Source organism: Amblyomma americanum, chromosome 5 (assembly GCF_052857255.1).
Source record: "Amblyomma americanum isolate KBUSLIRL-KWMA chromosome 5, ASM5285725v1, whole genome shotgun sequence".
Taxonomy (NCBI): Eukaryota; Metazoa; Arthropoda; class Arachnida; order Ixodida; family Ixodidae; genus Amblyomma; species Amblyomma americanum.
In genome coordinates this window covers 121409874-121472353 of record NC_135501.1, presented here as the reverse complement: position 1 = coordinate 121472353, position 62480 = coordinate 121409874, and the positions used below count along the sequence as shown (strand labels likewise).

Sequence of the window (62480 nt, the reverse complement as noted above, 5' to 3'; positions counted from 1 at the left end):
CGCAGAAAGCGGTTCGAGGCGAGGCAAGCGCGCGTGTGTTATACGTGCCAGAAGCCGGGTCACTTTTCGGCGCAGTGTCCAGAAACAAAAACAAAAGTCGTGTGTTTGTCATTATGTAGCACTGACGAGAACATGAAGCTTCTCGAGCCTTACATGCGAGACTTCCTCGTGAACGGGAAAGAGTGCCGAGTGCTTCGTGATTCCGCAGCTACAATGGATGTAGTTCACCCCTCTTACGTAGAACCCGATATGTTCACGGGCGAGTGCGCATGGATCAAGCAAGCCGTGGAAGCTCATAGCGTGTGTCTGCCCGTAGCAAAAGTGCTTATTGAAGGACCTTTCGGAGCACTTGAGACGGAGGCCGTAGTGTCATCTAGGCTGCCCCCCCAGTACCCGTACCTATTTTCGAACATGTCCGATCACCTCCTGCGCGAGAAGGGGCTTTTGTTTGGTGAGGCTAGCGTTCAGGCCTTAACCAGACCGAGAGTTCGGGAGCTCGCTGCAAAGGCGGTAGTTGCGGGGCCGACGTTGTCGAACAATGAGAAAGGGTCGGAGGCGCAGCAAGCTGATATTCCGAGCACGTCAGAACTGGATAAAATTGAGCCTGTAGCGTTGAAGGCACCAGGTACTGGAGAGGAAATGCCCGACAAGGGAAAGTTAGAAGAGCTTCCGGTCGAGCTTCCGGGACTAGGCTCAGTGACGAACAGGGAAGACACTGATCAGGTCATTAGTGACTTAATCATTAATGCACCGCTGTCGGCTGAGCAGAAAACCGAACTACACCAACTCTTACAAGAGCTTCAAGGTCAGTTCTCTGAGAGGCCTGGTAGGACTTCTGTCCTTACTCATGATATAGAACTTACCTCCCCAGAGCCAGTACGATCCAAGGCGTACCGGGTGTCACCCCGCCAGCGCGATATTATGGAGGCTGAGGTAAAGAAAATGCTACAGCTCGGTGTTATTGAGGCGGGTGAGAGTGATTATACCTCCCCTTTGATTTTAGTTGAGGTACCGGGCAAGGAACCTCGTCCTTGCGTCGACTACCGCAGGCTTAATTCCATCACTAAGGATCAAATTTATCCGATCCCTAACATCGAGGAGCGCCTTGAGAAAGTTAGTAGCGCTCAGTTTATTTCCACCCTAGATCTTGTCAGGGGTTATTGGCAGGTTCCACTTACAGATGAGGCTAGTAGGTATGCGGCGTTCATTTCACCAATGGGAACATTCCGTCCTAAAGTTTTTAGTTTTGGTTTGAAGAACGCGCCATACTGCTTTTCAAGCCTCATGGACAAAGTGTTGCGAGGACAGGAAGAATTCGCTTTACCGTATTTAGACGACGTAGCGATATTCTCCGCATCCTGGTCTGAGCATATGGCACACTTGCGGGCAGTGCTAACCCGCCTGCGCGAAGCGGGCTTGACAGTCAAAGCTCCCAAGTGCCAATTAGCACAGGCCGAGGTTGTATACCTCGGTCACGTGATTGGACAGGGTCGTCGCCGCCCCTCTGAAATAAAGGTGGCCGCTGTGCGAGACTTCCCGCAACCGCGCACGAAGACCGATATTCGGTCGTTCTTAGGTGTCGCCGGCTACTATCAGAGGTACATCCCCAGGTACTCCGATATCGCGGCTCCCCTGACGGATGCTCTAAGAAAAACAGAGCCCCAAACAGTCGTCTGGAGCGAGACAAAGGAAAGAGCTTTTAGCGCCCTAAAGAGCGCCCTAACAAGCCAGCCTGTGCTACGATCGCCAGACTACACAAAAGGGTTCGTTGTTCAGTGCGATGCTAGTGAGCGAGGCATGGGCGTTGTACTGTGCCAAAGGGACAATGGAGAAGTGGAACACCCCGTCCTGTATGCTAGTCGTAAGCTGACCTGTCGTGAGCAGGCGTACAGCGCCACCGAGAAAGAGTGTGCGTGTCTCGTGTGGGCCGTTCAGAAATTGTCATGCTACCTAGCCGGCTCGAGGTTTATCATTGAGACGGATCACTGCCCTCTCCAATGGCTGCAGACCATATCTCCCAAAAATGGCCGCCTCCTGCGCTGGAGCCTCGCTTTGCAACAATATTCCTTTGAGGTGCGTTACAAAAAGGGGAGTCTCAACGGTAACGCCGATGGCTTAAGTCGAAGCCCCTAACGTAGGAATCCGCCTCAAAGTTGTTGGTTACTGATGTTTTCTTCCTGAGGCAGGATTTTTAACATATTGCTTTTGTTTAGTGTTTCAAAGTGATTATGTGCTTTCTAGTGCAATTTTCCAATTTGTGGACGCGTTCTGAGTGCTGCTTGACTACTGTAAGGAACTAGGCAGTAGTATAAAAGGGGAAAGAGCCTGGCAGAGCTTAGTGAGGGTTGTGTCGTGATTGCTGACTGAGCGGTTGCGTTTCGGCGTAGTTCTAACGCTTGCTGGGAACGAGCACAAAAATGGCAACTCTCCCGAAGTGACTTTGCAGTGTCCTATGTGATCCTGAACCCGAGAACGAGGCCTTCTCTGTGCGCTGCGCTCAAGCAACGTCGAGGGACGATCGGTTTCGATTACGAGCATCATCGAGCGACATCCCTCTGGACAGCGGATGCAGTCCCCTGACCCTCGGGATCTCCTTCTCCCGGCGGGGCGGTCTGTTACGTCTCGCCTACAGCGCGCGGTATAGCCGGCGCGGATGCACCGGATGCCGCGGCTTCGTTCATCGCTGCCGCAACGCCTCCCGCCAAGCGCGTCCAGGCAGGTTTCAGTGCCACGTGTCGTCGTGCGTGCGTGTGTGTGTGTGTGCATGTTTTGCCCACGCTTGTCAAAGCGCGGCAGCCGGGGAGAGGAGCTCCCCAACTGGGAGGCGAGGAGGTCTGACCGGCGCCGGCCTGGCGGACGCGCCCGTCACGTCTGGACATGTTCAAGCGTCGCCGTATCGGACGCCTCTTCCCCAGCCGTTCCTTCTTGCCCTCGACTCCGAGGGTATAAAAAAAGCCGCTGCCCCGGACGCCGAGGGAGACTTCGATTTCGCCCTTCGAGTAACGTGGTCGCCCTGACCGGCTGCTCTTTTGAGATGCCAGAATAAACAAGTTGTTCTGTTGCCAGTCGACTCATCCTTTGCCGGGACCTTCGGATGTTTCCAGCTTTGCCCCAGGCCGCCAGGCCAACGCTACCCTTGGGGCTTGCAACCCAAATGCAACAAAAGCTACCAGGACGTTCATTTCGATGGAGTCCTGAGACTGGTCATGAGGACCTTCCCCTTGCTCAAGGACCTGTACAACGCGAGAATTATCGCGAACCCCTGGCTTCGACTCAACATCAGTACTGATGAGAACATCCCACAAGAAGCGTCATTCGGATGCGACAACGAGGAGCATTTCGAGGGACCGCTAAGCTTCTTGAACACGACAGGCATCTATTACCAATTCAACATAACGAGGTGAGCCAGCGTTTATTGTAGCGACTGGCGTCATTAACCAGCCGGCATCTTGTTTATTCTCAAAAGTTGAATGAGTACCTTAATACGAACGTAGTTTTTGTCTCCTTTTTCAAATAAAAAAATTGCTTCATCAAGACTCGATTTTACAACGTATCCCAGTTGAACAGCAATGGCCGTCTACGAAGCTGTGTTTTCATGGGCTCGAACTGCGACTTCACGCAACATAACGTTAACTGATTATTGATGCGAAAGCGTTATGAACGCCATTGGAACAAACGCCGGCGTCCGTCGTAAGTCCATGGCAAGAAATTCCTCGCTGACCCCATCATGCCCTCGCAAAATACGCCGGGTAGATCAAAATATAGTGACATGTCCAGCAAAGTAGAAGAAAATAGAATTTCTTGCGAAGATGAGCGGAATTCAACTTTCAAATTGCGAGGCGAACGCGAAACCCACAGTCAACAAAACCACTTTGTTTCTTCGGCGAATAAAAATCAACCTTGCGTGTGTGTTTTCTTACGACCGTGTGCTAACGAGTAGAGGTGTCATTAGAAAGGAACGAATTTTAAATAAACATCGTAACAAAGGTCACAATCACAAAGTGCTTTCGCAACCTAAGCATTTAAACAGTCTTAAGTGCCCTCAGTAATTTTTACTGCATCTTGACTTGCGCACGGAGATATCTTAATTCGGCGGCCATTGAAATCCTTGATAATAAGCGCGATGATCGTCATATAATGTTAACGGCGTTAGGCTCCGGAAGCAATCGAACCACGCGCTGCACTGCGTATCTAGTTAAGATCGAATTATAACTTGGCTTTTTGAAGCTGACTGCTGTGTTAAAGTGAAAAGATACTATAAGGTGACGGCAGTTTGAGACAATTAGTTCAGAGAAGCTGATTTGAGCTCAAATTCAGCCGAGAAGTTTATTTTTCGGACATCGAGGCTTTCAAAAGTAAAATAGGTAGTACGTCATTAATATTCAATTCCCAAATGAGCTTTTGCCGTCGCATCTGGAGCACTCTCACTTGACCTCCACCGGCGGCTCTCCTGCCTTGGACTGCTACATAACGGGGTCGAACCCATCGAAGCAACTTGAGGTTTGCACGAGCTTGAGGGTGCAGAATTAAAATAAATATTGTTGATCAAGCCTTGTGTTAAGCTGAAACAAACTCTCGCGCTGTGCATCGCACATCGTCGTCTTCGTCAACTTCTATCTGCGGCGGGAACAGATCAGATCGGCTTAACCTCAATCAGAGCTTAACCTTAGTCTAATATCGTCGCCGGGCGTACCGACGACCTAGCAAAGCAAAAGCATTCGCCAACCAGGCTAAATGCATGCTTTCGCAGGTCTACTCGGTTTAGGTACGTTAAAACTGCAGCAATCTATTTGTCTAACAGAGAAATTCAATACTGCTTAATTGAAGCTTGATAAAGTTTGACAGTACATCGAACAGTACCTTACCGCTATAAGACCACTCTAAAAACACATAAAAATTGTGCTGTGGTGAGTGAAAGTGATCAAAGGCATCAAGGAATGAGACATCTCTGCGGACGCCTCCTCTGGTTCGAATCCTTATACGGGCTGATGTTTCCTTACGTGGGATATCCCTGGTAAGGAAGGAAATAGTCCTGCAATATCTGTTCAACTTCCTGTTCGGATTCATGTTCATGGCTGTTTCCGGATTCTGTTTGCCCCAATTTTCTTGGAATGACAGCGAAAATTATTCCATGCTGATATGCAAGCAAGACTTTGCATTCTTAGCGGTATCCTAAGCTAGGTGTTTAAATTAATCAAGACTGAATGCTGTGCACAACGGTTACTTCCCCTGCATGTTCACATAATATTACTGGCTGAATGAGCATGTTTTGATCATCGAGAACGTGTTTTGTTTCCCACTTCGTGTCCATTCAAAATCAACAGCAAAGCAATCATGTTGTACTCAACGTTAAAAAAACGCAAAATAGTGCTGATCACCATTTAGAGTTTTCAGTACTCATTCCACCAAAGTCCTCTCTGTCCTGCGGAGCAATCTGGGTGGTCGGCAACGTTGCAACGGTGGAAGGTCAGAAAATGTTGTCAGTTATTGCAGTATTTTTTCAGGTATCGTGTCGTCATCACTGATCGACTGGCATGATTCATAAGTGGTCTCAGTCGAACAAAGCGTTGACACCTAATGCGTTTAGCACCACACCCAATAGGATGCAAATATGCTGTATCCTGTTGCGATTTCAATCCTGGCCCGTGACGACATTAGAGACGCTGATGGTTTGTTTCTTACTTTAATGATAGTACTGCGGGTTATGATGCTGATATGTGGAAATTAATTCTAACCCCATGCTTCTCTGTCTTCATTGGAAGTCCCCATTCCCGTTTAACCCAGGCGCCAGCCCTACACAAGTCAGACAGCACAGCTTTCTAGAAAGGGGCCTCAGTATTCAGTCCACAAAAAGCTGTTCATCTATGCCTCCTGTACATAAAATATACACGCCACCGTGTTTATTTACGGCCTGTTAATGTGCGTCCTTGCCTACTGAATTCATATACTGCCAGCTCACCTCCTTGTCTTTTGCGCATTTTAACAGGAATGCATTAAGACCGCCGTTATGCAGAAATTCGGCGTCTTCGGAGTAGGTTAGGACAGCTGACCAACCCCAGAGAAGCAATCTAGGGGGGCTACCTAGATCGCGTGACCTGCGGCGTCATTACAACCTGCCCCCGGATTTTGAGCAAACACCAGCCTGGCAGGTGGCACTTAAGTTAATGCTTATCGCGAAACACTGTTCGGGCACATGGGACGTCCAAGACGCCTTGGTAGCAGCACCTTCCATCGCAGGGCAGTGGCGCATCCCTTTAGCGAAGCGCCATGGCGCATGGATTAGTACGAGGACACCTAGGGAGCTATGAATGCGAAGTTCAGAATGAAAATTGCGCATATAGTAGCATTAATTCATTATCGTGAGAAAATTAACGTCAGAACATGACGTTATCACGTCGGGTTCTTAAGGTTGAGCTTAAGTCTCCCTCGAATTGTTTCTTCCTTGCACGAAACCAGAAAAGGCACTACCTCTGATTTTGGTATCTGCTTGTATGGCAGTATGAAAAGAAATATTTTGATGATAAACTGACTAGAGGCTGAATGTTTTCGATCAGGGGTGTTATGTTTTACTGTTGTAATTCCGGCGACATTACGTGAAGTATAAAATCCATCAGTAGCAAGTTTATTAACACGAAACCCACATCTTCCTTTGAAGCCTGCATACCCAGATACATCACAGACTCGTTCATGCGCCAACGAATATCAATGTATTTTCATGCGGATATGTTATGAGCGGCGCGCGCCCTTGGGGAAAAAAACATGCTCTGTAGAATACCTCTAAATGTCTGGAAACGAATGCTCTCAAAAGTCGGAATAAAATTACAGGAAGAAGTTTATCGTGACTTCAGTAATTCCGGTGTGATAACACCATTGTAACGTTCACGAGTACAATAGTGGGCACCAGATTTGACTTTAGAATAGGGGACGCCCAAATTTAGTTGCAACGCAGGCTGCATATATGCATCCTCTCCAGCCATCGTATAATATGTAAAAAGTTAGTGTTATTGCTAGCGAAAGTTTTTTCCCGATTTAAGTAGCTCTTGAGAGCAGCGATAGGGTGGATCCACCGCCCATACAAATGCTATTCTTCGAACGCAACGACAATTCGACCAGCGTTCCGGAATAACTTTACCGTTCTACGTTCTCTCGACAAGCCAAATTAATTTTTGTTCGAGTTCACTGTGCTATTTATCTTACTTGTGGTGAAATTAGGGGCACTCATTGTAAGGTGGAAGCAGTGGCCACTTAAAGTCAAGAGGACAGTTCTGTTTTCAATCTCCTATTCTTTGAAACTGTCTTACTTAATGAACCCGCCGCGGTGGCTCAGTGGTTAGGGCGCTCGACTACTGATCTGGAGTTGCCGGGTTCGAACCCGACCGCGGCGGCTGCGTTTTTATGGAGGAAAAACGATAATGCGCCCGTGTTCTGTTCGATGTCAGTGCACGTTAAATATCCCCAGGTGGTAGAAATTATTCCGGAGCCCTCCACTACGGCACCTCTTTATTCCTTTCTTCTTTCACTCCCTCATTTATACCTTCCATTACGGCGCGGTTCAGGTGTCCAAAGATATATTAGACAGATACTGTGCCATTTCCTTTCCTTTAAAAAACCAATTATTACTTAATGACACCAAAATATAGATCTAATCACATCGAAATGTGTGTTTTTCCTGTTGGGTATTTATTTTGATTGTAACGGTCACTTGTAGGCAATTTTTAAATCCCTTGACATGATCAGTCACATTCAACTTTACTCGACGAAGGCTCAGTTGATAACATTCACTTCAGGTCTCCTGAGGCCACGTTTAGATTTTTGTAGTTCATGTTCATAGTCAGTGGGCTTTTGCGCAAACACAATGTCATTCAATGTTCCTTTGCAGTACCAGTTCGACTGCGGCTACAAGCCAGCTGAAGTTTCTTCACCATCGCCTCCAAGCAGTTCGTCCTTACCGTTGAAGACTACGTGCTAAAGGTACGAGCTCGAACGAGAAACCTGGTTTGAAGTTCGTTAGATAGAGTTTTCAATGCACAGTGAAAAAAAAAGTGTTAAGCGGTGGTGTTTTCAACAATTGCTAAATCGTTGGTGATCAGCTCCCAAATGAGTCTGATGCTTCAGTCCAGTCTCATTTAGATCGATTGCTGAGCAAGTTAATGCATCGTAGGTCCTCACAATAATGAAAGCGCACACAAAAAAAGAACACACGTGTTCATAATCCATAGTCATTTTGCCGTTGACTACCACTCAAGCAGTCACTGACCTCGCGTTATGCGGGGGATCCCTAATGCCTACGCTTCCGGTCAGCTCGAAAATGGTAATGAATGGGTTCGTCCACTGCTTACCGGCGGTGTGCTGCAGTGCATGCTGTGAAATGACAAATGGTGTTCCAGTGTGCTCGGTGCGCCCTGCATCTTTCATGCTACCTAGTCTGGGCAGGGCCTTTGAAGTAATCTTTTGCATTTACAGCTGGAAACCTCAGCACTTTGAACCATTTTTAGTTGCATACCGTGAATAAATGATTGATTGCAATGCCCACCGTTCGGAGAGCAGGGGTTTGACAAGATACTTTGCGCGGGTTGAAGGCATATGAGGCTCACCACTTTACGGACTTTTTACGTCTTACAATTAATGGGTCGAAATGTTATTTCCTGCTTGGGAGAGGAGTCCCCTAAACAAAAAGGAGAATTCATATTCGACGAAAAATGAAATTTTTTTTGGGATACATTTGCGTTTTTAGAATCTTCTAAAAGATACATGGAGGAAAGGTGTGGTAATTACTTATGCCAACCGCAGTCTGTCTGAGCCTACGGGAACTGCGAAAATTTCAGGTGGAGTACTATCCAGGCGGGAAAGCGAGTGGGAAGGCGGAGGGGTTGTATTAGATTAGAGGAGAAATAAGAAAAAAAACATTCTTTTTGGATACATACTGCTAGAAGCCATCCGCATCTTATGCCTCGGACGGGCTTGACGCTACGGTACACAGTATAGGAACTGTTCGAAGAGCACACCGCACACTTGGGCAGAATTCTATTCCACTTAGTGCAGAAAACAGGTGCATGCTAAGAGGAGAAACACATGTTTTTCGTTAATGGTCTAGTACAGTATTCGGGACTGGACTACAATATTAAATAAAATAGTTATCAATCACTGCTTTTTACTTTGTCCTTGAAGAAACACTTCAAAAAAGCCTCTACGTCGGCTGCGCCATTTTAATCTCGGGTTAGTGGTAAGGTACATGTTTTTTACTGAGACGAGTAATGCAGAAGAAAAAGGCAATACTCACGCACGCACACACATTATGTCCACAGTATAAGTAAAGAAGAAGCCACAACGGTAAGGCCTTGAGATAAAGCAGCTATAGGTGGCGACTATTATGGCATCTATCATGCGGTTCCAAAGTAAAACGGCTTCAAAAATCGCCTAAATGTCTATATGAATTTCTATATATGTGAATAAGATAATGATACATTAGATCGTTTAATTCTCCGGTACATAAAATACAGGCAGACGGGGAGCTGTACCAGCCATAGGACGAGAGTCTAAAAGGTTAAATTACTTATTCACTTACATCAGGACTTGTTAAGGCAGAAACGAGTTAAAGAGATTATGGCTGAGACTTTGAAAGCAATTTTCTGTAATGTTCTGCATATACCAGGAGCCGACTGAATGCTCAACTGATGACCAGAAAATGGCAATTTTTTTGTCGGTCTTGGAATGCTCCTTGGAAAAACTCAATAGTTTTATCGTCCTCACGCCATTGACTCGCACTTACCGCGTGAAGAAGCTTTAGCAAAAAATAAAATCAGATTACTGTTGGATTTTGGCTCGCGCCCTTAGCCTGCTGAACTTGAACATCCTTTGATTTGTACTGTGATTCGCAGCAGTGATTAGTTTTCAGCTCAGTCATAATGATACGGCAAACTTTTCGCATTCCTTTGTAGGCGTCTGCGGTAACTGTGGCGCTACTGCTCAAGTGCAGTTAGCACTTTTGGCTACAGCCAGCAATAGACTTTAAGTGACTGGACGGGTGTATGGGTCACGGCCAGAGCCTATTTCTAATTATGATACCGTATTTGAAAGTCCATTTGTTCATATTTTTTAGGTTTCCACGACTGAAGGCACTAAGTGCTACAGTGCATTCAAGGACAGCTATCGCTTCGACCGTGGCTACCCGGAGTGGCAGCTGGGCCTCCCATTTCTGAGACGCGCCTACACGGTACTGGATGCTGCGCTAAAGAGGCCTGGTCGGGGGCATGTGGGCTTTGCGAACGTCCGCTGTGGGCGGCGATACTGTCGCGACAGTGCATTCCAAACCCATATAAAAAGCTGTCAATGTTTTTCGGCTCACACGTTTTGTTCAGTGCAGTGTCATTGATTCCAAAGAACGGGTCAAGCTGTATTTCCCCTTCTTGATAAATATATAGCTTCCTATATAGAGCTGATTGCTATCTTTTGTGAGAAGGTTGCTGATACCTAGAAATGTAATATTTCCGGCTTTCGGTTTAAGTAAACAAACGCTATGCAATAGTCCTCATGAAACCTAAACTACACTGTTTGCAGGTACGTAAAGTTTCTGTAGTATTTGTTTTATTGCCCTTTATATTCGTGTGATTATCATTGTACATGGGGTCACCTGCTTTTACAGTCACCCTACGACAATAAGTGCTGGTTGAATACAATTCAACTTCCTGAATTCTCACGCTGAATGGGCTACATCACTGCCCAGGATTTTGTGGTTCCCTTTAAAGTTATTTTTTTAACATTCATGTAGAGCATAAGTGCGGAAGTAGCATTCACCGGGACGAAGTAGCGAACCATTTGAAATATAAACAAAGGTCCTGGCTGCAATTTCTAATACGCTGATCAAACTGTCCCCAAGAAATAACAGATGACGGGTGAATAGATTAAAGCGCTGAAAAGCTGCGTGCAGCTTCAAGCTCTCGTTCAGGGGAATAAGTTGCCTCAGGCGTTGGTCGCGAGGCGCCGGATTGGTATACAAGTTTATATAGTATAAGTATAGTATGGTAGCATAGTATAGTTTAGTAGAGTATGAAATGTATAGTCACAGGTGGAGCGTTGGAATTGAAAAGTCCTTAAAACCGTCTATAAATTCTGATTATGACGTCGCAAAATGACTGAAACGTCATACGACATGCAAGTATAAAAAGTAAGTGGATTGCGCTAAAAGGAAGAAGGGATAATTAGAAGGCATTCGAAAGCCTGACTCTTGAATTACGACTCAAACACGCTACCCTTAGGGCTGGCTTTTTTTTTATTGTACCCCTAGGCCACGCAGGTGCGTTCATAAGGCTTAGATAAAGCAGAGTTCCATATGTATGCCGTGTGGAATTTTGACATAATGTGGCAGCTTACAACTGTATGCTAATTCATTAGAGACAAGCACTAACAAATGTTGCTGTGATTAGGCGAGTAGTAAAGTGCATGTCGGTGAGGGAAGAGTGTACGCGAAGGACTGTATGCTTGTACCACGCGATATTGGTGTGGCATGTGATGTAGTAACATTAGTAGGGCTTGTGATCGGGTAATATGCTGCTGAGATCAAGTGGATTCCCTGACAGAAGCCATTAAAGCTACCCCGTCATACCCTTGAACACGCAGCTTAATTATCCTCATAGTTTTTCATTAACAACGTGAGTTCTGCAAGGAGTATACCGTCAACGAAGACATGTAAACTCATTCTACTCCAAAAAATACCCAAGATGGGTCTGTATTTCCTACATTAGAAATGCGAACAGCCTAATTCTATAAATCTGCAGCGTATCAAATCCAACTCAACGAGCTTTAAAATGCGTGCATTTTACTTTCGACATTTCAAACAACATTGCCTTTTAAGAGAACTTAAAAACTAAGCTCAATTCATTATTGCCGGCGTTCAATTGCATAGGAAAAAATTTTTGCGCTAAAGAAAATTATTAAGTTTATTGGTCTATTTTTTACATATATTGGTATAAATAATGAGCTCTATCACCTATTTAATGTCTGCCTTGCTGTATATTTTACCTGCACAGACCGCGCCAACCTACCATTAACAGTTTGCAAACTAAAAACCTTTAAACCCTAAAATAGCCATCTAGATAATCGACAAATTTAAGAAGAGATGGCTCCGAATGCATGTAAAAACAAGTCCGGGTTCTGTGAATTCTTGGTTGACGCTAGCTGTGTTGCTAGTGAATTCGCCCCATAGCGTAGTCTTGCCAGCTAGTTCGGATGACCTCAGAAGAGGTGTCATGGCAAATAACTTAGGGAAATTCAATAAAATTTCGGATTTCTCAATTTTTCTTTATTTAGTAATCCTTCCGTTATCTTATGCCTTCGGACGAGGCATTGCAGTGAAATATCCAGCACTGATTTATCTAATGACATTCTTTTATAGGCGAGCGTCGAAAATTGCGAACAAATCGCGCTTATGCTGGGCACCGACGCTTTGTGGATTACGCGAACTTTATTCGACGAAGCACTATTACCTTAGTACCACTTTAAAGAGGACAGCTAGAAGCTTTCAATATTTGCAATGGTGCATTTTTCGAGAGCAAAATCAGAGGTACACACGATAATAAACGAGAGAAACAAAGAATAATCTGATGTCACTCTACTGATGACTACTGATTCTACTGATGTCACTGATACCTTCGGCATTTCCTAACGAATGACACAGGAATTAAACAGTTTGTTGGATGGGAATAATTAGACTATGAATACTCAATGTTCTAGATCTTTAGATGTACACATGCACTAGTTCAATGTCATTTTTGTAAGAAACTGTGTTCAGATGCATGCCAGAGTTAATCTTTGATTACATTGTTTGCTGGGCACCTAAACAAAACATGAACAGCTTTATTGCAAACAACGGCACTTTGTGGACATGTAACATAAGAAATCTGGGCGCGTGATTTTGCATAGTTCAATGTCCCATGGATAGTTTTAGGTGAGCGTTAATTGTAACTGCTCGTCAAATATACCAGTCACCTTAAATTCTAACGCAGTTCTAAAGTGAGCACAAAAAGGCACATATCTGCGCCTTATTTGGTTACGTTGAGTACTTAAATACCGGAAATAGTTACGCAGCGGCCCCTCCTTAAAGAAGACTACAGCCATCGTGCGCTGAACGGAGTATTCGAGCCAATGCAGCTTCGTAGTGCACAAGCCAGAAAATTTCACTCCTCTCCCGGGAAATTGCAGTGTTTTTATTTGATTTGTTTTCATTGACGAAAACACCGCATAGAAATTTTCTGTACAATCAAAAGGGAAACTGATGATCCGCAAAGTAAGAAAGCGCTCACATCATCAATATTTTCCAGTGAAATATGCACTTGTGTTGGCTGCTACCGACTCTAATGTTAATGCCGTCATTTCCGTTGACGTGACCAACGTACGCCGCAAATATTAACGTTATTTTTCAGCTTGTGCCATGACTATTTGCATATAAGGTGTAGCACTAACCCTTTTCTAGGCAATGCAGCTCATGCCAGAGGGATACAGATATCAGCCGGTCGACAGCCTATTTTGTAAACACTTATGAAGGTACAAGAAATATTGCCAGCCTTTTTTGTAAACATTCTAATAGCTCATTCTCATAAAAAGGTCGTTTGCAACAAACTTGATGAAATCAGTGAGCAGCTGAATTTTTCATTGATCATAGCGTCGTCTAGTTATAATCTCCGTTTGGTAAAGTGCCTACTCAATGTACAAGATTTCGTTATGCACACCATGTTAAGAAGCCCTACACTGCTCTTAAGTCATCTAAAATAGATCACTAGTAAGATTTGCTAATTTTAGAATTTGTCAATATATTTGCTAGCTTTTTCTCTCAATGCCTTGTTCTGTCGACTTCAGCTGCGTCTCACTGTTGTGATGCTTTCCTTAGACACTTCTGACAGGCGAGACGGACATACATGAATGAAACTTTCTATTCATATTTAAAGGCTCCTGTTGACGTGGCGATATAGTCAGCTGTTTGCTCTACATGGGTGCTATTGAGTAAAACCATTGAGTAATAATTTTAATTCCAAGCTCTTGCACTGAATATCACTTCGTCTTGACTGAGGTGAGAAAGAGGGCTAATTTCTCTGGAGCGATATCAAGAAGAGAGAGTGAACGTTATCAAAACTCAAATTTTTTTAGGCGTTGCGGTGGCTCAGGAGATATGGTGCTCGGATTCTGACTCGAAAGACGGGGACACGATCCTAGCGGCGGAGGTCGAACTGGGATAGAGGCAAAATTCTAGAAGCCCGTGTACTGTACGATGTCAGCGCACGTTAAACAATCATATATGGTAAAACTTCCGAAGCCCTGCACTACGGCGTCCCTCATAGCCTTAAGGCTTTGAGACGGCAAACCCCCAATAAACATAAACCATAAAACTCAGATTTGGTCTGCTTTTCCAGGAAATGAACGAACACAACCTTTGAGTCACAGTTCCGGCTTTCCAAGAAATGTCTACATAGAAAGAAAATTCTTAATGCCGGTGAACAAGAGCGAAATAATCAACACAAAGTTCTTTTTGAATTTTCCCTTTTTGGCAAGTGACACCACTTCCCTCTGTGTTTCTTCAAACAAATACCATCATCCGACGTTAGGCGGTCTAATGCACATTGGAATCTTGCGCTTCATGGAATTTAGGCAAATAAAATAAAAGCAGTGGGCGGTGGTTCGGAGGTGCAATAAGCACATTTTTACGGACCCACTCGGTGCTAAAGCGCTGCAAACACAGTGCTTGAAATTAAACCCTAGTGTCATCGCCCCTGCCATCTCCTGCGAATCGGCATTTTTTACTTGCGGTGACAAATTAAGAATTAACTCTCCAATTCTGCAAAACTAGAAAGATACTCGCTTAACTAGCCCTATGAATAGCGGCTTATCACTGAGGGGCGCTACTGCTGTTCGACAGCATTCCATGCCTTCACGCCAGAGTGAAAGCTCAGTGTATAAATGCCCCCGGCCTTACCAATTTGAACCCATCACACGCGAAAGTATAGACTGCAGTGGCTGGGAGGAAAGAAAATTAACTGAAGACTCCCAGCGCAATTAAAACAAAAGAAAATTCTTCTTCATAAAATACCAAAAAATCTTCATCGCGAAACTACATGCTCTGAGAATTGGTTTCCATTGGGAAGCCGATGCGATTTACACTACTCGTGATTCCGCTAAGCATAGAGTGTGATTAATAACGAGGCTAGATACACCGAAATTTTCTGTAAATGAGGAGCTTCCTAGAGAAAATCTCGTTGTGGAAAAGTCACATTGAATAACGCATGTGGTATAACTATTTAACATGCGCCAATGGAACAATTGGAGGAACTCTGAGAGCAATGCCTGTTAGATCATTCGCTTTGAATGAGAGCAGCGCTGATACCTCGTTAGACGGTAATCCGCGTTGTGGCCGGCTGTTGTAAGGTCTGTCAGGAACCAGCATTACGTCACTTGAGATGCGGCACTGCATGACGCTTGCGATTTTATCAGTGACGCGGCGCAAGCAGGCGGCTCACTGTCGTATCATCAGCTTTCCAAAGGGAGTAACGTAGGAACCTGATTCACAGGTTATTCACAATATTATGCTATCAGGCTCCGGGGAAACTGGTGCCCGGGGTGTAAGTGCACCGTTGCAGCGGTGTCGCACGCAACATGTCACTGCCGCAACAACTCTGTGCAGCTTTGCGGTACAATAGGTGACATGGCTTTGTGCATGTGTTTCACCATAACAAAAATTACACTTGCGTACAGCAACTCTACTTCTTATGTAATGAGCCCAAAAGAGGGGACTTTAAGGATACGAAAGTGAAGCGATGTTCCTGTATAGGCTCTGTTCAGCTTAAGCGTTACTAGCGTGTGAGCCATGTTGCTTTGAAGGCATCCAAAATAAGAATGAAAACACCGTTTTGGCTCCAAGAGCTGTTGAAGCGACGGAATGGTAAAAGCGAGTGCTATTTTGCTTTGCTCTAGTTAAAAAAAGCAAAAGTGACATCAGAGTGAGTGCGCCAACGTTCAACTACACTGGAGTCAGCAGCAAGGCCTTGCTTATCGAGATCTCAACTTGATTTTGCGCGATCTGCGGCAAACATCCGCAGTCACTGTAGCTGTCTTTTCAGAATAAAGAAAAAGTAATGAATAAAATACCCGGTCGTCGGTAGGCCAAAAACGTGTCAACTTTCCACACGCCATGAAAACAAGGCCTATAAAGCGATAGAAGAGAATACTTGTGAGAGGGCCTCCAGTAGCAGCCTCGTGCAATGCTCAGTAGAGTTACTGACTGACTGATGTTGCTGAGAGGAAGTAGGAAAAGGAAAGAGCATGGGCCTGCCTAGAGTGCTTGGGTTCCCTGCCATACATGGATGCCTTAGAACCGGATTACTCAATTTGGAAAATATAGGTGCAAACGGCGTGTGGGGCAAGGAGCCCCGACATCCGGCTTCTGCAACAAGAATATCTAGCCAATTAAGGAAGACCAGCCATAAGGTGTGTACAAACGCTAGGAAAGAAGACAATCAGCATCTAGTGATATTTTGATCAAGTCCTGGCAAACTAGATATCTTCTACTATTTAACTACCTTACTCGTTACCAAGGCGCTACCACGGCAGCATTTCTCAGCGCTAGCTCACGTATCGGGCTGGAAAAAGTATCTTCAAGGAAGGTGGGAAAGGGATGGAGAGTGCCCTTCTACCGCAGGGCCAAAGACCTGCTATCTAATCCTCTAGCAGAAGTGTTGCGCATAAGCATATAGATAACAATACCTTCGAGTGCTGAGACCCCCTTGTACTAGAGAGGGTGAGGGTTTTTACCTTCGACAGCATGTCTCCGACACTGCGTGCACATTTGGGTTGTGTGAAACAGCGGTCGTTCCGCTTAAGATGTTACGAACTTTTTAAATCTAGACATTTTGAGCGAGAAAAGGTTTTCCCACATAGCATGGTCAACGGTGTAGACCCTCCGAATACGGCCAAGACAAGCTATTAGGCTGGTGGACGAATGCTGATTAGTTCAATATTTATTTCTGAGTGTTAGTCTCCTTATTTATTGAGAGGCGTGTAACTAGCGAAAAGTATTACTCATAACACTTTTCGATTTGCGAAAACAGTGTTATCCTCGCCGCTGTGTCCCAAAAAATATTGGCTACTTTTCTCCAAAATGCATGCCCTTTCATGAAACTCCGGCAAAGCAACGGCGGCAAAGCAATCAATCCAGTGCACTTAACGCTTCGCATTATCAGAATTTATTTGAGCCACAGAGCTGAGGATAACTGCTGTTGCAAAATTATCAAAGCTGACATTAACATTACGGTGGGCAACACGCCTCTCAAACAATAAGACGGCTAACTGCAATCGTTAAAAAGTTCATGGCTCAGTTTTAGGTAACCAGCCTACTAGTTAACACTTCGTACAGGTATTCTGAAGCACTTACATCGCTCACAATGCTACACCGAAAAAAGCGCTCCTGTAACTGAAAAGCCTAATTTTAAAACTTGCAGAGCATCTTAGGTAAAACACCCGGTGCATAGTACCGCCAAAAAAGTGTAGCCCTTCCGTGCCGATGTCAACTTATCTCTGTTCACTATAGATATCAGCTCTTGGATTATGTATCTTTATCATTAAAAAAAGATACAGCTTTAATGTAACGCCACTTATTGAGCAGGCCGTTATTACTCATGCTAAGTAAATCTGACCATCGTGATAAAGTATTCATCACCCCCTGTTAAGGGTGCTGCTACAATGTTTAGCGAATGATAGCGGTATGTTAGCAACAGACTGATCTACAATTGATGTCGCTAATTATTCTGAAACCGACAATGTTGACCTATTCCCTCTTCATGTTCACTCAAGTCATTCCTTTCTTTCACTGCGCCTAATTTCGATGCTCTCTCAGCGTAAACGACAACCGGACTCCATTATAACAGACATAGATAATGTCGTTCCTCAAACTTGCACAAAATGTGCAATGGGAATCAGCTTACATTAGAGAAGAAAGAGAAACTTATCCTCGTGTTTGGGGGCAAATTCCACAAGCAAGCATCCTGTAAAGAAAATCTGGTATCTTAAGATTGCTCACTGTTCAGCCGATAAAACACGTGCAGATGCCGTTATCATTTTCTTTTACTGACTGGTGCTGGGGGCCTACAGGGGGGCTAAACAGCGTGCGCCCACAAAAATAAAATACCCTGCAACTTCCCGTAAACCACTCATTGTGATCACTAGTACTTTTTAGTACTACGACGCCTTTACAGAAATTTCTAAACAGGCCTACGAGACCCTCTGGCTTGACAAAGCGCTTTGTTGTCGTTTCTTTTTTTTCGGTCATACGCGGGACCACATAGTCTATAAGCAGTGGGCAAGGGTGGTCCTTTATATTGTCACGTGGTGGTTGTGGTAGGTAAGCAAAAAGAAGACAGTTCGAACCTTTCAAAGGCAAATATTTACTGCGTGAGCCTGAGCCCTGATATGACCTAGGCAGCGGCGATAGCGGCAGATGTAGTCTTTCGTCGAAGAACAAAGTTTGCCGCCGGTCTCAGCTGAAAGCTTAAAAGAAACTTTAGAGATAAGGCGCGCAAGACGTATGAGAATGCCGGACATCTCTGAAGCAGCTAGGCGTGGTTACAGTCTTGGGAGGAAAACCTGGTCCTCTCGCGTCAAAAAATGATCACACAGCGTGTATGCGGCTTTAAATTGAACAATAAACACCAAAAAGCTTCGCGCAATATTTTTTCAGTTAAGTTCTATGCTAAAATTTGTTGCACGTCATTCTAGTTTTATACTTTTCTACTATATCGTTAATATTTAATTCCATCTTAGATTGAACAGGCAGCCGCACCTAAAACGTCTCACAGACATGTGCGACATATGTGCCAAAGCGACAAACAAATAAGCAACCGCCGAACAACATTGTGCAAAGTCTTTAATTTTTAACAAATGTACTGTGACACGTTCACTTTAAACCTCAAAAGCTTATCGCCCATGCTGCATTCATACACTACAGACTAAATCCATGCTTACATTCGCATTCAAACGTGCAGCCCTGGGCGATACTGTCTACGCAAAATAACTTAATATTGAACCCTGCATGAGTAAACATCCTGCACCTCTACACTCCATCAGCTCTGCATGTAAAGACGACAGCCGTCAGCCTCCGCAGAGTATGGGTCACGAGATTGAAGCGAAGTGCTCAGATTTACAGCAGAAACCGAACGCTTAGGTAGGGCACACTGACAAAGGCTGCACATTTCCTGAGGTCCCAAACGCCTAGGATGGGATCGGCCACAAGAAAGTGTGGGAAAATCGTTGGCCAAATAGCAATGCGGCTCAACTTTCGAACGGTGAACGGGTGCGCTCAGCATTTCATAAATAATGCCGTTTCAGAAGCATTAAAACAACTGAGGAATTTGTTCATCATGTCTTCTATTTGCCTGCTACTTTTTTTACTTTCCATTTACTCTTTGCTTCCTCTGCAGAACAAAATGGGCTGAGTTGAGAAAGCAGCTCTTGCAGGCCCATTAAAAACTCTAGAAATTGTAGCATGAAGTGATCATCATCGACGACATGACTGCTGCCCTAGAGCTTGCACATTAATGCAGAAGGCAGCCACATTTAAAGCCGAGCAAGGAATGTGTTTGAAAGAACACGTAAGGAGGATGATATCCGTCGTTTATGCTATGATATCTCACACTGCAAGCTCAGGCCGAAGTGAAATTCTTACTTTTCATAGAAATACGTGAAATCATGCCAGATTGTTAGTTTAAAGTAAAGCATGATTCTCAATTTTCTGCACAAAAGCAGCCGCCTTTACGAGTAGCGTGAGTGTTTTGTAAAAGCGTTCATTTTTTTTCCAGAGTGACATTTTCAGACAGTTAGGAGAAATGCTGTTTTCTCGCACATCAAGGCGTGCTCCATAAAACTGTGCTAGTTTCCAGGGTACTTGCAAGAAATTTACCTGTGACTTCACAAGCAAGCCCAAGGAACTCTGGCCTGCACACAAAAACTCTAAAGGCCGTTAATTAATTTATTTTTCCTGGGGGGGGGGGGGAGGCTTCACGTAAGCAGACTCCTGGGTCGCCAAGCGGACGGCTTCAGCTCAAGGTAAGCGCGCTTAGCTCGCAAGGATAAGGCGAATCCACGTTTTAGCGCGTTTACTGCAACAGCCAGCAGTCCTCCGAGCAGGCACCCACGGTGACATGGTAAACTAACCAAGTAAGCACCACGCGCACAACTGCTCGAGGACCCATGCAACGGCGTAAGGGAACCGCTGCGATGGAGGTCCACAGTATTTTCATAACAGTGCTAGGACTTTTGTGCCTCTCCACTGGCACATCAAGCAGGTAAGTGAACAAGCTTATAAATGAAAACTTAATTATCCTCTTTTCATGCAATTTCATTAACCTTTCTGAGTACGTACGCCCCGGGGTTAAGCTTTGACTAAACGCGGAAGATAGAAATCACTCGAGCTTTAGCTGTCCTAGACAAAACATTTCGAGCCTAGTTTGTTTTTACTTTGCGAACAAATGTGAAAGCGTTGCATGCTCATGGGTCATGTAGTTCTCTAGAAGATTTGCCTGCTTACATGAAGTGAAGTGGGGTTTAAAAATGTGTTGTAGACGTTTCGAACAATGAACATAAAACACTGTTTCAAGTGGCGATCTTTGACGAACTGGTACATTTTTTAATTCGGACATCTAAGCCAACTTTTTACAATTTAATAATCAAGTCGTGATGACAATAAACAGGGCGCAATAGCTTATAACGGTGAGCATTTGAAACCGCACGACAAATCGTTCACCTTATGACAAGAACGCAATCTTCGCAACGTGTTTGCGCTCGGGCTCGAGGGAGAAGGAGCACACGAGGATCGAAAGCAGATTGTGGCCACCACTCGCAGGAATTGATAACTAAGCCAGTTTCTCGAGCCTGGACAGGTCATGTCAATAACCAGCGGGAAAGGGCTCGAATGCTTCGAGTGCTGAAAACCCTCTCTCCTTCTGCGAGAATTCGACTTTTGAGCCTGAGCTTCCCAGGCAGGAACATGCTTTTAGGATATTTTTACTGCACAAAAAATTGTCGATGCTTTGTTGCCGTCGGAACTGCAAAAAATTCGAATGGCACTATTCCTATATTTCGAGTGGTTGACAGCCTAATTTTACATTAGGTAACTAATAAGTTCAACATCGCATAATAGAGTTATGAGGCTGTAATTCTGTTGCCCACTTTCTCAATTCAAGTTTGTTCTTCTTCCATCGGTGAGCACGACCACCAACGTCTGACTGTCCGTAATGACGTCGCAATGCGTCATTACCAATGGCCGAAAATAAACACAGAAGTGCGACCAATGCTTCAATTTCCATTTTGCGTAATATGAAACAGTTTTTCTGGAACAAGATCGTAACACTACACTTGGGCTGCTTTGCGGATTCATTAGGAATGGCTGTGTGCAGCAGTTTAACATCGTTTTTTCTTGGGAATCCGCATTCTTTTTATATTACAGCTCGCGCTCGTGTGGAAGATTCACGAATGAACGTGCTGAAGGGTCCGGCTGTGGAACGTTCGTGGTGCCACTCAGAAATGACAATGACGTAAGGGATAACAATAATCAACATACCTTACCCAGGGACACTAACGCTAGAATTGACGCTAGTTATTATGCTCAGAAATTTCAGTATTCAAACAAGATTTCATTTCTTCCCTGATGTATGTGCGGTCGATACACAAAATGCAGCGGCATAATTCCGGTGGTTATTATATTTGGAGTATAATGCTTAGTGTAACTGGTGTAGAATAATTGCATTAAACTGAACTCTGTAAAAGTAGCGCAATATTATTCACACCATTAAGAGCGAAGAAAAATCTGGTTTTTGCCATCTTATGGTCAGAGCGTCGATTTACATAACAAGGAAACCCGGGGAAGTCTGAAGGCCTACTGACGATGCGGAATTTAGAGAAGCTGGGTCAAGAAACACGGTAACACGATAGTCCTTTCTTTTACGCGTAGCAAAAAAAATTCAGGAACACCAACTTGCGTTTGCTCGCATTAAAATAGCATTAGATGCTGTTGGTACCTTTATATCAAGATTTTTTTTATGGTTGTGTTTGTGAACTCCTGCCCGTCTGTCTGCCCACAACGAGACATCTCATCTGGACGTCTAGCTGGTGGCTAGATGTTTCCCCAAAGGGGTCTCTAGGTGGCGACACAGGCGCTATGATCCTACATCCAAGCCTGTAGTTGTGAACACTCGTCTGGTAACGTCACTTTCGATACTGCGAACTGTGTGACTGGCGACGCACGTTTTTCCCGATGAGACTTCTGGCTTTCGTTTGGGTTTAGGCATCTGGGTCTACACTTCCAGCATGGTGTACAGCATTCTCTTGTCATGCGGTGTACGCTACATCACCCACACGGGCACGTGCGTCAATTAGCGATTGTGGGAGCACAAGAAAAGCCTGAAACGTGACACGGGCAGCAACCTAGTCCTTCATTGCTGTGATTCCGGGCATAATTTAACCCCGTTGTTGTATCAGTAGGAGATCAGAAATGAACAGAAGGTCCGGGAGATATGCGAAGCAGCACACATTTTTCAGAAGGGCGTAGATGGCATGAGCGCCCCATCGTGTCCCTGCACCGAAAAGATATATCCGATATTTTAAGGCGATAACTAATTGACTTGTTTTATAGCGCAATTTTCAAGCGCATGTCCGTGGGTTTAGCACCGTCCCTCACCGTCGGCCTCGGCGTAACCGGCAGAGTGAACGGGCGCAGCGAAGGGTGAAAGAGAGCGAACGCGGAGCGCAGCGGAAGATGAAAGCACGGTGATAGCGTAGAGAGAGCAAACTAGAAAGTGGAGGAGGAGGGTACGGGGCAGCGTGAAGATGTGCTCCGCGGCGGACATCCGCTAAGAGATGGCGGCAGTGCAGCACGCGCCGTGCACACATTAGTCTGTTAGAGCTGTAGCGGGTCACTCGCTGTGCGTGCTGCCCAAGCTGGCACACTGAGCCGCCTCCCTTCGGCGCTGCGTGTTCCGTATGCGTTCCCGTACGGTTCAAGTACCACAGCGGCAGTTCTCAAACATCACATCCCCGTGAAGCGTAATCGTCAAGTTTGTCCTCCTTTTGTGCATTTTTCTTTTCCTTGTCATCACACCCCATCCTTCACGAAAATGCCCGTGTCGGCTACAGGATGGTTTGGTTATTAACGCCGCGCCCATTGTGCTCCTCCCAAGTCCTGTTTTCGGCAGGCCACTCCTTCCTGTGAAGGCACGCCTACACTACTTCACAGGGTCGCCGGAATCACGACCGGAAGCATGGAGTTCGAAGACCGTTCGCCTTAATTTCTCACTTGTTAACCCCATCTTTTATTGTTATGACCAAAACATTTTTGAACTATTCATCCTCTCAACTTGAATCGTAAACGTCGGTTGTAACTATGTAGGAGATCAATACATAGCAGATCGGTGTGCATCTCCTAGGAGCTCGCTTATTAACCACAATGCAGCATTTATTACGGTAATTTAGAAGTTTTTTTTTTTTTCACAGGACATAAGTGGAATGCACAGATGCGACGAATAGGCGTGAAGCGCACAGCTCTATAAATAAGCTGCAATGAATGAATCGCAATGTTATGTATTTAATGGTGCGCTGTATTTGTTCAAAGTTTTTTCATTCAGCATTTTTGGCCGTCTGCCTAAACGCTTTAGACGCATGAGGCGTAGAATTTACTGAAGGCCAAGCTATCGCTTGGTTGTGAAATGTGTCATTTCAGTGAATGCATGATGTAGGCTGAAACAACTTATGCCGGGGCGATCTTCCTTTGTAGCTACGCATGCCACTCAAAAGGTTTACGAATTCTACTCGTCAAGCAAAATAATCGTATGGAGTGGAACTGGCCCGTTTTTGTAGAGGATGGCACAAAAGTAACCATCGGTCATTCAAATGGGAATGCCCGAATCCTCCCTCATTACCCCCCTATCCCAAGGCTGCCGTCCTAATGGGAATCCGTCCTGTCTAGCACAGCGCCGGCGTGACTAAATCTTACCAGTCACCCAGATAGCTACGGCTAATGCGGCCCTGGACTGAAGGCTCCACCCTCTGGGGGTCTCCCTCCTAGCTGATGTTAAACAAAAAGTACTGCGGATTCAACTGTTTAAGTGATTAATCAGTTGGACGTGCAAACACTGCGAAGGAGGTGAGCTCCATATTGTAGCTGACCTTTTGACAAGTTCGCAGAAGCCAACTGGCGATTCAATGGTTTTGGTTCTCCCGCATGACTGGTCGGCCATGAAATTCCTCACGTTTACACAAGGGTGCGCATTTTCTGCAGCGTGACACAATGCAACAAATTTACAGGAGCCGGAAAACAAAATGTAGCCGTGAATGTCGGCAATATGCCTAGCGATGAATGAATAGCGGCAGTTGGCCTTACATGCAAAAATTCAGAAATTACCACCAGGTGGCTTTAAGTGGCACACTTGCTAGAGATGCACGGGGCTGATAAGTCGTAAAAATGCATTTAGACTCTTGAGCAACATGTGAATAATAAAGCAAAATATTCTTAGATGAGAACGCTTTCTTGAAACAAGCAGCATTGATGCTAGAGTCCTTCAGCACAGCTTTAACAAGTGCTTTCTTTGCACTAAGGTCCCTCATAGATTGTTTTTCTTGTATTTATTTTTTTTGTGGCCGTACTCTCCTTTCCTCGTTTTGTTGCAGTCTTTGCGTTTTTAATATTGTGTTAAAATCTCACAGAAAGCATTTTTATCCTATTTTTGCTGTGTATTTGGTTCATTGTATTGAATATCGGAGAATTCAAAAATATATCCCCATCAAACCGCTGCAAGCGGTAATCCCGCGCGTGGAGCAATCGGTGTGATTATCTAATGCTTTGACCTTGAATGTGCAGTTCCAGTACTCGTGGGACTTGCATATTGGTTCTCCGTGGCAAAACTTCACGGCAGTATTCGACACCGCTGCGAGGACTTGGGTGCTTTCTTGAAAACTGCCACGACGAACTATGTCGTGAGTTTATTTTCTGGGTAGTTACTTTGCGGAGGAAATGTTAAAAACATAAATTCAGGTAAAATAAATTTCTATTAGGTAAAAATTGTCTGATGTGATGTTGTATACTATGAGCCTTGAAATCGTAAAAATCTGTAATTAAACTGACAGTTTGCTGTAAGCTTCCTGCAGCAATGCGACCTACGATCAAAGACAGGCCCTTCTGTTTTTTGGCTGAAGCGCATGGCCTTGCAGTATTGCAGGAAATGTTGCGGCATAGTGCAGCGTATGCGAAGATGTCGTGACATAAACATTTTGAAGACCGTTTCTGTTTTGGGTGCAAACGTTAAGCCGGAAACTCATACCAAATATCTGTTTCAGCCTATAGGCCGAACTAGCCAGGAATCCTCACCTCAGTAATGACAGTGTCATGCGCGATCCGCGCTAGTGTCGCTCTATCCGTAACTTGGAAACGAAGTTCATGCTGAAGAGAAAGGCACAAAATATCCAGGAGTTAGCATCTGCCGATATATTCGCTTTCCGAAAGCCCTGTAAGGATACTGGGCCACTTATTTTCTGTTCCGCAGAAGCCGCCTCAGTGAAAAAGGTGAGCAACTGAGGAATCTTCGGGAGCCATATTTTTTTACGTCATTCAAGCCGGACAGCACTTAAAGCGCTGAACATTCAAACCCGATTTGAAAAACATCATGCACGTTTCTTGTTTCATTGTATCCTAAAAAAAGAGCAGCCATTTCCCAGCAGTACAATAAATAATCAGCTTATACCAGCATTGGGCCTGACAAGTGTGACATTCCTCTAATCAACTTTTTTAGCGAGACTGGTAACTAGCAGACCTCGAAGGAGCTAGACATCCAAGCTCGATTTCAGAAATCTGCATGCACGTTTCTTGTTTCTTTGCACCGCAATTAAAGCGCTCCTGATTCTAAAAAAAAATAAAATATTTTTTTTCAGCTATAGATACAGATTTGGTGCACCTTGCGCGATATTCACGCTAAACAACTTTCCGGTGAGGCTGAATTACAGCAGACCTCCAAAAAGTAGAAAAACTTTGAAAATATCAATGCTACACAAGCTGTAGTATGAGCGTTCTGATGCTTTTGTGTAATGCACGCATAGGTGGACGCCGGAAGTTCCATCCCCGTCAGTCTTCCACATTCAAGGACACTACTGTTATAGGCTCCACACCCTTCGGCAATGGCACAGTGGAAGGGCTCGTCTCGTGGGACCGTCAGCAAGTAGCCGGTGTGACGCTTCCGCGGCTGCCTATTCTTCGGATCGGTGACTTTCAGGGTAGCAAGCAGGGGCACAAGGGCTTGTCCTTCAACGCCGTCCTCGGTCTGGAGCAGTGGCCAGGCTCTTTCTTTGGCACACTTGTCCAGGAGCGTGCGTTAACCAGGCCCTGGTTTAGCTTCTACTTGAGCCCAGATGACAAAGTCAAGGGAGAGGCTGTTTTCGGTGCCGCCAACCCGGAGCACTATGAAGAGCCTCTCATGTTTGTACCAGCCACAGGCCCCTACTGGAGCTTCCATATAGACGGGTGAGCCATGGCTTGTGGGTATCATAGGCACGTGTTAGCCCCAGGCACTAGAAGTGATCGGGGCTTTCTTGTCTCTACCAAATCGTGATCTAAGCCAGAGGAATTAACTATTTTAGTGAACTTTTGTTCACTCATAATGAACCTCCTTCAATACCACACCGACTGATTCTGTTAGTCTTAGTTTTTAGATTATTCTGATGGTGGTAGAAAGCTGTTACTACCAAATTCAGCACTCCCCAGTCTTTCGGCAGATATGAAGATCCTTCGAAAGCGATTCATGGTGAGGGAATTGTCTAGGAAGTAAATATTGCAAAATCAATCGCTGAAAAGAATTCGTTATAAGGTTCTTTATGTCCGCATAACCAATGGTCCGTTATCGGAGTTTTTGTTTAAAGGTGTTTCAAGTGGTTCATATTTGAAAAGTGAGTTAAAATACTCTCTTAAAGATCGTTTAATCTCCCTTGAACACTTGGCATTCGTAAAACCAGTTGCCATTTCAAAATCATGTGTTTCCTCACCGCCAACACGCCCACGTTTCAGTCACAATGTTGTTGAGAGCAAAGTTTTGCTATTAATAAACTAAAATGTACTCATTCGTTAAGCACACGGTTGGAAACACCTGGCTATTCCCTTGTTGCGAAGGCTGTCGGCTCTACTTTTACGAAGGCCAAGTTCATTTTTTCAACGGATGGGTTAGTATTAGGTGGCGGGAACCAGATTTAGCCTTCAGATGAACTGTCCCCTGCTTCTTGACCTGTCATTGGCAATTTATCTTGAACCTCTTTGCAGCTTCACGTACATATACCAACACTACCATGTTTTCAAAGTTAATGTGGGTTTTGGCTTAGGCGCGGCTTGATTTTTGTTTTCTTAATTCTGGCAAAAAGTGTTATTGTTTTGCACACGTATACTTTCTTCCCATTTTCATCTTACTCGTTATTCCGCATGTTAATTTCAATGTTCTTAAGAGCTTTTTTATGCCCTAAGAGCTCAAGGAAGTACCTGCCTGAGAACTGAGTGCTTGTCTCTGTTGACTAAGTCAATCATCTCTATATTAAGTGTTCCTGGCTTCTGCCTACTGGACCCAATTTTTCATTCAGAATCGAGATGGCAGAACACGGACACTACTGCTTCAATGGCTGCGTCGCGAGGCCGGCCACAGCTGACTCGTATATCGGTGGCCCTCCAAACGAAATTCAGCGTATCAACACTGACATCGGGGCCATGAAAGTCGACAGTGGAGAGGTACCTCCCGCTGTGAAGCGTTGCTGCATGAAGTTGCGTTGTTTTGAGAGGCTGGGGGAGAGTTTTATAACCGCAAGTTTCTGTCGCCGACTGAATCTACGAATACCACGGGCTTGAGAAGAAAATAAGGAAAACCATAAACCTGGCGCCGTATTCCATAAGCTGCTCATTTTTCGCTGCGCATTTTACTTCAATTTTGTCCTTTGTCAATAATCACTCAGATATACGCGCGGCTATCAAGAGTCTAGGGCAAGCGAGCCGGCCAGTAGGCGGTTGGCGACCCGACCTTACTATTCCCTGAAAGTGGATGTAAGATGCAGTCAATAGTGAGGTGCATCCCAGCGCTGTTTCAACAGCAGGTGACCGGACCTGACCACTCGCTACCATTAGCTACAATATGCAAACAATGGAGATATCCTGTCCGCAACCAACGAATGGCTGGGTGACTTGTCCCAGAAGCTTGAAAGCCGAGTCTATATCAGAATAACCACTGATAGAGGCCCGAACTGACGCGAAATGGAAAACGAAAAATGGGCACCTTATACGGACCCTGGCATATGAAGGCTTCGACCGACATAACTAGTGTTCGCATTTTTTATCCCCGCCTGATGTTCAATGTGAAGCATGAAATCCTTCTGTACCTCTTTTTTGCGATTTCACAGAAAATACGTGACAGCACCTGTGGCAAAGCCTACCACTCCAACACATGGGGGAAGGGCATTAATACCTATCACAATTATCTCTAAACCTTTAGCTATGAGTAATCTTTGCTCATAATGTAACCAAGCAGCCGTGATGGAGGGGGATCGGAGTCGCGGTCGAACGGTGGCACTGTGGTCTCCGTGGATGGACCCTAGTCATCGGCTGCAATTGTAAACTAGCATTCGTAAGCCTGCTTCCTCGCTGTGCTTCTTTGAATGATGGCAAGTAGGCGGGCAGCATGAGCTGTCAGTGATTTCGCGCCTTCGGAGTGCTGTCATAGTAAGAAAGAGCGCACACTTACGTTAGTCAGTTTACGCTCGCTGGCGGGGAACGGAGGGCAGCGGAAGATACAGCAGCACCGCCGCTCGCCTGCAAAGCCCGCTCCAGCATAGGGTAATGTACAGTAAACTGCTTAGGCGAGAACACTCTAGTAGGCCCCTGGGTCGATTTACGCTCTCAGTGCAGCTAGCGGAGGCGAGGAACCGCACCAGCTTTCTAGACGGCTGCTCCGCCACGCGCTGACAAAACTCGGAGGCAACTATTTCACTTTCCCATGCCCGCAGACGCTAATTTTTAGCGCGAATGCGCTACTTCAGTAGCGAAGCTGGAAAATCAGAGGTATCTGGGAAACCTCAACCTTTGACCTTCGAAGGAGGAGGCCTTGCGCAGCTGCTCCACCAAAGCGCGCATCCAGCACACCCTCCCCCCTCCCCATGAGCGGCTGTCGATAGCGGCTGACGATAAGACCTTGCATGCGGTTGCCTTTGAGACGAAGTTGCCTCAAGTGTTTGCCCACGTCCTACTCGGTTTAAATACGCTCAAACCGTACCATTCTTTTTTTTTGTATTTGCAATGCCACGTAGCAAAGGTGTAGAATGCCGAGCTAGGACGCGAAAGGGTATGAGTGTCCACTCATAGCGTTTACGCTACTCTGCGGCTCCACCTCCTAGCGCAGGTGCTCGGTTGTGTTTTGGCAAAGAGTGGTAGGCTCGTTCTGAGTGTCTTCTATGCTATCAGTGCTGGAAGCCGTTGATGAGGTTGAATAATTCGACAGCCAGCAAGCACCTGAAAATCTAGCTCTCCAGTCAGCGTTGACATAATGTCACTGCAGCGGTTGGGCGATCGTTTACAGCGATTTCCTTTACCCACATGCGAAGATAGATGGTTGGGAAGGCTCATTCGCTGTTCACTGTTCATCTATAGCTTGAAAGCGCAGACGTTGATAATCATTAAGCCGTTGATAATCAGGGAATGACATTTTTCACTTTCCATTCTGCAGTGGATGGTTAACTGCAAAAGGATACGGCGGCTTCACGATATCAAATTTTCTATCAACAACCGCATATTCATCCTGAAGCCAGAAGACTACTTAGTTCAGGTATGTTTTAATAATCCTTGCCTTCAAATGTCGATTATGAAGATATGCGTCATGTAGCCTAACGAGTGCCATCGCTAAAACATTTAGACAGGTCATTACTTTTTTACTTAAGCGTAATAAAAAACGTTGTGACGCCTCTAGTACCCCAAAATTGAAATATCAGTGAAACGTTATTCCGTTCATAAGAAGGAACCAGCAGTCTTTGTAGAGTATCTCTTTAAATGAGGCGAAAGAAGCTCAATGCGCTAATTAAATAGAGCACGGTCCGTATTCTAGCTGCAAGCACACAAAGAACGGCCCTCCTCGAGAGACTCAGAGTGCTCAGCAGTCGATTGAAGCAACAGATTCGCTAACAGAGGACTAAAGTCGAATAAAAAAAGAGAAATTCTAACTGTAAGCAAAATCCTGAATATCGTGATAAAATACGTCGTTAATGCAGCTTTGTCGATCGCCCAATATAATCTACTTTTAAGCCACTGCATTTGATCGCAGGTGCTACGCAACTGCTTTGAACCCTAATCTGCATAAACATCATAAATATTCTGAAATTGGTGGGCCCCGTACACCATCCACGCCTTCAGGAGTGTCGGAAACCAGGCAAAGAGAAATGGCGTCGCCGAAGCGAGCGCGATTTGTTTGCGACGCCTACCGTCGTGAATGCCACGACAAAACTTTGCTTTCCATCGGAGTGAAATAACCGCTTCTGATGCTTCACTCAACTGCTGAGCGCTTCAAGGATCAATTTCTAGAAAGACCGAAATTAGGACGTGAGGCTTGTTGAATGTTTAGCTGTTCGTCACTTGCTGCCTATAGAAGGATAAGCGTTGTTCACGGCCTATCAAGGTTGGCATACACAAGAGAAGCCCAACCTTAGTGGAGCGCCATAAACGCCACTTTATACCAGCCTATTGACTTAAACGGGACACTACTACTCAACACCTGATCTGTTATTAAGAAAAAAGCTGTTTGTGAAACAAAGCTTATATTTGCGTTTACTTGAAATCTTCACTGTGTATTAAAATATGTGTATAGCTTCAGTGATAAAAATGTGCCCGTGCGTAAGGACTATCTGGGATTTTACTATGCCTCTATTGTGTACAGCCTTATATAGTATATATTCAACACTTATGTGCGGTCACCTTGAAGAACCAGGGCAGTAGGAAAGCCTCTTTTAGGATCGAAACATATTTTATGCGGCTTTGATACCTTGCACTTGACAGTGTATTGAAATGTATAAATACAAATATAGCGCCAAAGTATCGGAGACTATGTTTGGTATGACAGTTCTCCAGACACGCCTGTACTATACTAGAAGAAATTTCACTTGGTCCTGGATGACTGTGAATATTCTGAGCACTGTTTTTTTCGTGCAAACGTCTCGTGTCACCTTTCCCTTGCAGCGAGACACACCAAACGGGAAACGCTGCTACAGCGGCTTCATCGAGGTCGTCGAAAAAGGAGGCGTCACCTGGCACCTGGGTCACGTGTTCCTGAGGCGTGTCTACACGGTTCTGGAGTGGCCATCCTCTGGGAGCTCAGAGTTTGGACAGATTGGGTTGGCGTACTCGCGGTGAATAGTGAACGTTGTGCCCACATCGCCGGCTTGTGCTCGCCACGTGTGCCAACGAATTCTTTCTTCGTGGGGGAGGCGAAGAAACGAACCATGCGTAAGCTTGCTCTTGGACCCGAAAAAAAAAATACCTCACGAAATAATTCAGCTACCAATAATCGCAGTCGGAAAGCTGGATGAAATTCATGCCGTAAAAGCATCATAGTTTACAATCCTTGTGGTGCATGTGTCTTGGCGTAACATGCCATACGCTTAGCATTTGCTTCCGAATTACAAAATGTCAGATGTTGCGAGTAGTACTGTTTCATTAAAAAAGCTGTATATTGTCGACGTTTTCTCTACCCTACATTCTTCGCTTGTGGGCCAATAAATAAAACGTATCTTAAAGATGGATGTGTATTCTCCTCTCTTTGGAATTTGTGTGACTTTCGCGTGAAGTTTTTTTTGGCTGTGGTATACGTAAGGTATATTGGGTCGTTTCGGTTTAAAGATTACTTTTCGTGACTTCCATCAGCACTTCTGAGCTTTCGGTGATTTTGATTTTTTCATGTCGCAAGGGCGTCTGGGCAAAAAGAGCCCCATGACACGAGGCATTTCTCTTCTCAAAGTGGTGTCAAATACCCGTTTCCCAAGCATTTCATCCTGGATAAGCTGAGCACCAGGCCAGAGGTAAAGTTGTACAATGTTTACCACCGATGAGTTCCCGACGGCACTGGGGATCGAACCCCGCAACTCACGCATGCAAGACGGGTGCTAAACCACTAGGCCACCGCCTGCTACGGTCTCTATGAGCTTACTTCAGGGAATCCTCACGAGTTAATTTCCGTAATCCAAAACCGGGGTCAAATAATGGACAAGTACTTTGTCTTTAATTCCATTTGTTTTCCTGGTATCTTCAATAACTTCTTCAGAAAATCGATATTTTGGGGGTCAAATTTCCGCCGTATCTAATATTTTTATTGGTGATTTTGCAGTTTTCTTATGATCCTGGCTTTCTTGAATTCTGAATGATTATAGAGGGCGCCATTCCCATTTCATATGTCGTCTTAACTAGCGTCCAGGCATGGAAAAAAGGTTGCGGAATAGGGTTTCATGTAAACAGATATTATTGCGCGATCATTGGGGGGGGGGGGGGGGGAGGGGCCCATGTCGCTGCAAACCGAGTGAAGCCCTACGTGACGCCTCGGGAGTGATGCCCTTCCCAAATTAATCGTGAGCAAGCTGCTCTCCGTGGCAGGTGGCAGCCAAATAATTGATTGGTAGCAACAGGTTGCCGGGAAGAGAAAGTTGGTTCGCACAAGCTACACCGATGGCAGGACCAGCCTTTGCAGTGCAGTGGCGCATCGCTTGTCCTCCACATCACTTCGTCAGGAGTGATATTAGGACTCCTCGGTTCCTGCTAATGTAAAGTACTGAATGACCGATGTCACGGCGTTAACAGATGACTAGAACAAAAATGGCAGGAACGACAAATAAAATTAATTTTAAAAAATGATTGTAATCAATGAGCGTAGTTCGTAACGGCAACCGCGCACCCATTTCCGTCGTGTCGCCCAAGCGAGCGCCGTTGAGTTTTCTTCGTTACTTCGGTAGAAAGTAAGCTGGTGGTCGTTCGAGCGCATGAAGCACGTATGCACTCTCATGCAGTTATGCCTTGAATCGCATGCTTTGCTTCACCACATAGAAACAATTCTCTTGCCACGCATCCACACCTCGACAGCTATTGTCCGTAACCATACAGTGCATTGTTGAATATTGATAACCTTCCTCTACTTAAGCCTTAAGCCTTGGTTTCCGTCATATTTAGATTTATGGTGCGTTCGTGCATAATTCGGCACGGGTAATGTAAATACTGATAATATATCTTGGCGAGGCACTAATGTTTGCTACTGAGCGGCTGGCCGTTCGAACTTTGAGGGGAATTTGTGGCGTTTTGTCCCCTCGCATTCTACAGTGAAAACCTTATCGCCTTTTAGCTTACGTCAGCCATTGAGGAAGACTTATGTGAGCGGCCTCTAGCTGTGGAACATTGCCGTCACCTAACTGCACATCTTGTGGACATTTTAGCTTCAAAAACAGTGACACCGGAGGCATTTTTTCGTCGTGCACTATTAAGAACCCGTACGCCGCTCGTAACTGTTACAGTATCAACTTAGTTGGACTAGATCACTCAATTCAGAACCTCCTTACTATTCTTGATAAAATTCCTTCAGAGCCTTTGAATAACAAAAAAACTGCTTTCATTGTGTTAATTTTTAACACGCCTACAGCTGAACTAAAAAGCGGGTACGGGAGGAGTTCGGCTTGAGTGCAGACAAATGTCAATGAAAAAAATTATGTGATATTTTATGCACGAAATGTGCATAATAATAGACAAGAAAGTATGTAATTATATAACTCGCCATTAAAATGCCTTTAGGAGTACCACAAAGACTTTAGCAAAGTTTGGTCATTTTTGCCCTTATGAAACCGTGTTTTCTTTCGCGTCGCTCGCCACCATGGATTAATTGGCACGTTTTCCCCATCCCTTTACCTCATGCCGGGTAGCAAACTAGTCTCTTGTCTTTATTAACCTCCTTGCACTTCCTACGTCTGGACTTTTTTCGGATTCAGAAGAAGGGAGACTGTATCTACATATATGCCGACTCATAAGTGAGCCTTTAAATTTCAAAATACGACGCCAAATGCAGTCACAGGACATCGCTCAATTTGCACCAGAATTCAGTAGTTTATGGCATCCTTCAGTCACTTTTGCTGGTTCAGCACGTGAAAAATAACCTTGTTTTATAGCACAAATGTGACCTTCCTTTGAAGCAGTTTTCTCTCTCGCTCTTTCTACAAGCGAATTATTCATAAGAGCCATGGCACTCCTCCCCGACTGAAATACAAGCATAACCTAAACTTCCCGACAGGACCACAAGCGCACACGCATAGGTAGAAGTTCCCTGCAACAAGTTCAGTTTGCAGCAACATCAAATTAAAACCTGCCTAATTTTGCATCCTACACAGCTCTTCAACACAGATGTAGCTTTGTCGTTTAAACAAAATGCGAATTCGACCTCTACGTAAAACTACGAGCCGTTTAACCCATCTGTGCTGCATGGCTTACCGACATTACAATTTCCATCCGGCAGCTGTTCTGAGTAAACAATGGTAAGCATGGCAGCCCCAGCTGCGCTAAGGCAATCATCATGGAACGCATCGTGACTGGAAAAGCGGTAAAGTGTTTGATGTTTAGACAAAAGCCACGGTTAAAAACAATGGCAAGGGGAGTGCTACGCATTTCTGTGGAGGCTGCAATAGCATGAATATGCGCTGAAGCAATGAGTGCGTATTTGTGTCGAAAAATTGTCCTTACTGCCTACGTGGATTCGCGTGCCTGGGGCCAGTTCTAGCATTGGAATATTCTCATGTCTCATAAGTTATAGCCAAGGCATCGCAAGTGAAAGCTACGACGTACTTCGTCCAAACGGTTGTGTTGACTAAAACATGACCTTCAAAGGACGAACACGCGACACCTAGAGAGTGCAAAACAGGACAAGACACGTTTTCGTAAGTAGAAGACTTTTCAGTGTGCTAACCGGGACTAAGAGTTGCATAGCAAGGAATGGGAATTTCGACCACCTAGCGTAGTTAAGACTACTCTGGCATCTAACAGAACATCAGCATTTTTGCGTATCGCCTGCATAGAAAGCGGCTGACACTACTGGGAGACACCGAAAGCCGCAGTCAGAAATAGAGAGCGCCGAGGCCGAAAATAATTTTTTTTGGAAAAAAACCAACATAGAAGTAAAAAAGAGTGACATTAAGGAAAACGCAGCAACCTGATTCAACGCCATATCGAAGCGACTATAACACCAAAGCGCTCCCCTCTACAAGGGCTTTCGATTTAAAATTTTAATGCAGACGCTTGGCTGCTTTGCTGCTTCTTGTGACGAAAGTACACAAAAGGAACAGGGACTTGCAGGAAAGTCAACAAAACAATCGAGCGCTTTATTTTGTATTGTGTTTGTTTTCATTCTGTTTTATGACACCGGTTGTGTTTTCATGAGCTCCAACAAATTCATTATATTTGCCGTTGTGTAGCTCCAGCAAACATTGTAATGTACTTCTTGAATACCTTGCTGGTAAAATTTGTAAGGTACTTCTGTGACACGAAAAAAATGGTGATATGTCAAACGTATGTGAACATCTAAACATGCAAACCTATTAACTTAGCGAGACAAAGAATTATTGTTTCTGCTGCCCTCAGAGTGTTAAATGGGAATGCTCAAAATCTGCCAAAACCTTGTGAGGCCTTCTAAAACACTGATAAAAAATACGCACTTAGCGCCACAGTGAAAAACAAGCCGCCATGGTGGAAGTATAGTTTCCCGCCCGCAAATTCTGCACCTGGTTGTCGTTAATGCCTGAAGAGTACCTCAAATCATAACTTTGCCTTTCCGCCCATGAGCCTGTGAATTATATATCAAATTGGCTTAAGTGATAGCGTCCTAAGGCATGACCAGTTTTATTTGTTTAGCACAATCTTCGCTTAAGAACTCTAAGAAAAGGTAAATTCCAAGCTGATGCCACGTGCTTACACACGCGTCGTTAAAAAATACGCGTAGCAATAACTTGGTCTTTAGGATGCCCTTCCCACTAAAACGAACTGAAACCATTGTCATGGGAGAGCTGTATTAATCGATGCAAAACATGCAGTTTATTAAAGGAGCCCAAACTGGGGCACTGAAGATTAGAGATAACCTGCACATTGTTTCAGGCGCTTGTTTCATTTACATTAACTGTTTTTTGTAGTACACAGAGCTTTCAAGAGTGTTATCTTTTCAGCCTGTAGAGGTTCTACGGTGAATTTATAAAGTCTTTATGAGGCAAAAAGCCAAATAGAGTAGAGTGCATCTCATGCACGAGCTACCGCTTTTATGATAATAAGCAGAGGCAAAATTGGCAGCATTCTTCCAGACGGCCAAACGGTACAAAACCATCATGCACTTCTATTTTCCGAAAAGAAATGCGCAAATGTGCCTCTTCGGTGTATGTCACAGCTTTTGTGCTGACGATGCGACTGGAGTTACTGGGATGAGCATACAACCAATGAAATACGCTTCAAAACGTAAACGTAGTTTCATACCTCCTCCCCCCCTTCCTCCCACAGACAAATCCGAAACACTGCCTTTCCAAATGCCTGCATTCAATTCTTTCTTCCGCTGTTACTCCTAATTTATGAGCACTAACCATTGAATAAAAAAGAGCAACTTTTTCTGCAGGTAGCATTGAGCAATTCAGAAAATCTTCATTGCGCGTAATATAAAAACAATTCGCGAACTTATCATGCTTGCCAAATGCACAAGGTTTTTAATGTTAGCATATATGATTAAACAAGTGCGGCTCCAGTCCCTTCGATGGCTCTAGTATGAGCGCGGTCACCAGGTGCTGTATGTGTTACGATGGTGAAGCATAAGCATGAACACGATTCACTAAAAGCAATTTTGTGTATTGTAGTAGAACGGCTGCGCAGCACCATGGAGATCACGCACTTTCTCTCACCTCTCCCCACGATGAACCGATTTGTCATGGGTACGAGCCCTGGGTCAACGCGCAGGTAAACGAGAATGTACTCGAGCTCGGAATTTTGTATGCTAATACAGAGGAAGCCGTAAAGCACACACAGTTCGTTCGACTACAGCCGCAGTGAGTAAAAACGTTACAGAAAATGTTCACTACATGCGAGTCAATGTGAAAGCACAGGTTCGTGTTGCGTAGAAAACTACGATGAATGGGGAACGCCGAGGGACAGAGTGCTCGCACTTCTCGGCCGTACAATCGGCAAGAGATTTTTCTAAGCTTTGAACCTCCGGATAAGTGCTTGCATGCACTAAAATACAGCCCGTTCTCCAAAAATGAACGGAACTAACCAGATGTACACGGTAGTCAGCCGGTTTCCTATATCAGTCAAACGTGGAAATTCCTGCGATCTGAAGATCGTAGCTACCTGAGTGAGAGGGCATATCTACGTTTCTAATAATGAGAATTTATTGCTAAATAACAAACACCAAACATATAGTTAGAGTTGTTAACAATATTTATACACATGTAATCAGCTAAGTCCGCATTTCTATCAGCATACTGCAGGCTACTTAGCAGATCCAACTCTCAGTGCGCCATGCAACGAGAAAAAAATGCGTCTTCTACTGAAATAAATTGTCATGTGTGTCTGTTCCAGCGGCTCCGAGTGTTCGCTGGACGCAGCAGGAAGGAAACATGGGAGCACGTTGGCTGTGTCTTGACCTCGTGCTCTGGTCAGCGATTGTAACACGAGCGAACGTCACGGATAGCCCGGGTGAGGAATACGCAGGTTAAGTTACGACAGTCATCGGTAATAAAGTCACCCCTATAAAACAGGAGAAACACCAAAAATAAAAAACGAGAGCATCAGTATAGTTGCGCTGGAGAGGACAAAAGATATTAAAAAAAATTGATCCTCAGCACCCTGTGCAGCTGTCTCCACCTTATAGCTGCAGGTCTGTGGAGACTGGTTTCGTCTTATAATTATTACGGGCTCCAGAAATAGCATCTTCTCCGGCGCAAATTTGCTGTAATGATGTAATCTCCATCATTTCGCCAGAATCTCTCCAAGTCTCCATGCCGTCATCAGGATATACGGCTAATTGTAGGCGATACGTTGTTGCTTACCTGTATTCACGTACGGTGCAGAATAGCCGAGGATAACGAAATGAGTTCAATTTATGTTCAGGAAAACAATGCGAGATATGAATGAAAAGTGACGGTTATAACGTTAAGAAACGATAAGAGGGCAGAGTAGGTTAAGGAACAAACGCGGGTTGATGACATCCTAGTCGAAATCAAGAAGAAATAGGTTTCGGCAGAGCATTTAATTCAAAGAAAAGATAACCGATGCTCGTTAGTGGTAACGGTCTGGATACAAAGAGATGCCAAGAGTAGCAGCGGGTGGTAGAATGTTACGTGGGTGGATTAGATTAAGCATGAGGGGACAGGGTGGCCGCAGATCATGACAGGGTTATTAGATGGGTATGGGAGAACCCTTTCTCCTGCACTGGGTGTATTGAGTCGCATGATCATGGCGATGAGGCGTGGCGGTAAGAAGAGGTTAGTGATCTGTGGCTCCAGTTTGCCAAATAATGCTGTGAAAACGCGGCACTACGATGTCAGATCAAGTGGCTACAGTTGTACGGGAAGTCATGGCGCCGGCGACTGACGGCTTTCCTCCCTTATACTACATTATTCTTCTTCATATCCACGTGAGGATATTTTTGTTAATTTCCCACTCGACCAATAAAGGACAGAGACATGTCAGCGAATGCTGACAGGTCTTTCATCTTTTTCGTTGATTCTAAAGTGACACTATTTGTGAGCAATTGCCATCGATTGTTCCAAGGCTACTGACACAGATAGGAGATCGAGTATTTTCCTATTCTTATTTAAAGGGGTACGCAAAATTTCGCGGTTATTTTTGTGCCTGTGTGGAAGCACTAGACTTCATAAGCCTCTCGTAATGATTCGGGCCAGTTTCTGAGGTTACCGCTTTGTTAACACACTTTTTGCTCGCAATGCTTTATTTGTGTTGATGCAGGTGATGTGTTTCTTCTGATGTTTAGTCAGCTTATGTACTGCGTTCCATCTTGCTCCTTATTTGTAGTACACAATGACTTTGATATATTAATTAAAATCTCAAGCGAAATAATTCTGCGACGACTGCAATATATATACAGTTCTCAAATACGGCCAATATCCGGACTCCAGAACTCTGTTTCTACGCAGCAAAGATAAAGGATACCAGCAGAGAGATGTGTGTGAGACCCATCGGTGCAAATATGCAGTGTGCGTTTAAAACAAAATGACAATGCTTCACGAGAACTGAGCTGAAAAAAAAGAAACTATAAATTTTGATGAGAGATGGTCAGACCAGGGATTAATCAAAGGATGAATATCAGGTAGATGACAAAATATATTACTGCATAATACGTGCTGCCGTAATTTGAAAAGCATGACCTCAGCGCATGACAAGTCTAGATAAATAGGCAACGGAAGAACATTTTTATGAACATGAAGGCCAGCGGTTTGCTCAGTATTGTAAGCACCAGTATGAGCGAGAAGTGCAGTTCTTTGAAGCGATTAGGCGTTATCTCTTATTCAAAAAAGGTACAATGAAACCACAAATCTGGGACAGCAGTGGCTATTGTGTGAAGAAAAAGCTTATGATAAATTTGGCACAAAATACAACAGAAACTCGAAAAATATAATTGGGACCAATTAAGAAATGTGGTGGCAAATGCAGAGTTTCGTATGGAAATCATTAAGAACGGGAATAAATCTTAGGTAGGAGTCAAAAACAATTACAGTAAGCTGACTATGTCCGGGGTCGAAGTGAACCCAGTGCAAAATCTCGACCCTGCGAAACACAACCATGGCATCCCCTGCGCCACCCGGGCGCGAGTCCCTGTAGAGAGCACACACCCCATACCACCGATTTTGCACTGCCATCTTAGTTCGTAAAAGACGCTCTGCATTTGCTCCTTATGTAACTCCACGCTAGGACGAGGGCGAATACAAACTTTGCATTGGGGTCAGCAATCAGCAGGCATACTTACTATAGCTAGCACAATATCGCTTCCGCCGCAAACTCCATCATTTCCTTGATGGCACATCCCACTAAGGACAGCTAAATGCCCTTCCAACCCCACACCTCTAGTTCTTTTATCGGTCGCCAAACTGATAATCGTTACGACGGGCAGTTTCAGAATGTTCATTCCATATTTCAGTACGGTTCACCGCAACTTTCGAGAATAAGAAATAGAGGAAGATCTTGTTAGAATGTGTAATTTGGCTGAATTATTTTTTGAAGATTTCGGCTTTGTAACAGCCTAGAAAGGTTTAAAAAATAGAATAAATAAATTAAGAAGTGCTTCTGCTGTGCTGCGTAGGCACTAAACTGCCAGTGTCCTTCCTCCCGTAATTTTCTAACGTCCACAACTATGTGGTCCAGTGTAAACCTACAGGCTTTATGGCAGCCTCGGATAGCACGAAGATCACAACAGGCGCACGGTCATCGGCCTGGCGCTGCTGACGTGGGCGGCATGAGTTACGTAACCGCAGGCTTGAGCTGTATTACCACTGTATATGGACTGCCTATATTGTGAATCCAGATAGAAGTGCTCCATTTAAGTAGCTTCGCTGTAAGAAATCAATAACGAACCTAATTTGTTACTGCGGCAACATAACTGCGTGCACATCCCGGGCTCCTGCTCGGCTGGCGGCCCTTATGGCGCCTTTGGGTGTTTTTACCAAGCAGGAAGGCCACGCTTAAAAGCGAGCAATTGACCGTGTATCTGGATAAAAGCAGTCTCCGCTTAGCTTTTCACGATGCCAAGCGCTGAGGTAATTTTTGGCGGCACTAAAGTTTCACCGAAAGTAGAGTGGTGTAGACTTATTCAGCTCGAGAAAGTACGCGCGAAAATAAGTAAGTTCTTATCATATGACAAAGGATGCGTCACCATAAACTGACACGGCTTCCTTTTTAAGATATCTTTCGCAACGACCAATACCACTGATATTTATTTATTTTTAGGTGCCGGCATCACGCTTGTTGCAAAGGACAGCGCCGTATATTATATATCAGTATTTGGCAAAGGAAAGATCGAATTTCCTGGCGTTTACGAGCAAGAAGTTCCAGGTGCGAGCTCAGGAAAACATACAGTGAAGTCTCCACGGCCTTACTCAAAACTACAGCCAGGGCAGCCTGTGTTCTTTATTCCCTTGCCACCAGCAGCACCTCGGCCTGAAGACATGGCCGCAGGGCCTGCTAGCGTTCAGGGCACTTCGGACGGAAAAAGAGGAGCGAAAAAGAGAGCGTTTTGCTTCAGCGCCGGAGACGCGGAGATGTGCGTGCACCTGGACCTGAACACCACCAGGATGACAGTCGTGGCTAGGAGACTGGACCAAACGCCGAGAAGGGGCCGCGTGGTCGTCGAGGGCGCTGTCAATAAACCGCGCTCCGTTGCTGCACAGACGGGGGCCGGAAGATCGTGGAAGGTGCGTAATCCCAACCTTCAACTAAATCCAATAATTACCCTAATGCACCACGGCTGGCAGCAAAATCAGTGTCTGATATTTTCTGTCCTGTCAGGCTCACCTGTGAGGATCTTTTTGACGGTTGCCATAATATTAAAAGGGCACTATTGGGTACAGTGTTCTATGAGCAATTAGAACAAAATAGACTAGAATAGAACTTTATATACATAACTGCACATGATGCAATTAACACCTTTATAACCGAATAACTCTTTTATTATTAGCTAGAAAGCACCGAAACACGAAGTACTCGCGTCGAAATCACTTCTCCATTTTGCAAGCGAACTGCGTGCACCGACATCGATTTTTGCGCGAAGCCCATAGACTACTCTACATCACTGTTGACTGGAAAATAGTGGCAACCAGTCCTCGGTGTACACGTCACGACTTAGAATTGGCTGGCTAGAAAAATTTTAAATTAAATTTTTTTAAGCCGTGAATCTGTCTGTTTTCACTGCAAAGAGGTTAATATACCCAGAAAAACCCAGAGAATGAATCAATTTTTTACAGAGAACAAGGATTGGATAGCGTTGTGTTTAGTCTCCATTTAAAATAACCAGTGCCTGACATACGATCTTTGCATCCCAACGCTGCAAGACATTCAAAACGCTTTCATTACTCACTGCAGGGGTCGTTCAAAATGACCCCAAAATCATCTCGTATCATTCAAGGATTTACTCATTGCTCCTACAAAATAAAATATAGATCTGGCTAGTGTTGTTATGAAGACGCGTTAAGCCAAAGGCCTAAAATCTACGTAATTTTCGGAGAATGGAAAGAGGGGTCATCTACATGCTACAAATAGTTTTCAGCGCACTGTGCCAATCGTCTGTGCGGGAAAAGCAATATTACATTTTTTCTAGCCCACCTGATGTTTGTAGAGAGCTTACGTTCTTATATGGCATTTAAACAGCAAAAAAGAAAGAACATTGCGCGTAGCTGTAAGCCACGTGTATGGCACCGACCTATAGTAATGATATTGCAGATTTAAAACCCTTATGGTGTGAGAAAATTCAGCCCTAGACAGTCATTGAGATATATAATATAATGCGTTCAACTACAACAGCCTTCAAAATAACGCGCTCAGAAAACGCCTTCAACAAATCGGTGTATACACCCCGAAAAATACAGTCGGGCTGCTCGCTAAACCTTAACCACATTTTTTTTGCTCCATCAGCAGCATTGCCTTAATCCGCGAAAAAACCATGGACTGTCTGAAGCCGCTACGTCAGAGGGCCCCCATAATGGACTGTGACAGCTTCGGAGCATACTATTGTCCTGGAAGACGCCACCCCAGGAACACCCTTCAGTGGGTGCACTTCCGGGTACCCACCCGTAAAAATGCCTCTCCTACATACGGGTATGAACACACCCGTATGTACACACAAATCTAAGTGCCCTCTCCAGCAGATTTCACCCCCTGTTTTATGAGTACGGAATGTTCCTCCCCGGAAAAAGATAGTACGCTAGAATATACCAAGCCACATTATCACTGGAGAAATATCCACATCTTATCTTCTATAGACGTCTACGCAGGGAAAGAAGCACAGAACTGAACCGCTCTAATTCTGTGCAGCTCTTGAGTGTTCCCATACTTTTTTCTTCCAACGGCAATATAATCGGCAATATATTCACTGTTTCTACAATCGTTTCCACCTCGGCCTCTGACGCACGCTCACTTCAGCGCTGTAGTACATTAAAAAGAGGAGGCAGCGATTATGCACAGACGTACGCATAGCTCTGCCGACACAGCCATCGCTCGATTCCGTAAACTGAAACCAATATATCATCATGAAGAAATTTTGTTATAAATTATTAAAACGATTCTACACAAAATCCTGCGGTAAAACATGTATAATACCACGTTGTGACACACGCTGTTGGGCTAGTTGGCGCTTGTATTAAGAAAATAGCCGCCGCGGTGGCTGAGTGATTATGGCGCTCGGCTGCTGGCCCGAAAGACGCGGGTTCCATCCTTGCCGCGGCGGTCGAATTTCGATGGAGGCGAAATTTTAGGGGCCCGTGTAGTGTGCGATGTCAGTGCACGTTAAAGAAACACAGGTGGTCGAAATTCCCGGAGCCCTTCACTACGGCGTCCTTCATAGCCTTAGTCGCTTTGAGAAGTTAAACCCCCATAAACCAAACCATTAAGAAAATAAAAAAGCCAAGACAACGCACACAGGAAAACTGAGAAGCTAGGAAAGAGGAGAGCCTCTCTCCTATCTTCTCAATTTTACTGCGTGCGTTGCTTTGGCTGGTTTATTTTCTTAATATAGTGCCTTATGTATCATTGCCAAGGACACAAGAATCACCAAAAATATTTCTCAAAAATTGCTGATATGAAACCCGTGCATTTACTAGGTGCTCCTTTATTTATGATTAAACTTCGAGCCTTCGTGGCGGAATGGTGGCGTCTCCGCCTCAAACGCCAAAGGCCCTGTTTCGATTCCCATCCTCGACACAAGTTTCATTTTTATTCAGTGAGTGTGCTTCGGGTTTCAGTGGCTTCCATAGATGCCGTCACGAATACTTTGGTTAGCGGTTAAGCGCGTAAGGATGGGTAAGGGTAAGGGCGGGTAAAGGTCGCTGTGTGGCTAGGCGCGCGCTGTGACGTCATGCCAGATGGCGCGGCGAACGCACGGCGTCCGCCCAGCTGCGACGGTTGCTGGGCAGTGGCTCAAGGTTTGTCTCTGTGCCTCCTCAGAACACCGCCACAGCGAAATCGCAAATTCGGTGCCAGTGTAGCTCTCGCTACAAATATTGAAGGGCACACTTAGCTCCGCCCTATAGGCTATGACGCGATAGCGTAATGAGTTGAACCCCATATATGGAGAAGGTCATTCGTTACATTCATAGGTATCTGGGAGTCCTCATACTCCTTCTGGCGCAGTATTGCAGACGTTAAGCTATTCGCCACTTCCCGGGGATGGCAGGTGGTCCGAACTGTGGGGCTCGTGCTACCCGGTTGCTCACCCGAGCGACAAGTCATTAATATAACTGACATCTGCCACTGTTGGCAGTTTGCTCACTATCTGGTAGGAGGGTTGTGATTACGCCGCAAGGTCACGTTACCTAGGTGACCCACCAGCCTCCTAGGTTGCGGTCTAGGGACTACCTTCCCGAATCAAGCCCCTTATTTTTCACCCACAGCGCCGATGCCTGCAGCGGTGACACCGAATATTGAACTTAGCGTGGCCTTTAACTTCAGCGCGTTGATAATCCCTAGTTAGAACTAATGGCTGCTTCAGTAACGTGCTAAAATGTGTCAGCTTTCAAATATTGATTTTATCTTTCCCGGTGTGGCGTTCATTAGGTTCCGATCTAGGTGTTATTCCAGGAGTGTCACATGCATTACTTTAAGAGGAGAATATTGGTGTGCCCTTCAAAGCTAGCGACTTTTTATGATACAAAAAATGTTATGAAGTACGCCACTGCTATATAGGCTAGTCTTCAGTTAGTTAAGTGGCCGCTTCATAAACGTAGCGTGTTTTTTTTTTATGCCAGCCTGGCGATAATGCAGAATTTTCTTGCAATGTCTATGCCAGGGGCGGAGTCTGGTTTGTCACTTCTGGTACCGTTGCGACCCGTGATGTAAATTTATATACCTGCTGTATTTATTTATTTTGAGGCAAATTTTTGTGACGGTTTCCTAATTAACGTCCCTGTGCTGTACAGATGTGGCGAACCATGCATCCTAGAAAGGTTTATTATTCAGGCACGTCACTCTTTTAGCGTATCCTAACTGCACTGAGTTGTGCATGAAAAACGATGAATTCGCAGATTAGGGGATTGCTTTAACCTTGCGAATTATTTCCTTCCTGTAATATACAATTGCCGTGTAAGTGTCATCCGCATTTTTCGTTATACCGAAAAAAACACAGAGTAATTTTCGTATGTTCTTTTTTGCCTCTTTTACATTTCTTCTTCCTTGTCCAGGATTTCCTGAGGGAAAAATTCTGGCCGAGCCTACCACAGAAACTTCTGGAAAGCCGCTCGAAATTCGACAGTGCACCTTCTGTATTCAAAGAAATAATAGATGTGCTGTCGTTTAAAAACCTCACACCCTGGCGCAACAGCAGGTGGATGGAAGCAATGAAGGCTACAGGGCTAGATGCCAGCACAGAAGCAGAAATAACTCGAGAGTACAAAGCAATGCTGCAGAAACCTGCTGAAGAAGATTCAAAGAAACAGCTCGTGAAAGATGTATTGCTGTTACAAAAACTGCTGCAGCTCAGCAAGTGGCCTGTAGAGCTTAAATGGAGGGGATTCGTCAATGGCTGCAAGTATCTGGTCCCGAGAAAGACCGCAAGAAATACTTGGCAGCCGTATGTTGAGGAGAAGCAAACTGGTGTCAGAGAGAACGAGAACACCCGTCAAAGGCGCATATCCAAGCGTATTTTGCTGAGAGATTCTTCAGCGGAAGTGGATGAGTCAAATGAACAGCCGGAGCTTATGGAAGACGCTACGCAGACGAACATATACAATGCGAGGAGAACAAATCTCGTGTGGTCACCGTATGGTCGCCTTCCTACGGATTCACGAGACAGGTATGCTGGCTTGAAAGACCACCACAAAGCAGAAAGAGATAACAAAAACTCTCACTGGGGGCGTCGGCGTTCACCAGTTGGCTATGAAAGAGCCGCTTCGTACTTTGCCGGTAATCCTGCGAACTCCCAACCTGACATGTTCGGAACCGACGAGGTAAGCAAGACGTATCGAAGGATGCCTGCTGGAAACTTTCGAAACCGTCAGCGCCGTCACAGAACGAATACGAACGAAATAGAGGATGCCTACAGAGCTGATAAAGGCCGTCGTTCGTACCCTGAATCCAGCTACAATGACTTGTCTTTTATTCCGAGGCGAAGTCGTGTCCTTGATCACAGCCGCTACCGAGATGCTCGCCAGCCGCTAAAGCGGCGTGGGCGGCACCGAAACGGAAGCAAAAGAAAATATGCGCGCGGGAGGAAGCGAATACATATCCAGATGTATCAGCAGCCGTCTTTAACTGAACTCGTGATGAACCGTAACGTCCTAGGCATGTCGCCAATGAGGTTAGTCCTCTTCGCGGAGACAGCTCGTCTGAGCAATCTGCCTATCGAGGATAGATGGGACGTGCTCACAATGGGTTTTAAGCTATTCAGCAACGAGAGCAGAGTCACTGAGAAACATATAAAGGACATTGTCGGAAAGTTTCCGGAACCGGCTCTTAACACCACATTTCACGATGTCATGAACAGCATGATCGTGGTCGATCTAATCTTCTTTAACCGCTCTGGAGATTACTACACATGGCTGAAACTGAAAGATCTTCAGCCGCCTATCAGCGCCTCCCTCGCCAAAAGCCGACGAGTGCAGAGAAGGCTGAAACGCAGTCCTTCAATATGTGAAGCTGTGCACGCACGGTACGACAGTGATCTAAAGGTTCTGATATTATTGAAACTCACCATTCTCAATATAAACGGCTCCTACAGTAATGAAACCGACAGCCTCCTGTCTAGGAACTTGACTGAAGGTATAACGGCGGATATGGTAAAAGACACACTTGACACCGTGCGCAAAGAAAACGTATCGTCTGGAGCTATCTCTCTGGAATACTCCAAACAGCTGAACACGATGATAACCGCTTGCGTATCATTCCTACATGACCCCAGAGGTGCCTCAGCGGAGTGGGCCAAAGGTCTTGCGCGATTTGACTCGCGCCCCATAAATGAGAGCAAGACTCTCGGGCTCGAAGTGGACAAGGTCATGAACAAGATCAAAGAGCTGAATCTAAGTCATGCCACCCAACGCGCCATGCACGAACTCGTCTTTCTTAAACTCCTTACACTAACCAATTCGTCCATTTTCGAGGCGCCTTGGCGGGACCTGCTTGTTACCAAATGGTCTAACGACTCGGGGAAAGAAGCTGCCAAGGCAACAAGCTTTTCACCGCTGACAGTTAGTCTCTTGCACGGTTTTGTTTATAGCGGTATCCGCTCTTATGCTGACTTCTTGATCGAACAGATGAGAAAAGTATCCGAAATGGCGCCTTTTGTCAGGAAAGCCTTTTTGAGCCAGTCAGAGCATCCGGTAAGTACGAACGCACTAACTGAAGAAGAAGAACAGAGCCGCATTCTCCACCTCAGCACTCGAGATATTCCACTTCGAGAGCCGTACAAAACGCCAACGCACGAAAAGAATGCGAGTATCCCCGCGACGCCACCGAATGCACAGGATAGTTTGAGTAAAGGAAGCCAGATAGAAAATAAAACGAAGCCCTCAAGAGAAGCACCTTCGGTGCCTTCATTGAGTGAGAACACCCAAACACAAGCCAGGACGTCAACGAGCCTTCCGGTTGATGGGACAACTCGTCCCCTAATAACGGCCATGTACCAGAATGCTTCTGCAAGCCAAATGAATGCGAGTACAGCTTCAACTCAAATACAAAGCAAGGGATAACCATACTCTCCAAGCCCACCTGTGACCAACGATATATAACGGACATCTGGCATTCAGCGTAAAATTGCCAAGGAGTATCACCAAAGCGTTTCAGGGAATTAAATAAAGAAAAGCAGATATTAACCAAGTATTGAGGCATATTTGTTTGAAAGCAAGAAACGGTAATATTTGGCCTAGTTCCGAAAATCCGCGAAGCACCTGCAAATAAAAGTAGTAACCAGGCTCAAAAATCAGATGCATTACTTCAAAAACGTTTTCTAAGCGTGTAAGACGAAAGTGTTCTTTGCATTGCTGTATTTTTTTTATCAAAAAGGATAGGACGTAACCGCAACTGACGACACAGTCCAGTTGCGCTGGAAGCAGAAGCTGGAAAAATATTCCTGGATACAATTCTTTTGCAAATTTTTAGTTTCACGAATAGTAAAAAACCACGAAGCTACCTTAGAAGCAAATTATCTGTGTAAAAACATGAGTGAGAACAAATTCTTATCACTTACTCGTTGCTTCTCAGCTTATGCTGCATCTTAGGATTCCATTGTTGCCTGATAAACAGAAAACAAAATTTGCTTATGGTTGGCCTTTACGGACTGACATTTTGCACAGCCTGCGTCAACCTTATATATAGCTCTCGAGCAGCGCACTGATTTCGAGTCGAACCAACACTTTTGTGCAACAGCTTTGTTCCAGAGGCAAAATAACGTTAGCAGTAGGGCCAACTAGACCTACAAATTCTGTAGGCACATGCACATTACTGGAATATGAATTTGTATTCTGTGCCCCACCCTGATTGATGAATCCACATAAGGGTGACGCCTACTGTATAAGCCTCGCAAAATAATCCACCCGTACCAGCACCAAATTTTGCCTAAAAACTTCTTACCACACTCAGGTGCGCTTTTTCTTTTAGCCAAAGGTACCGACATGTTTCCGAATGCCTGAGTTTATATTTAATTTCCTCGTCAACGCAAGCGTTGTCTTTCGCATATATGTCCATTATACTTAATTTAAGGTACACACCCGTGTGAGAATGTATGAAGCGTCAATAATGCTAGCGTGAAACACTATTAGTCGTAACTACAACAGCATACATTTGCGGACCAAATGAAGGGACTTGCAGGCCAGAGATGATTTTGAGTGACACATTGTTAATACATCATCATCGTCAGCCTTACTACACCCACTGCAGGGCAAAGGCCTCTCCCATGTCTCTCCAATTAACCCTATCCTTTGCCAGCTGCATCCACCCTTTGCCTGTGTACATACCGCAGTGTAAATATGGACGCAAAATATTCTATATTTATAAGTCAGCAAAACAATTAAAAAACCAAATCAATCAATCAAATGAAGCTTTGTTTGCTTGTTGAAAAAAATTAGTACAAAATATTTCGGCCGAGCGCATACATGCCTAGTATCCGGTCCAATAAAAAAGACATTTGGATAACCGCAAAAAGAAACGTGTCCGCTAAAATTTCTACAAAATGTGAACAGAAAATTACAACTGCGAAATCATTCTTCGCCCCGATTGAACCCAAAACACTGCATTTGGGCAACCGCATCAGGTAAGTGCAAACCGAGATTCTAACAAAATACACATAGTGATTTCAAACAAAATGCAAACAGCCATATAGAATAGCGAAATCACATGCTTACTTGCTTATGCAAGAAAAATAACTTAAAGGAGAGCTTAAAATTTTTCGCCAGCTTTATTTTCATTGCCAATAAATTCCTCAGCTTTAATTCCAATGCATTCAATCAATATCTCAACGTATGTATTGTTACGGATTGGAAAGAAAAATTCAGTAGCAGCATGCCTTTTGTAGCAAGCAGGTCGAACGAATGAAATACTACCGTTACATAAAAAGTTCAGTTAATATCGCACTATAGGTAGTAAAAAGAACTGTAACGTGTTGTTATACTTTTGATAGTACTATCGATAGTATAAGATAACTCAACACACTGAGCATAATCATTGCCGCATAAACTTGGCGACGTTTTCATGCAGGTGTTGGTAACAGTGATGGGGTGGTTCGTTCTCGCCGGAGCGAGCGCTGCAAGCGTATACCTCGCAGAGTCGGTGCGTAACATAATCAGAACACTGCAAAGGTCCTGAATGTGAAAGCCACAGACGCCAGCGCCGTCCCTAAGGCTTCCAAGCGGCCCGAGAAGCACTGTTGGATGCGCCTGCCTCTGTATCGCAATCGGATTATATTATTACTACGGCGGTGATGTTTACCGACTTGAGTGCTCTTGAAAGTTTACTTGTTACTTAAAAAAAGCAGTAAAGGAATCATTTGTGCCTGGTAAGCTTGTGCGGACCCCTCAGGTGCAGGACGCAGAGAATTTAGATTACGCCAGCCCAATGATTGCCGACACTTTGACACACGTAAGCCGAGCACTATTAATAAGACTGGCACTCTTCTACCATGCATTTTAACCTGCGTTAATCACCTAGCACATTGCACTCCCCGAAGTTGCCGGGATAGGAAGAATTGATATTCTGGATGCATTATTCATTCTAACTGTAGGCGAGGAGCTTGTAGCTTTTTGGGGATGATTAATAAGATTTACAATAAGGGCGTGGTGCAACTTACTCTTGCATATATACCAATTACATTGTCGGTAGTTATATATCGCGTGACGCCACGCAATGCCTTTCTTATCGTGAAAAAATAGCTGAAAGGGAACGCAAAATTTTCAGCGACAAAGCCGGTCAGCAGGAAGGCCGCAACTGCCGCTTTGCTCTAGGATCACCGTCATGTTGAGCTGTGTTTCTCAAGAAGGCAAATTATAGGCTTCCGGACCTAAAAGAAAGCGACCATTTGCTTTGGAATGATTGAAAATGGGCCATAGAAGTAAGGCATACTTATTTAAGTTGCGTTCGGTGAAAACTCTAATATAGCATCTAAAATTAAAATCGACCAGTATGAAGCATGTAAAAAATTGGCGGTGGTTTAGCTCTGGTTAAACCTGGAGGGACGCGATTGCTACAGCTGGCCGAGTGGAACTTGATCAGTTGATTTGCAAAGTCGGAGTTTCGCCGCTTCATTTCGCTGGGCGTTCCTTCTTCATCTTCGTCCCACTTAACACACGCATGCGCACAGCTGTTGCAGCTCGGTTTCATCGGCGCGCCGTGCCGCCGGCAGCAGCAGCTGCTCCGCACCACGAGGCTGGTCACGTGTCCAACCACGTGACCAAGTGCTGGGCACGTCATAAACCACGTGACCACATGGCGGTGGTGGCGCCACCGCCGCCATGGTCACGTGCCACCGCTCCGCTGAAGGCTCGAAATGCTACCGTAATGTAGCTGTCGCTGCAAAAGCGCGCCGCGCACCGCGGCAGCCGCTGTGTTCGCAGCCAGCGCGTACGGCGAAACTCAGAGGCAGACGCTCCCTGGCGCGTTTACCAGGCGTATGTACACTCTTAACTGAATGGAGTAGGAAGGAAGTGAGCTCTTCTCTAGCGCACTCTCTTGTATGAAAGGAAGTGCGCTAGGGGAAACCTTACCCCGTTCTTACTCCCATTTAGGCGTATTCCTGCTTAGAGGTTATACATGGTATGTAGGCATTGCTCTGGGCGGCGCTGCGGCCGACATAGTTGACGCCACCGCATGCGAAGAGCCAGCTGAGACGCTCCTCGCCGCGTCGAGTGGAACAGACCGCGCGTGGGAAACAACCTAGGTAGGATACGAGAACGATGATAACAGAACACTTATAGTGGCTGAAGCACCGGCACTAATGGTACATCAGACGCACCTTCTGACATGTCTTATGCACCAAAAAGAAAGCGCATAGGCGGCTATGCAGGTGGAATTAGTGAACGGGGTCACGCAAGGTGAGAGAATGCAGGTCAACGTGTGAAATGAGACTACTGAAATTCACTCCGATGCATTAAACAGAGGGGATGATTATCGGGAAACACGCATTGCTTGTCATATCTACGTGGCGCAAACTGCCTAAAAACATGGTTGAATGCACATCTGTGAAAGCGTTTCCTTCGTTTATTCTTAAATTGATTTTATCCCACGATTGCATAATTAAATGTACATAAGCGTGTGTTTTTTACGCTTGTATGGCTATCCCATGTGTTGTTCGAATAATCCCATCACTGACTAAGCCACGTGTATTGCTTGATTTCATTGTGCGTCCTATCTGAAACGCGGCCTCCTGGTGCTGCAAGAATCCTTAAATAAAGAACGAATATAAAGGAAGTAATTAGAAATCCTTTGCACATTGTCACGACAGGTGACCCCTGAGTTGCTACAACATGTACTACGATCTTTTACGCGACTAGTGAAGCGGTGACCGAATCATGTCATAATTAGAGCACAGCAGTTAGAATTCGGGCTCTCAGCTATGCTATTCCCTCGATGCGGCGCATTCTCTCCAACTCATGCAAATGTTTTGCCGCAAACAGCCCTTATCCTGAGTTACTGATTTATGGTGAGCTTGTTGGCATGAATGTTTCAGCTCGTTTGTGCCTTCCTGCGTTTGTGCTCGTGTGCCGCGACTGGGCTGCGAAGCGCTACAGGGGCACACCAACGACGAGGAGGTCATGGACTGTGAGGTGGTGGTGGTGGTTGGTAAAGGGAAGGGGGATACTGGTCCCGACGTATGTTGGCCCTTTGGGCATTACTCTTGGGGAGGGACTGTGAGGTGTGCACGGCTGCTGAAACAGAGACTTACCTCGAGTGTGATGCATGTCGCGAAAACGAAACGAACGAGAACTGTCCGCATCAGCGGTTTATGCGTAGGCGGAAAGTCGCGACCTATTCAATGCATTCAGATTTTCAGGGCAAAAAAAACTTAAGTGGCTGTTTTGGCTTGTTGGTCTGTGATCGTGGTTAAAGAATTTTCACGAAAAGACAAGAGAAAACGAAGAAGTGGACAGGACTAGCGCTGCCCTGTCCACTCCTTCGTTTGTCATTGTCTTTTTGCGCTGCATTCTTTAACCACCGGGGCAAAACAGCCCAGGAACAGGACAACTGCGGCGCATACGTCGATGCAGAAGAAGAAGAGTTTCTGGAACATTGTGGCGTGCGCGCTCTCGCAGGAGCATAGCAGCGCACAGCCCCGATCCTCCATACGGCGAGCTTGGCGAGGCGGCGCACGCGGGCACAAGGTTCAAGATGGTTTGACGTTCGAGCACTAGCCAGAAGACTGGGGGAGAAAGACGAACGGTAGCCCGTGCTGCGACGCCTACTGCTTTCCTTAGCTCCACCATGAGCTGCTTGAAATTTCGGGCCTCGTTATTTAACAGCGCGTTGTGTGTATTTATGAATTCTTGATGAGGCTTCGTGGAAGGAAGTAGAAAAGCGCCGGGTTTCAGGAAATTTTGAACTGCCAACAGCGAGCTCAAGCATAACTTATTGTGTTTGCTTTGCTAGCTGTGTACTAAGTGCTCTAAGCTTTGTAGCTGAGTGAAGCTTCTGTATGTTTTGTTCGTATCTATTTCTGCAGCCTTATGCATTGCAAAAACAGCGCGAAAAAACACGAAGATGGAACAAACACGAGCGCCGACTTTCAACTGATGATATATGACGTACCGTCTTTGACAAAAGTGACCGGTCAGCCGCGCCGGAGTAGGTTTACAGCCGAACAGCGGCGCTGCACTCTCTGGCACTACTGCTGCTCCCCCTATGTTATTGTAAACAGGCTGAAATAAGACCGCACCCTCGCTCGAAATCACAGCGCTTCGAAGGCGCGAAGTCGCTCGCCCAAAAACTTCCTACTTATTAGTTATCCCCTAAGGAACGAGAGCAAGGGCGGAAGTTTATAGAGAGTTTTAGCTTCACGTACGTAGAGGCTTCACGTACGTAGAGCTCTTACGGGTGACCAGTGCGCATGCGCAGAACGCAAAGGGTATGCGCGAGAGTCACGTACGTACGTGAGATTCGGATTTTTACGTAGCGGTCTTAGCGTTGCTTGCGTACGTAGCGTTGACAATCATGGCGGCACACTGCCCGCCGCTTCACGGCGATAACAGCTTCGTCGCTAATCCCTCGACGCGATATCGTGTTCTAAACTGTTGTATTCGCGTTCGATTTGCCAATTCTTACCCTAGCATAAGGCTTCAAGCGACAAATAGCTTTTGTTTTTCAGACAGAAGGGCGATTTTTTCAGCTGTTAAGCCTGACGAAGTAGCGTGGCTCGTCGTCATAACAACGGTCTCGCGAGATCTCGAACTGAGAGAGCCCCAAACCAGCCAAACATAGCCAAACCGCCAAACACGAGGACAGACCGAATGGCTTGACTTAAAGACTTGTCTTGGATGATTTAGGCTACAACCAGTGTCGGTGTTTCTTAGTAGATGGTGCTAGGAGTAACGCGCGGCATGCTTCGCGTACGTGTAACTATAAGGGTTTCAAACGACCTGCGTGCAGGCTACGTAGACTTCTCACGTTTGCGTACCTGAACCCTCTACGTACATGAAACTAAAACTCTCTTATGTTTACACTCAAGCATGTTTACACTCCCATCCGGTGAGCAGGGGTAGGCGCCGGGCAACGCATGCCGTCGTCGCGGCCGACGTTGGCTCGAAGCACAGCGTCGGTGATGGAGCCTCCAACAATGCCCGCTGCTTCGCGGCTGTGTGTGTAAATTGGCTGACGTAAGCCTTCGCCCGAGCTATCCCTCCTTCCTTGGATTTGAATTAAACAGGTGCCACTTGGGACAAACTATTTCACTTTTTGGAAGCGACGTCATAGCGAGCGAGGGCACAGCCTTGCGCCAGCCAGTCTACACTTGCAGCCGGGGAGTAGCGCCAGCTCAGGAGACCGCAACGGCACCTCTCGGTGGCGACCACGCTTCGGCCGCCGACGCGGCTGCTCTGTTACTTTGGAAAAAGACGGCACATTTATGCCTAAGTGACCTAAAAGTGACTGGATAGCAGCACACTTTACGTTTATGAAAATGCGCCCTCTAAGACCTCAAGTTCTTGGCTGACCACCGCAGATAAACGTTTGCTAACGCATGCCGAACCACACTTATCGACGTGGTACGCTTCTACTAACTGTCGTAATGTTTGATACCTATGCTTGAAAATGACAGACGCCTGATGAAGCAATAAGGCGCATTCTTGTTTGTCGTGCGAACAGTCCTGAGCCAATTTGGAAACGGCTGCCTTGTCCAATGAATTATGTTCCCTCGGGCTGTAGTTCAGACAGTGGCTTGTCTCAGTGACATACCCCTCACTGCAGTCTGCGTGTTTCTCGCGCTGTTTTTTGCAATGAATAACAGAAATCATCTAGCACTGCTTTATCTTCTATGTAGTGTTGTTGAACTATTATTATTAACCCTTTGTTGCATGCGGAATTATTACGTGCGCGAACTGTGATTTTTTTCTTGTTTCGTGTCTTTCTGCATCAGAAAAAACGGGAAAAATTTTTTTCATCTCATTCAAATTTTTATTTTGGAAGATACAGAATGTCCACTACAGTGGACAACATGAATACCAGCTCCGGTAGGGGAAAGTAAAAATGTTTATGTTTGCCTTTTCTTCCAATAACATAAGGGCACATTACTCTTCATTATGAAATAAAAAAAAACAGTCACTTTTGCTGTCAATGCACAAGAACACTTTGCACTTCCCGCAGAGGTATGTTGTCTTCCGCTTGCAGCCATTCATTTTGCCCCTTTGTGCTGCACACGTTTGCTGGCGGGAGAAGTGGCTTACGCTGTCGTACCGCACGTCTGTGGACACCGAGCTTGCTTTCGCAGGCGGCATTCGTTTCGCTGCGGCTGAGCATGCTAGTGCAGTAGAAATATCAGTTTCATCAACCGCGGTCCTTGATTCTGCCTTGATCAGTGCTATCGCCACCGATACCTTGAAGTGGCTTAGCTGCATCTTACACTCTGCTGCAACACAGCGGTAAAGCAGCCATGCGTTTACGACAGCCAAATCGGTCAGGCGAAAAATTACTCTTTTGTACCATTTTTTTGTCTTGAGGTGGGTCCGGTACATAGAAAGCAGCATGTCGCACTTGTCGACGCCGCCCATATTTTCATTGTACCTTGCGATTAGTGCAGGGCTTTCGACCTCAACGTGTTATTCTTGTTTTCGGTCAAACCGCCTCACTTTTACAAGTGGGTTGACACCATGCACATTTGAGGCCACCATTACAAGCCTGTTATCGTACCACTCACAAACGATGATGCCATGCTCTCTATCGACTTTATAGTCGAACGAGCCCCAGCCTTGTTTTCTCAGCTCTTTTTCAGGCATCAACGGGCATTTAGCTGTCCTGTTTCTGCGCAGGGTGCATGTCGCATGCAGTCCCTTATCCTTTAGGTGGGCCAGGAGCTCTGGGGACGCAAAGAAATTGTCAAAGAAAAGGAACGTACTTGGAGGTACAGCTCTGGCAAGGCGCAGCACTACGCGTCCTGACGGGCCAATAGTCTGGGGTGCGTCAGGCGGGTCGGACTTCAGGTTGTCTCCGTGAAACTCTATTTCGTGAACATACCCGGACTGACCGGCCCTTACCCAGACTTTGTATCCCCATTTTTTTGGCTTGTTTGCCATGTACACCTTTAGCGAGTGCCTTCCTTTGAAGGGGATGATCTGCTCATCTATTGCCTGGCAAGACTCTGGTTCAGCCAAATTCTTGAATGAAGCATTCAGTTGGTCGATCATTGGACGAACTTTCTGGAGGCGATCGAAGCCTTCCTCAGAACTCTTCTTTTCTAAAGCAGCATCGTTGAGGTGAAGAACTGATAATATTTCCTCCCATCTGTTCACCGTCATTGCGTCAGAGCAACCATGTCCTGCCTAGTGTTTGAGGACCAGTACGAACGCCTAAAGGAGATGTCGACTATTGACATGTACAAGCATATGCCTACAAAAACCTCCATTTCATTCTTTGTTATCACCTTCATTTTTGGACGATTAAGTATTCTGTGCCTGTTAGATTCAAATGTTTGCAGCTCAATGAGATCCTCACCGTACATGAGCTTGAACATTTTCAGTGGAGTTTTGCCTTCAGCAGCTGCAGCCTTAGGCTTCAGCTCGTTGTGCACTTTGGTGCAATGAGGAATATCTCTCTTATCCCAACGCCATACCTTCGGCTTTTCCTTCTGAATGCGACGCTGTTTTGGTGCGCCCTCGCCTTCAGCATCGCTGTCAGTGTGAACGTCTTCCTCCTCACTCGCACTGCTATCGGTTATATCACTCCATCTGTCCACCTCTACTTCGTTCTGACCATCATCTTCACTGTCAAGGCGATCATCATCACTACCAGATGGCAAGTCTTCTCCAAGTAGCGCATTCACCTGGTCCCGTGGCAACGGGACATCCAATAGTTTATCGATTTCCGCATCGGTTAATTTCTTCTTTGAAGCCGGAATCCTCCTAATGAGAACAAAGTAAAGCTGCGTTCAAAACTATATCGAACATAATAAATAATGCACTCAAATCTGAGCAGCAGCAGTAAACCCTTACGAAAAGCCTCACATGGGCATGTCGTTTTCCCGCCATGCATGGTGTCCACCACAGTGGACATTTGAAAGAAGTTGTTCGGAAAACCCACCTATGTTTTACTCAGTCGTAATATCAATGGCGCGTACCTAACAGTATCTCTTTCCTTGTTTCCGCATAATTATACATCGCAAATTAGGGAAATGTGCGAATGGTAAGCCAAAAAGTGAAGACAGACGTCACTTACCCGCTCGAGCAGAGGGCAGCCATCTTCGTAGCAAAATTTCGAGGCAGCCGCCGTATGGTGGCGCCATCTAGCGCATCGAAAACGTACCTTTTTTGTCCACTGTAGTGACCAGCATGCACAGGAGCACCTGGCATGCACTGAACTTGCTCTAAAAATCGCAGAATTTTGTCCACTACAGTGGCCAGCATGCAACAAAGGGTTAAGTCCACTTCCTCTGTTGCTCTTTATGTCATTCGCTCGTCCATCGTCCGGCTGCCTGCTACCTGTCCTACGCCACATCAACGTGTACGGAGAAGCGAGTGAAGAACCTGGCCTTTATTTTCTTAATAGAGCAGTGCAAAGTCACATGCTTTAAAAACCAATAAACAATAAGTCTGTTAGATAATACTTGTTATTCGCCTCTTTAGGTGGCAGAAGTATGTTTAAGTATTGTTTTCTTTACTTTTGTAACCATGCAGCGCATATCGAAAAAGTGTTCTGGAGAAACTATCGCTTAGCCCTGTTAATTCAGCTAGAAGATCTCATAGGGGTCTAATTTTGGTATCATCTTTACCGGTTGTTGAGTTTTGCCTTTGATGAGCAATGTTTCCGCTTGTACTCTTCTTAGACCATTTGCAGCTCTATATTGTAATGGAGATGCTCAGTTCGATCAAAAAGACTAACTGCTCTATTTACCGTTGCCAAAGCCTCTTTGCGTCTGCTTCACTTACGTCCCGACGCGGACTTATTACATCGGCGGTTTGCCTGATAATATCCCTTTGCACAGCTTCACGCTCTAAAAAGAAATAATATTTTAAACGTTGTCATTTATTTATACCGTGGTTTGGGTACTAGCAGTGCGACATTTTGACGACGCGCTTGGCAGTGATACTTAACTGACGGCGGTCGCGTTGATCTATAGTCAATATCTCGGTTAACGAGCTGCATATAAGGAGAAAGTACTTTCTGGGCATTTCTTTGAATATACCTATTTACTGTTCCTCTGAGTTGAGCGTGTCCAGTGACGCCCAGCTGTACTCGTCACTTCGTGGTGCCGGGTGTCTGGATTTCCCTATCCCAACGGGGTCTGCGGCGCCCGCTGCTTTAGTCTAGGTGGCACAGTGCGCTACAAACTGTCGCGTACTAACTGGCGCTGCTGCGGGTGGGGCACTGCCGTGTATTCTTAAAAAGGCGCACTTAATGGCTAAAATTTGCAGAGATTCCATTCAAAGCGTAATTGCGGGTTGTAATTGTAAAAGCTGTTATGGCTACTCCCACTGTCAAGATACACGTCTCTAAATTCAACCAGGTGTCAAAATGCGCTATTAAAAAGTAAGATATAGTAATTGAGTAACCCAGCTTATTATTTAGCATAATTCATATGGTTTCCGAAGCGTGCCACCACTATCAAAAATCTACCGCGAAATCCAAATTTCTAATTGAAATATTATATTTTCAAAACCTAGTTACATGTTTTGCTGCGGTGCCCGGTACTGGGTTTCAGAACTAGGAGACTCTGGCTCATCGAGTCTTTTCCTTGCAATCCTTACTCTCCGTCCGTATTAAACATACCAATTTGAACCTTAGCGAGCCAGAACTATACGTCTGCAACTCCTCCTTTTTAGACAGAGGCCGTCTAGGTCAGGCGTGGTAACTACGGGCACACCTGAAACTTGATGTAGAAAATCAAGTAATGCTCAGAATAAACGATAACCAGGCTATTAAGCGCGTGCTACCGAAACGAACAAATGATTTCGAGGACGGTCGAGTGCCGCGTACTTCTTAGAAAAGCATTGTTAGCTTATCCTCGTTCCTCAAAATTCTTCCACTAAACTTTGCGAGATTCAATTTATAACTGTCTGTCCGAACTCCATGTTTCTTAGCACGTTTCACAATCTAAACATAAAGAAATAAAAATGGAGAAAGCTGCCCTCTGGCTCACTCCCTATTATGAAATGGTGTGCGCTACTGAATAGTTTACCCTCTTTTTACTCTCATACAAGATTATTTGTGTTTAGAGTGTTCATTGACGCAAGAATGAGCGCCGTCCAGATGTAACTAAGTAATACTGGAGTCCTCACCACAAGAGAAAGTCTTTTCTTTCCCTCCACTTGCCCCACGTGCCCTTCCACGGCACGGAGAGCATATCTAGTCTAGCTAGTGGTGAGGTGCCGAGGTCAGCCGCGCGTTAGCGCAGGAGCAAAAAATACAGCACAGCCTCGCAGTGTTGGCAGTCTGGCGAGCATCGTCAGCAGTGGCGATTGCGGATTTGCTAATTGCAATGTTTCAGCTAGGCTGCTCGCATTTCACACTCGGTTTACTCGGCGCCGCTAGGTGAACCGCGGTGCGGCTAGACCTGTGGAAAAGATGAACGCTGCGCCGTTGCATGCGTTGATGCGCGTTGGCGTCGTTCTGCTTTTTTGTGCCGTCCAATACTCAAGGTAGAGTACCTGTGGTCACCTACTGCTCTTCTTTGTTCATTTGTTATTTTTTCTACAGCAACAATGCCAGTTTTGGCGGCGAAGCCTTTTGTTTTAGTAAGCGTGGCCTCATCGTGTATTTGGTACGTAGTAATTGAAATCCCCGTCCGCTGCCTGATGGCCAGAGTGTTGTCTAGCAAAGTACCAAGATTTGGGAATCTATAGGGTGGAAATAGAGTATCCTCCAGTTGTGACATCGCCCAGGTCGATCTGCAATGTGCTGCCCTTATAATACCCTCATAAAGTGAGACCAGGAAATAAATTTTATTTCTTCTAGGGGTCCGCAGAATGACAGACTACTCTGACCGCTGGAAACATGAGCGTACCAAATTGGAGTTGGCGGAAAACGTCTTCATTTTAGAGGTGCAGTGGACTGGTCTCATGATATGAAATGGGGCTCAGTAGTTGTCAAACTGTCATGAAGCGAAGTTAGCGGGGAATAAATCTACCAATTGTACAGTTATTGATGCGAAGAAACAATAAAGGTGCTTTCAATATAGCCCTCTACAGCCTCAAGGAGCCGCACAAATACTGCTGAGTGCGCACATTGGGTTCGTGGATAGAAATACGGGTTAGACGCATCGTTCTGAGTCTCGCTGTAATGAAAGTTGTCTATGGAGGGTACGGACGCGTGCAGGCCCGGGTAGAAATACACAGGGGCAATTTTTTTTAGGTTTAAAGAGCATAGAATGCTTTGACGCTGCTTGAAACATTTGGGCTTGTTCTAGCAGGGTGGCAGGCTGCTGCGGATTCAGGCACTAATTTTGCAGCTGCACAATCAGGAGGCATTTTTATTCGGCGTCCAGATGGCGGAAGCGCGATCCTAGAAAAATTAGGCCTACATCCGTCGAAGCAAAACGACTCTTTAGCAGGACTCCTTGATCGAGTTAACGATCAGCAAGAGAGAGCGAATGCAAGAAAAAAATTGTAGAGCTAGGCTTATACTGAAGTAAAGCAGCAAGATTGCAGAGTTCGTACTGAATCATGATTGAAGAACATTACTGTGATAGAACAGAGACAAGGACTAACCACGTAAGGAAGAAAGAAGAAGCGCAGGCCTTTCTTCATTCTTACTATTCGTTCCTAACGGAAACAGCTTCAATTGACATACATACATACATACATACATACATACATACATACATACATACATACATACATACATACATACATACATACATACATACATACATACATACATACATACATACATACATACATACATACATACATACATACATACATACATACATACATACAAGATTTATTCTCCACAGAGAAGTAGAAGGAGCTGGAGGGAAAAGCCGTACATTTGCGGCTTTAAATAATCCTCTGCCCCCTTACAGTGTATACAGCAGCAGAGTGGGGCAGTGGACAGTCACATTTTTTTTGTTGCAAAGAGAAAAGAAAAACAGCACTGTATCGCATCAGACAACAAAATAAGCTTAAATAAGAGTTTCAATAGAGCACTGGATTTGGACGTCTGGAAAATTTTTTTCCCAAAATCAAACAATGTAATGTAATTGAACATAAGGATAGACCTTTGCATTCATTCACAAAAAAGAGTATGAGTAGCAAAACATTTGTACATATTTGGAAGAGACATATTGAATAGATCAGCACCTTCTTTTTCTGCAGCATTCAATAATCGCGGAAGATTATACCGGAGTGTTTGTTGCCCATAGGCAGTGCGACATTTTGGAACTTTCCATCGTTCTGGAGTTCTGGTGCTGCACGCGGGATAATTGGGTCTTAATTCGGCCATTTCCGTAAAAACTGTACTCTCTCGTTGGACACTTAAACGATACTGCGTGTATAATTTGTATTCGTATATATTTCTTACTTTCAATAAATTAAGCGAAGCAAAGACATCCTCTTATATGCCGGTGCTATTTTTTTTCATAAATGAAAAGTATTGTTAAGGGTGCTAGTGCTGTTAGTTACGCTAGAGACAGATGGAATAGTAGCTTGGTAGCCGTGTTCTGAAATATTAATGACTCTTAATTGTTTATTAATACATAGTTCGGGGGCTCCGATGGGAAGCTCGGGCTGCTTTGTGTGTAGCCTTCGGCAAGGCATTAAGAAATCATGAAAAGAGTATAACGTAGAAGTACTCACCTTCAGGCTACTAAGAATAGGCTAATTTCTTATGTTTTCACTTTTTGTGGTGAAATGTGGCACTCTCATATATGGCAATAATCCTTTCATTAAGTCTTGATGTAGTCAACTAGAATCCTAGCCGTGAATAAGTAAAGTTCAGGCCTCGGAACGATTCCTCTGTACGACGTGTGTTCAAATAGCGCTTCAGATTGAGATGAAGTTTGTGGTTTTTGAAATTTTCTTCAAGTTGCTGGAACGCGAGTGACGAAATCCTCGAGGACGCACCA

The 62480-nt window shown here is 45.1% G+C and overlaps 1 protein-coding gene, 1 long non-coding RNA gene and 1 pseudogene across 4 annotated transcripts; all 3 read left to right on the top strand.

The window, feature by feature from the left end:
• The first annotated feature begins 3168 nt into the window (after positions 1-3168).
• Positions 3169-10492, top strand: LOC144132641 (uncharacterized). 2 transcript variants are annotated; one of them, XR_013314881.1, is made up of 3 exons: positions 3169-3400; positions 7880-7971; positions 10100-10492. It is a non-coding gene; the product is annotated as an uncharacterized LOC144132641 (long non-coding RNA). The 2 variants fall into 2 exon arrangements; XR_013314880.1 differs by lacking the exon at positions 7880-7971.
• Positions 10493-20250: 9758 nt separating this feature from the next.
• Positions 20251-31787, top strand: LOC144134155 (pepsin A-like; annotated as a pseudogene). Its single transcript, XR_013315122.1, has 8 exons — positions 20251-20318; positions 22338-22390; positions 22969-23084; positions 24884-24999; positions 26116-26536; positions 27637-27781; positions 29763-29861; positions 31262-31787. The product of XR_013315122.1 is annotated as a pepsin A-like (transcript).
• A 2910-nt stretch (positions 31788-34697) lies between these two features.
• LOC144134988 (uncharacterized) lies at positions 34698-48109 on the top strand. Its single transcript, XM_077667773.1, has 4 exons — positions 34698-34983; positions 37655-37771; positions 41039-41502; positions 45478-48109. Exons 2-4 carry the CDS (start codon positions 37693-37695, stop codon positions 47977-47979), a joined length of 3045 nt encoding a protein of 1014 aa, XP_077523899.1. The 5' UTR covers positions 34698-34983; positions 37655-37692; the 3' UTR covers positions 47980-48109.
• Positions 48110-62480: the final 14371 nt, after the last annotated feature.

What these genes read in the sequence shown, in the direction of transcription:
- LOC144134988 (XM_077667773.1), top strand. Translation starts at nt 37,693, where the DNA reads ATGGGAGCACGTTGGCTGTGTCTTGACCTCGTGCTCTGGTCAGCGATT. An exon ending in GAACGTCACGGATAGCCCGG is followed by an intron (nt 37,772 to 41,038) that starts GTGAGGAATACG and finishes ATTTATTTTTAG; the next exon opens with GTGCCGGCATCACGCTTGTT. An exon ending in GGGCCGGAAGATCGTGGAAG is followed by an intron (nt 41,503 to 45,477) that starts GTGCGTAATCCC and finishes TTCCTTGTCCAG; the next exon opens with GATTTCCTGAGGGAAAAATT.